Genomic DNA, 65119 nt, shown 5'->3' on the forward strand with positions numbered 1-65119 from the left:
AATACACGAGTAACATGGGGAAATGCGCCTTTCTGCTCCCAGCAGCCTTCCACGGAAGGAAATAACTTTTCAGTGGAAGGCCCTCTGCCCTCTGAGCCCTTTGATGAACTCGTGTGGGAAAATTTGACAGCAGAAGCTTGGCGAAATGCAGCTTGGGGGAGGCAGGTTGGAAGGGGCTTATTTTAAAAATTGTGCTTAAAAAGCACAAAATATTCTTAAGATTTCTTTGGGGGTGACCTTGTTTATATGGGATGGTTTGGGGGGAGTTGATGGAGATTATGGGGGCATCCAAGCCCCCACAACTGTCCCTATCGAAACTGGGAACAGATCAATTTTTCTGTATAACAGGAAGAGAAGATTTGGGGGTTCCTGCGGCAGTCCACAAGATGGGGGAGCAAAAAGAGGGGAGCAGGAGAGGGAAGGCAGCGTGATGACAGAGGGTGGAGTGTACATAACCGCCAGGGAAGTCCTCTGGGTGCATGAAGGCAGCAGGAGGCTACTCTCAGAATAGGGTGAGGCTTTGAAGGTGAGATGTGATGTAAGCCCCAGTTCCTTCCCACTCCTCAGGTTTTGAGCAAACTCCCTCTGATGACAGGAGGCTCACTCCTGCACAGCGGTCAGTCAACATGCTGCTCTGTGCTGTCCATGTCACATCAAAGCCAACCGGTGGACATGGAGGCCTGCTCTGCTTCCTGGGCAGAGGATGGTGAGAAAGCATATCAAAAACCGGATCCTGGGCTTCCCTGGTGGCGCAGTGGTTGAGAGTCCGCCTGCCAATGCAGGGGACACGGGTTCGTGCCCCGGTCCGGGAAGATCCCACATGTCGCAGAGTGGCTGGGCCCGTGAGCCATGGCCGCTAAGCCTGCGTGTCCGGAGCCTGTGCTCCGCAACGGGAGAGGCCACGACAGTGAGAGGCCCGTGTATTGCAAAAAACAAACAAACAAAAAAAACCCGGATCCTGGTCCTGCCCAGCACAGAGAGACACGCCAATAAGGCTTGTATGTTCACTTCCAGAAGCCTCAAATGGCCAGCCCCAGTGTGGTGGCGCGGCTCCTCCTCTGAGCGGAGAAATGGGGGACAGGGTGGCAGAAAGACAAGAAAGAAACTTCCCGAGATCTGGAGTTATCCCGTTCATCTAGGTGTGCAGGCCACGTGGCAGATAGGACAAACTGAGTCCTGGAGGGCTCAGCTTTCCCACAGTAACCCAGCCAGCCAGTGGTACAGCCAGGGTTCTACAGCCATTGGAGGATAGAAACTGGAGCACAGAGAGGCGAAGGTCTTGCCCAAGGTCACACAGCAATTCCATAGCAGAGCCAGGATGCAGGGACTCCAGGTCCTATCTCTTCTGGCTGTCAGCCTGGTAAAGCTGCCCAGCTCTTTCACCCACTTTTGGCCTGTGCTGGGCGAGAGGTGGAGCGGGTGGGATGAGGAGAGGCAGCGTGATCTAAGAACTCCACTCAGGCCCAGACACTAGGACTGAACCGGTCCCCCTTGCGCCCTGGCGAGCCCACCCCAGAGAGACAGCACCTGCGAGTACAGCCGTGCCCAGGGTGGGAAGCCAGGCGTGGGGCTCGGCCTTCTGCACATGTGATCTCATTGAACCCTCAGGCAACCCTGTGAGTTGAGCACCTCCGCTGTTTTCGATTTTTCCAGAGAGGAAACTGGGGTGAGTAGGACCAAGGCCTCGGGACTCGCAGTCCAGTGCTCCAACCCACGGCGCTCAAGGCGGGAGGGGCCTGGCGGAGCGCCACACGGGGCGGGGCGCGGGGGCGGGCCCCTCATCCCGGATGCGCCCCCAGCCGGCTGGAGCTGCCCCGCGGGGTTCCCAGAGCAGGGCTGAGCAGGAAGACGGAACAATGGGCAGCGGCTGCAGCGGGGCTGCTGGTTTCCGGAGCAGGGGTGGGGCGGGCTGGGGCCTGGCGGCCACAAAGACTGTGGGAACGAGGTGCCTGCGCAGGAGACTAATGAGATTAACGACTAACATCTTTTGAGCACTCACTGTATGCCAGGACCTGCTTTCAACGCTTTAGAGGAATCCGCACCTTATCCCTATTTAGCCCCATTTCACAGATGAAGAAATTGAGGCACAGAGAGTTTAAATAAAATGTCCAAGGTAAGTAAGAGGTGAAAGCGAGATTTGAACCTAGTCAGTGTGGCTCTAGATCCTATGCCCTTAACCACCATAAACTCTATACACCCTACCCCACCCCCACATTTTCTCGTAAATTTCCTTTTTTCACTTAAAGCATTAACAGCTTTCTATGTCATAAATATAGTCCTCAGCCTTGTTTAAAGTCCTAACATCCTGGGGAGATGTCCATGCACCCAGCCCCCACCCCCTACGTCCCTCCCACCATTTGAGGCGCCTGCGTTTCCACCACTGGTGCCCTATCATTGAGTTAGGTTTGCTTCCTCTAACTTAAATTGGTGGCAGCCAGGGGTGGGCTCGTGGGTGCTTAAGAACCTCCTAATCTCCATCAGAAGCACCTCCACCACCTAAAAAGACGCACCGTCTAGATAAAATGACGTGTTTATTATGCAAATGAAACTTTAAGACCGGCCTCTTTCCCACCCCAATTAGACTGCTGCACCCAAGCTCCTCCCACAGAGAGTTTCCCGAGACAGCAGGCTGGTGGGTTCGTGCTTGCCCGGTTCCCAGCGTTGAACACAAGGTGAGGAAACACTGCAGGTTTCGTAGGATCCGGTTGGGTGAAGACTGGCCCTTCCCAGCGCCGCGGGAGACACGGGAAGACCCAGCCTGGCCAGCGGTGGTGGCTCCAGAATCTGCAGAAGGCCTGGGTAGCTGGAGCAGGTGGAGGCGCCGGGCTGGGACTTGCATTTTATACGAGATTAAGGCGTCAAAGTGGCACCGCCGACTGGGAAGGCACGTGAGAATCTAGGGCACCTCTTACTCCCAACTGAGACAGACTGGGATCCCCAGGTGCAGCAGGGATGAGGCGGGGGACTGTTAAAGCCACTCCACTACATCTGCTGGGAGAAAGCCCTTTTCCCAAAGAGGCTGATGGGGCTTCTCCTCCAAACATGATGGACCAGCTGGAGACCCCCCTCCCGAAGCCTTCTTGCCCTCACAAGGTCAGCTGGGAGCACTGGATGGGGAACCAGGATACCTGAGATCTGTGCTCTGGTTTTATCCCCGTCGGGGGCTGCTGTATGGCTTTGGACCAATCATTCTCCCTCTCTGGGCCTCTAGCTTCCCATCCCTACCACACCAGGGACCTCCAAGGACTCTTCCCACTCTGACAGGTGGTCTGACAACAGCACTTTCCCTTTCTGGGGCCACCTGAGCTGCCCAGGTGTATGATCTGGTACAAGTCACCTCTCTGAACCTTCCTTTCATCACCAATTATTATCTTCCAAAGGCTGTAATTTGGGGGTCACCCAGCATCCACTATCCCTTCTTATGGTATCAACCCCCAATTTTCTTCAGGGGAAGCCTTCCTCCTCCCACCTCAGCCTCGTGCAGTGGGTGGAGTTGAGTCTACCCCTGACTACAAGGGGATGAGAGTGACCAGGCCAGGCCGACACCCGAGTTCCATTCCCCGAGGCTCCGGTGAACTGTCCAGGGGGTAGTCATGCAGCCCTGTTCCCGTCACCAGCAGTCGGGCTTAGGACTTGTCCCAAATGTTGAGAAGAATGGAAGCATCAAACCTGGGAGGGCTGGCGGCTGGAGTTGCCTCTGCTGGGAATGGAGCCTTTGCAGAGCAGACAGAGCTGGGGACTGGGGCGTCAGGGCTTGGCGCCGTAGCCTGAGCCCTCCAGTCCAGCTGTGCCTGAAGCCTACTGCCTACCCTTAGGTTTTCCTTGTCCAAGAGCCAATAAAATACCTTTTTCACTTAAACCAGTTTGAAGTGGATCTTCTGGTGCTCACAACCTAAAGAATCATGACCATTTTGGGGTTTACTTGATTCTATGACACCATCAATTGTAAGATTTTTTTTAAGAAAAATATATCTACAGTATTTAATAACTTCTCGGTGAAAAAAAGCATATTAGGTGTGCCCTTTAAAAATGGAGAGTAGTATGTTTTTAGTTCTAAAATTGCACATCACAGTCACTTTGGTGACTTGATCAAAGTGCTTCACATTCTTTGGATGAATCCGCAATCTTTATTTTGCCTGCCTGATGATAGCCTTTTGAACACTCAGTAACCTTTTATTTCCATGTGGCATCACTTTAGAAGTCACTTTAAGTGATAATTAAGGATCCAATCTGGTAAAATTCCATCAGGTTGGATCTCAGCCACCCGAGCAACTGGAAGCAGACAGTGAGGACACCAAACTCCCCCTCTGCCTGCTGGCTGGCATGTTCCTTGGACATCAGTTGTGGGACACATCCTCATTCCAGAACCAGTGAAATGTGTGTGTGGGACCCATGTGTCAGAACTACTGTAGTTACTATCATAACTATGAGACGTTTGCTGTGGGACAGGCACTGAGCTAAGCAGAACGAGGTGGGACCTTGGACAAGTGACATCACCCTCTTCCACAACTGCCACATCTGTAAATGAGAATAATAGTTTCACAGGGTCATTGGGAAGGTTTAATGATAAAAATCAATGTAAAACTCTTAGAGAAGTTTTGGCATATCAGAATTGCCCAATAAATATCAGGTATTATTATTTTGTTTCATTCTCACAACTGCTCTTTGAGATCAATATGATCTACTTTAAGGTTTAGGACACTAAGAACAGGGACAAGAAGTGTCAAGTCCAAGGTCACTCATCTGAGAAGGAGGTGGTGGATCTGGGACTCAAAGCCAGGCCTGTCCAGTACCCAGCCTTATGTCTGTAACTAATGCCATCTGGACTTCCAGCCAGTAGCGGGGCTCCTAACCCCAGAGGTTTGGGGTGGGGTGGGCCAGGGAGGGCTTGCGGGTCCAGTTCTTAGCCGGGGCAGGGAAAGATCATACTCGCTCACCAGCCAAGCTCACTGTCCAGACCACTGTCTCAGCCTGATTCGTGAATCCTGGGCCTTTGTAAACTCCAGAGAGGAAACACCAAGGCCCAGGGACTTGTCCAAGGCCATATGGCCAGGGAGTGACCTAGGTTCAGGCTGGAACCCCTGTTCTCTGACTCCTCACATGGTCCTCATGCTTCACTGCTCCCCATAGACCCTCCTGGCACCACATCCTCCAAGAAGCCCTGCCTGACCACCCCAGTCCACGTCCCTGTTCATTTCTCTGGCAGGGTCTCAATACTTGCTGGCATTTCAGACATGGCCTCTGGAGTCAGGCCAAGCTTGGATTTGAATCCTCTTCCTGCCACTTATTACCTGTGTAATCCTGGGTTCTTTCCCCCTCTCTCTGAACCTCAGTTTCCTCACCTGTAAAATGGGCTACAAAAGCCCATCTCATGGGGTTGATGGGAAATTTCAGGTGAGGTCAGGGCTGAGCACAGCCTGACTAGGAATTAGCCTTCATGATCAGCTGTTTTCTCACTACCCCCTCCTGTATGCAACATAGTTATTGTCATTAATAATCACAAAATAAAATAAATAATAAGAACAATGTACAGAAAAGAAATTCAGTGTGAAAATGTTTTTATTAGACTTCACATTTATATAATTGTGGCAGTGAAAAATAATGAACTAAATCAACAAATACAGTATTATAGTACAAAAAAAAGGAAAACAGTAATGAATTAATACTTTTAAGTCATATTAATGTTTTATTGTTTTGTTTTTTTTTTTTTTACAAAAAACAACACATTAAGAAATGCTTCCAAAAAAAGTGAATCCGAGAAGTTTGGAGTGTGATCTGTACATGGAGCGATGGCGTGAGGTCATTCGGGCTCCGTTTCTGCTCCTCACGGTCACAGCGCTGTCAACTGCTTATTCACTTGCTGTTCAGGTGCGGGGGTGTGCAGAACACCGGAGGGAGCACCAGCTGTGTCTGGAGTTGAGTTTAACCGTTACAAAATGTTACCAAACTTGAAACAGATGCCTGTAGTTGAATCTGGGTGTGTTGGGAGCCAAGTGTATGATGAAGTTCTCTGCATTAGCTTCCATGCAGAACACAATGTTTATTACAGGAAAAGTAGTTTTAAAATGTATTAATAGCCTATTATTAAAACTTAACAGTAACTACAGTGACTATTTAGAACCTAGACTAACAAAAAATTTTTACCAGGAGGAGAAATTTAAGCACTGACTTCGGTTAGAATTGCCAGTGCAGGGTGATAATAAAAAGCAGGCGACTTTCAGTGGTTTCATTATTGCTTCTAAACTCCACAGATAACACCCCGCTCATTGCCTGCACTGCACAGCCTCCCCTTGCCCACCCTTGGCCCTCCACTGTGCTCATTCCCTAGTAAGTGTCATTTTGATGATCAACACAAGCTTTAACCATTGGGCACCCCCAGAGAGGGGTGAATGAGGGAAGGAGGGAGGGAGACCAGAACAGGGAGCCATCGCCTCTTGAGTCCCAGGCCTAACTCCTTATAACAAGCTGTGTGTCTTTAAGAAGTCACACCCTCTCTGTGCTTCCAACGGGATGGGTTATCCCTCCCCTGCTTTACTCAGCCTGGGTGATGGAGAGGTCGGGCCTAGGGGCAGAAGCAAGTGACAAATGCACGCCTGCTCCAGCCCTGGACACCCCTCTAGGAGTCGAACCCACGCTGGCGCAGGCTCGCTCGCTGTTACCCGTCCTGCCTCAGCTGCCTAGCTATCCGTAGGCCTTCAATGCGCTGTAATGCCCCCCTCACGTGAAGCTGCTGATCTCCAGTGCCCTGGATGCCCCCAACTGCCAGTGACCCCTGCTACTGGAGTTGCCTCATGGTTGCCACTGTGGCCACCTCTTTCCCAGCCTGTACAGAAATGTCCTCCCAGTGTCCAGCTGTTGCAGAGGCCCTACAGCCCCGGACTGGGGCCCCAAATGACCTCCTCTTTCAATCCTGTCACTCGGCCATCTCCTTTCTTGTAGGCTGTGCTGCAGGGGAAGTTGGTTAAGAGGCAGCCTCATTCCCTGCTCCGAACCTCTGCTCCCTTTCCACTTTTAATCTGATGGCCGTGGGGATACCAGGCTGCCTGGAAGAGAATACACACTCAAATGCACACCCTAATATCAAAAGGATTTAGCCAAGGGTACAGATCTCATGGAAGCAAGGTGGCCACAGGGGCAAGAGCAGATGCAGCAGGTGGTGGCTGGGCTTCTCCCTTTCCCTGCAGGACCTGGCAGTTGTTGCTACTTTCTCTGAGTGGTTACGATCCTTCCAGAGCAGAGAACAAGGCTGAGTGCTTGCTATGCCACAAGGTCTTTCACATTCACATTCCCTCGAATTCCAGGAGAACCAATATAGTAATATAGGTAGTTCCTCAAAAGGAATGGATACCAAGGTTTGTTACTAAAGTTTGTTTATCCTTTCACCAACGGAAGGACATTTTGGTTGCTTCCAGTTTTAGGAGATTATGAATAAAGCTGCTATAAACATGCATGTGCAGTTTTTTGTGTAGACATGTTTTCAATTCAGTTGGGTAACACCTAGGAGCACAATTGCTGGATCGTATGGTAAGAATATGTTAGTTTTGTAAGAAACTGCTAATCGTCTTCCAAAGTGGCTGTACTGTTTTGCATTTGCATCAGCAATGAATAAGCGTTCTTTTTGGTCTGTATCCTTGTCAGCATTTAGTATTGTCAGTTTTGTGGATTTTAGCCATTCCAAAAGGTATGGAGTGATATCTCATTTTAATTTGCAATCCCCTAATGACATATGATGTTGAGCAATTTTTCACATGCTTATTCTGCACCTGTACATTTTCTTTGGTGAGGTGTCTGTTCAGAAGTTCTGCCCATTTTTGAATTGGGTTGTTTGTTTCCTTACTGTTGAGTTTAAAATGTTCTTTGTATATTTTGGATACCAGTCCTTTATCAGATATGTGTTTTGCAAATAACTTCTCCCAATCTGTGACGTACCTCTTCAATCTCTTAACATTCTAACACAGAGCAGAAGTTTTTACTTTTAATAAAGTCCAGTGTAATCAATTTTTCTTCTATGGATTGTGCTTTTGGTACTGAATTTAAAATTCATCATCAAACCCAAGTTCACTTGGATTTGCTCTAATTTATCTTCTATAAGTTTTATAGTGTTGCATTTTACATTTAGGTCTAAGATCCATTTTGAATTTACTTCTGTAGTAAATTTAAAGGCTATGTCTAGCTTCACTTTTTTTGCCTATGGATGTCAAATTATTCTAGCACCATTTGTTAAAAAGACTTCTAGCACCATTTGTTAAAAAGACTATCCTTTCCCTTATTGAATTGCCTTTGCTCCTTTGTCAACGATCAGTTGCCTGTATTTGCGTGGGTCTATCTCTGGGCTATTTATTCTGTTCCATTGATCAGTCTGTCTATTCCTTCAGCAATCCACACTGTCTTGATTACTGTGGCTTTATAATAAGGCTTCAGAGTCAGGTGGTGTCAATCCTGTGACTTTTCTTTAGTATTGTGCTGCCCGTTCTGGATCTTCTGCCTTTTCATATATACTTAGAATCAGTTTGTCAATGTCAACAAAAAAATTTACTAGGGTTTTTATTCAGATTGTGTTGAATCTATAGATTGAACTGGGGAGAACTTACACCTTAAAAATATTGAATCTTTTTATCCGTGTACAGGGAATATCTCTCCATTTATTTCTTTCTTTCATCAGAGTTTTATAACTTTCCTCATGTAGACCCTGTACATATTTTGTTAGATTTATGCCTAAGTATTTAATCACTTTTGGTGCTAATGTAAATGGTATTGTGTTTCTAATTTCAAATTCCAACTGTTCATTGCTGGCATATAGGAAAGCAATCCATTTTTACATATTAATTTTATATCCTGTGACCTTGCTATAATCATTTATTATTTCTAGTTTTTTTGGTCAAGTCTTTATGATTTTATAAATAGATAATCATGTCATCTGTGCACAGTTTTATTTCTTTCTTGCCAATCTGTATACCTTTCTTTTACTTATTGCATTAGCTAGGATGTCCAGTATGATGCTGAATAGGAGTGGTGAGAGAGGACATCTTTGCTTCCTAATCTTAGGAGGAAAGCATCCAGTTTCTCACCACTAAGTATGATGCTAACTGTAGGATTATTGTAAATACCCTTTATCAGTGTTTGAGAACGTTCCCTATGATTCCTAGGTCGCTGAGTTTTTATCATTAATGGGTGTTAAATTTTGTCAAGTGCTTTTTCTGCATCTATTGATATGATCATATGATTTTTCTCCTTCAGCCTATCGATGTGAGGGATTATAATAACTGATTTTTGAATGGTGAACCAGATTTCCATACCTAGAATAAATCTCACTTGGTCATGCTGTATAATTTCCCATACATTGTTGGATTCAATTTGATGATTTTTTTGAGGATCTTTGCATCTGTGTTTATGAGAGATATAGGTCTGTAATATTCCTTTCTTATAAATGTCTTAATCTGCTTTTAGTATTGGGGTAACACTGGCCTCACAGAGTGAGTTAGGAAGTATTCCCTCTGCTTCTATAAGTATTTTCTGGAAGAGATTATAGAGAACTGATATCATTTATTCCTTAAATGTCTGGTAGAATTAGCCAGTGAAACCATCTGTGCCTTGTGCTTTTTGTTTTGTGAGGTTATTAATTATTGATTCAATTTCTTTAATAGATATAGGTCTATTCAGATTATCTATTTCTCTTTTTATAAGTTTTGGTAGTTTTTGTTTTTTAAGGAATTGGTCCATTTCACCTGTTATCAAATTTGTAGGCATAAAGCTATTCATAATATTCCTCTCCTATCCTTTCAATGTCCACATGATCAATAAACGTGACCCCTCCTTCATTTCTGATATTTGTAATTTGTGTTTTCTTTCCTTTTTCTTGATTTTTTTTTTCAAAGAACCAGTTTTGGTTTCATTGATCTCTGTTGATTTCCTGTTTTCAATTTCATTGATTTCTAGTCTAATTTTGTATTATCTCTTTTCTTCTGCCTATATTACTCTTCTTTCATTTACTGAGGTGGAAGCTCAGATAATTGCTTAATCAATAATTAAGCAAAAAGATTAATCAATAGTCTTTTCTAAAGTATGTATTTAATGTTATAAATTTCCCCCTAAGCACTGCTTTTACTGCATCCCCCAAATTTGATAATTGTATTTGCACTTTCGTTTAGCTCAAAATATTTTAAAATTTCTCAAGACTTCTTTGAGCCATGTGCGATTTAGAAGTATATTGTTTAATCTCTAAATAGTTTGAGATTTTCTAGTTGTCTTTCTGTTATTGATTTCTAACTAATTCCATTGTGGTCTATAAGCAAACTTTGTATGATTTCTATTCTTTCAAAATTTTAAGGTGTGTTTATGGCCCAGAATGTAGTCTGTCTTGGTGAATGTTCCATGTGAACTTCACAAGGATGTGAATTCCGCTGCTGTTAAGTATTTTGTAAACATCAGTAAGATCTAGTCGATCATTGGTGCTATTCAGTTCAACTATATCCTTACTGATTTTCTGCCTGCTGGATCTGTCAATTACTGATTGAGAGGTGTTGATATCTCCAACTCTAACAGTGGACTCATCTGTTTCTCTTTACAGTCCTATCAGTTTTTGCCTTGCATATTCTTTCTTGCTCTGTTGTTAAGTGCATACAAATTAAGGATTTTTATTGCTTCTTATAGAATGACTCCATCATTATGTAATGCCCCTCTCTATCCCTGATAATTTTCCTTGCTCTGGTCTGCTTTGTCTGAAATTAATATAGCTACTCCAGATTTCCTTTGATTGATGTTGGCATGGTATATCCTTCTCCATCCCTTTACTTTTTAATCCATGTGTGTCTTTATAAAGTGGGTTTCCTGTAGAAAACATAGTTGGGTCTTGTTTTTTTCATACACGCTGACAATGGATTTGAATTGATCTTTTAGTTAGTGTATTTAAACCATTCACATTTAAAGTAATTATTGCTATTACTGTTTTGTAACTGTTTTCTATTCATTCGGCTTTTCTTTGTTTTCTTTTTTCTTTTAAAAATGTCCCCTCGGGCTTCCCTGGTGGCGCAGTGGTTGAGAGTCCGCCTGCCGATGCAGGGGACACGGGTTCGTGCCCCGGTCCGGGAGGATCCCACATGCCGCGGAGCGGCTGTGCCCGTGAGCCGTGGCCGCTGAGCCTGTGCGTCCGGAGCTTGTGCTCCACAACGGGAGAGGCCACAGCAGTGAGAGGCCCGCGTACCGTAAAAAAAAAAAAAAAAAAAAAAAAGTCCCCTCTTTTCCTGACTTTCTCTGGGTTTTAATTTTATGATTCCATTTTCTCCTCTCAATTACGTCTTTAAAAAAGTTGTTAACGGTTTCCGTAGAGTGTGCAATATATGTTTGCAACTAATCTAAGTCCACTTTCTTTTATGTTTTTAATTAGTGAGGTACAACTGACATATAACATTGTATTACCTGAAAGGTGTATAACATAATGATTTGATATTTTTTTATAAGTCCACTTTCAAATAACACTATACCACTTCATGGGTATACAGTACAGGTGCCTTATAACAGTGTATTCCCAATTCCTCCCTCTCATCCCTTGTAACATTGCTGCCATTCATTTCACTTTCCATATGCTATAATCACCCAGTTCATTCTTGCTATTATTACTTTGGACAAATGATTATCTCTAAGATTAGGTAGGTATACAAGCAACAGAGATTTTATTTTACCTTCATTTCTTCCTTCTCTGATACTCTTCCTTCCTTAGGTAGATCTGAGTTTCCAACCTGTATCATTTTCCTTCTCTCTGAAGAACTTCTTTTAACATTTCTTGCAAGGCAGGTCTACTTAGCACAAATTCCTTCACTTTTTTGTTTGAGAAAGAATTTGTTTTTCCATTTTTGAATAATTTTGCTGGATACAACATTCTAGGTTGGTGGTTATTTTCTTTCAGCACTTGGATATCTCACTCCACTCTATTCTTGTTTGCATGGTTTCTGATGAGAAAGTCCAGTGTAATTTTCATCCTTGTTCCTCTGCAAGTAAGATGTCCCCCCGACCCTATGGCTTCTTTCAAGGTTTTCTCTTGTCTTTGGTTTCCTGTAGTTTGAATATGACATGCTTAGTTGTAGATTTTTTGGTATTTATCCTGCTTGGTATTTTTTGAGCTTCCTGGCTTTGTAGACTGGTGTCTATCATTAATTTTGGAAAATGGTAAGTCATTACTACTTCAGATATGTCTTCTGCTTCTTTCTCTCTTCTTCTCGTTTTCTCATTATGTGTATGTTATACCTTTTGTAAATGTCCCACAATTCATAGATATTCTGTTCTAGATTTTTTCCACTTTGCATTTTTTCCAGCTTTATTGAGATATAGTTGATGTATAACATTGTGTAAGTTTAAGGTATACAATGTGATGATTTGATACACTTATGTATTGCAAAATGATTACCACAGTAGCATTAGTTAATACCTCCATCACTTCACAGAACTACCATTTCTTTTTTTGTGGTGAAAACATTCTTAGTAACTTTCAAGTACATAATACAGTATTGTTAACTATAGTCACCATGCAGTACTTTAGATCTCAAAATTTATTCATCTTACAACTGGAAGTTCGTACCCTTTGACCAGTATCTCCCAGTTTCCTCCATCTCCAGCCCCTGGAATCCACCATTCTACTGTCTGTCTCTATGAATTTGGCTTTTAGTGCATACTATTTTTGGACTGTTATGTCTTCTCAGTTTGGGGTTCACTCAGCTTCTTAAATCTGAAGGTTATTATGTTCTTTTGCCAAATTTGGGGATTTTCCAGTTATTATTTGTTTGTATGTTTTCTGCACTGCACTCTTTCTCTTCTCCTCTGGGACTCCAATGACGTAAGTATTGGCGGATTGGGTATTGTTCCACAGGCTCCTAAAGTTCTGTTTGTTTTTCTTATCTATTATTTCTTTGTTCAGGTTATATAATTTGTATTGGTACATCTTCAGGTTCACTGCTTCTTTCCTCTGTCATCTCCATTCTGCCACTGTGTCCATCCAACGAGTTTTTTATTTTTGTATTTTTTAGTTCTAAAATTTCCATTTGGTTTTCCTTTATATCTTGTATTTCTGTTTCAAGGGTGTTAATAGTTGCTTGTTGATCCTTATCCTTTTCCTTTTCCTTTCTCCCCCTCCCCTCTTCCTTTTTTCTTATGATGGCTGCTTTAAAATCCTTGTCAGATGACCCCAACATCTGTGTCATCTTGATATTGGCATCTGTTAATTGCCTTTTCTCATTCCAGTTCAGACTGGTAATATTTGATTTTATCCTGGACTTTTTGGGTATTATGTTACAAGACTCTGTTCCCTTTTAAAACCTTCCATTTTAGCATGCATTCAACCTGTTTCAGTTCAGAATGCATATCACGGCTCACTTTTGTGGTCTGTGTGTTTGAAGGTCAATTTAGTTACAAATTCAGGGCTATTTTGGTCTGCCTCGCTTGTGTGCTACCCAGAGGCCAATCTGAAACCACGCAGTATTCCACTTCACAGTTCAGTTCTCAACGATTTCAGTATGTTAATTCTGGTGGGTTTCACGCATAAGACACTTTAGTGTGTGCCCAGGACTTCATACACCAACTGAAAGAATCTCTTTCTGCAGCTCCCCCTTCTCTGTAACCCTCCCCACACACTCTGGCTGTGAGGGGGTGGGTGCTGCCCCTTTGTCACCTTTGCTTAGTGAAGAGCATGGAGAATGACAGGGCTCCACCCTGCACTGTCCATAGCACAATGTGGAGTGTGTGTGGGGGGGAGGGGTGTCCCCCTGCCCCCCCCCCATCACATTAGTGCAGGGTGGAGCTGAGACCACCATGCCGTGAAGAGGCCTGGGCATGTCTACTGGAGGACAAGAGGCCACATGAGAAGATATCTAAAAGTGATAGGTCGAGACACAGCAATGTAATGTAAAATTCTTAGAGTAGCTTAATGTTATTTTCTACTAAATTGCCTTTTTCTTTAGAATTATTTATATATTTAGGGTATGAGGTTTTTGTTATATTTTGCAAAAATTTTCTCTCCATTATGGCTCTCTTGCTTATGGTATTCTTTATGATGCAGAAGTTTTGTTCTTTATTTCATTTTTAGGTGGTCACATCTGTCAATAATTTCCCTTGTGTCTCTGAGATTCTGTTTCTTGATTAAGCAGGCTCTTTCCAAAGATTTACTTTAATCTTATATTCTTCAACAACAACAACAGTATAAGCAATTGGTGCAACATGGTGGTAACTGTAGAAGAGAGAGTGAGGAGTTTGAACTAGTTGTCTCTATGGACTGGCTGGGGTAAGGGCCAGGCAGGAAAGGAGGACTCCTTCCCTCACGGTCCAGCCTGAAAATCACACTGATAAAGTGTGTCCTGAACCTGACCGCTTCCTTACTACCCTCGCTCCTACCAGTCGGGTCAAGGCCTCCTTCATCTCTGGCTGAAGCAACCCCAACAGCCAGCTCCTTGGTGTGTGCTTCCCTCCTTACCCCCGTTTCAATTATCCATGGCTGTGAAATAAACCACTTTAAAACCCGGGTCTTAAGTCTCACAGTTCTGTGGTTTCCCTGAGCTGAGGTGGTTGTTCGTTTATGTGCTGTTCCATTATCCTAGAACAGTTTTCCTCCCAGCCTTCAGCTGGCTACTTCGCCACTCTCCTCACTGCCATCACACTCTGGATACCTGACATTATTTATTTGTGCATGTTTTGGAACTCCACTAGAACGGAAGGTCCTTGCGGGTGGCACCTTTCTCTTTCCTATCCTGTACTCACTTCTAACACCTAGAACAGCACTGATCACAGGGATGGCATACCATAATATATATACTCTGTGGTTAACTGAATTTATTTCCCTAAATCTTGGGAATCTATTGCTTTGAGAAATATACAAATTAATTCTAAACTAGGAAAAACTACAGTGGCATTTGGCAGACAGATCCAACAATATATCAGACCTACACACTCACTAGCAAATATTTCCACCTTCCTAATAAAAGCTGACAGCTGTTTTCCCGTGTACTCTAAAGGGCAGCTGCTGCAAAGCCTGGCTTCTGATGGTTTGTAATCAATCTGCCCGATGCATGTAGGGAACTCGGGGAACTCAGAAGACCCACTCTGGGCAGAAGCCAGGGGAGTGCTGCCCTTGGCATTTTAATTTTAATGCATTTTTGCTGTCAGCTGTCTCTTATTAATTCACTGAATTTAATTAGAGAGCTGAACAAGAATCCCTCAACTCTGCTTTCTCGGTGGTTCCTAAGAACACGGTTCAGTCCAAGGCTGTCAACCAAAGTGAACCCACATTTATCCAGGAAGCAGGTGCATGCTGAGGGCAGAATTCTTACAGACACACATCCCACATGTGTCAAAGACAAATCTAAGTTCAAGATAAAGTTAATAAAGCCTGTTTATTCAGAAACTTGCAGCATGGGAACTCTTTTGCTGTCACCTTTGCTTCAGCAGCAGTTCAAAGGTGTCAGGGAGTATATTTTATTGAATAAAAAGGAAATACCGACGCGGTATCTCATTGGAAAACGTTCCCGTAAGGCAGGATTTGTGGAACGAGGGACAGACTAACCGGTCAAGTACATTTGGCCATCCTCGGTTAGCTGCAAGGGGCCAGGCAGTTTCGGGACATTTCAAAAGAGGAAGGGGCAGAGGGTGTGTGGCCATCCCTTTCCTGGAACAAACAGGGGTCAGTAGAACGCTTTTTTGTAGTCAAAACTGTCATCCTGGTTATTGGGGGGCAGGGGAGGTGTGTGGCCACATGATAATTACAGTTTTAGAGCTGGAAGTTATCTTAAAGTTCACCTGGTCACTCTGACCTACCATGCATGCCCCAGCCCCCACCCCGAATCCATTCAACAAATGGAAACACTCAGAAACAGGGTAGTTCAGTGCCTAAGCTGTAGCAAAGGTCAGAAGCAGAATTAGAGTTCTCCTGAATCTTAGGACTGTGAATATAACTGTCATGCTTCTCAAAAATAAAACAAAAACGAAGAAAAGGAAAATAAAGTCAGTAGATCCTGGATACCGTTCTGGGGCTCAGAGGCGCTGGGCTTCAGGGGAGCCAGCACTGGGGAAGGGGTGATGTATCTCTGGTCCAGATCAGTCAATTCTCCACAGATTTAATTCTGAGCAAGGACCATGAGGGAAAAGTGGGTGGGTGGATGGGTGGGTGGGTGTCTCGAAAAAGAAAGTGCTTGTTTTTTAAGGAGACCATGGAAGAGACAACCCATTTTCTGCCATGCGACGTAGGTGGGGTTTGTTTTCGGTGTGTGGGAAGAGGCTTATACAACTTGGCAACACGAACTGAAAGTCATAAAAATCTTTTGACCCTACAGCCCTCCTTCTAGTGTTTTATCCTATAGAATCAAGATATTTAGGAAAGAAAAAAACTACATGTTTAAAGATGTATACTGACTTTTTAATAAAAGCAAAAGATTGGAAATAACCTAAGTAACCAACAATAGGGTGTCAGGAAACGTGAAAGACTTTGAAAGAGCTTCCCTCCCTCCCCAGTTACTGGGTGTTCCATTTACCCATCCACCCTCCACCCTTCTGGGTTGTCTCCACCTTTCACTCTCTTTAAGCTACCTTACAATGACGTACATTGAGGGAAACTGATAATGCAGACGATTCTTGTGCAGAGAAATGCAGATTTCATCCAGTGGAATTTAACTGATTGTCTGTGGATACTGGCCAATTTTGCCAGTTTTGTATATATTAAGCAAATTCATTTCAGCATTCCTACTGGACTTATTATTAAAACGTCTTACTGGTTCTCTCATTAATTAATGAGTTAACTAAAGTCTTTAACATGTTCATTTTGTATTTGAGTCATGATTTTACTTCCTAAAAACATTTGTCCTTTAACAAGGTGGTTAAGGGAAATTCCCTGGCGGTCCAGTGGTTAGGACTTGGCGCTTTCACTGCCGGGGCCCAGGTTCAAACCCTGGTCGGGGAACTAAGATCCTGCAAGCCATGGACAAAAAAAAAAGGCAGTTAAATTTAGTGTATTCATTTGATTTTATTTACAGCCCTCTTAAGATAGTTATAAAGACCTTACAGCAACAAGAACAAATATTCTTAATCAAAAACATTCAGCGGAGAAAAAACCAGAATGCAAAATTTATACTAGGCTGTGTGACTAAAACTAAAAATGGCAGGTGCCTAGGGCAAGAACTAGAGGGGAAGAAGCAGAAAAAAACTGAAGTCTGATTTGTTAGAGCTGTAGAATCCTGGAGATTTTAAAAAAATCCTGATTTGTTATTTTTCTGTTCTGTTATACATTAAAAGAAACAAAGACTCTGTACCAGTTTCCTCTTGCTCAAATTGCCACTGTAACAAATCGCCACAAACTTAGTGGCTTAAAATAACACAGATTTATCATCTTACAGTTCTGGAGGTCAGAAGTCCAAAATGGCTCTCACAGGGCTAAAATCCAAGTGTTGGCAGGGTTGGTTCTTTCAGGCCCTAGGGGAGGATTCTTCTCCTTACCTTGTCCAGCTCCTAGAGACTGCCAGCATTCCTTGGCTTGTGGCCCCTTCCTCCATCGTCAAAGGCAGCAGCATGGCACCTTCAGATGTCTTTCCGTCCTCACATCTCTGACTCATTTAAGGACCCTTGTGATTACACTAGACCCACCAATGTAATCCATGACAGTCTCCCCACATCAAGGTCCTTAATGTAATGACATCTGCAAAATCTCTTTTGCCATGTAAGGTACTCACAGGCTCTGGGAATCAGGATGTGTGCATCTTTGGGGCCCATGGTTCTGCCTGTCAGATACCTGACCCTGATCCAGACGATTTCTTTGAACTTTTAAGTTCAGTGAGAACTAAAAGCTTCCCTATGTGTCTGAGTGAAGGAAGACATAGCATTTAAGATTATACTGAAATTAAATTCTGTAACAGGCAACATTATGGTAGAAAAAGCAAAACAACTGTTGCCTCTGGGGGTGGGCTGGGGACTGACTGGGAAAGGGCATAAGGGAACTTTCTGAGATGATTTTCTTTATTTTGATAGGGTTTTAGGGTACGAAAGTGTAAACAAATATTAAATTCTAATGGTATCTATTTAGGGGAAATTGTAGCGATGTCTGCTGTTTATTCTGAAATGTAACATAAAGGGACAGAGGGATGAATAAATATGTGATAAACAGGTGTACAGTAACATGTTTATGGCAGAATCTAGGTGGTGGGTATATGGATATTCATGAGAAAAATCTTTTATTTGTTGCTTGGCAATTTTTATAAAAGAATTTTGGGGAAAATAAGACATAACCCTGAAATGATACTCTGGTGACTTAAATTAATAAAAGGATGGATTTGGAAAATCATTAAGCAAGTCTTTAAACCATCTCTCTATTTAAAATCAAAGGCTCTCAACCAGGGAAATTGTGGAAGGTGTCTAGAAAGGTGTGGGACACCACAATTTTTGGTGTCCGTGACCAGAGGAGGGGAATATGAGTAGCATATACAGGGTAGGGCCAGGGAAGCTACTGCAACCAAACCGTCCACGTGACAAAAAGCCTCCACACCAAGTGTCACCAAGGAACACGTATTTAAAACCCAAATCTTCCCCTTCATAACGTTTCATCAATTTGCTGGTAACACATCCCCAAATGGGTGGTGGCTCGGTTCTGCTGCTGGTTGCATCCCCGACTTCTTGGCAACCACAGAGAACCCAGCATAGAACTCTACCCAGACCACACATTTAATGAACATCTGATGATGGGCAAGGGGGTGGGGCTCCCTGACGACCCCAGCCTGAACTCCACAAAGTTCCCTCCATGGGTGAAGATGCAGATCTACTGCCCCCCATCCCATCTCCCAAGAGGGCAATGGGGAAGGACGTTCCTGCTGCAGTTCTTCTGCTAAGACACAGCCTCCAGCACTGCACCCCCACTGCCACGCCCCAACCCCATCCCCTTGCACCAAAGGGCAGGGGGAGGCACCTGAAAGTAACCACCATCACACAGAGCTGAGAAAAGCCAGCATAAAGCACTTTTATTGCAATAATAAAACTTGAAACTCATATGTAGTGCAGGGGGTGGGGTGGGGGTGGGCGAGAAGGCAGCAATTTCTCTCACCAAATCACTACACAGGACAGCAGAGGGTGAGAGGGAGGAAGGAGAAGCCAGGAAACTCTGAGATCAGCAGGGGGAGCTGAGCATCAAAAAACAGGAGATGCTGAAGCTGTGATGACCAGCATCATTTTCTTAAGACAACACTCAGGGATTTGTCATGATGGCTGGGCTTTCATGGGTGTTAAGTGTCTACAAACAGCACCTTCAATTTAACTTTCGATTAAAGTTCTTAAAATTTAGGAAGTGGGGCCTGGATAGCTATGAGATTACAAAAGTCCTAAATATCCATTAGAAAAACCACAGGATGGAAAAAAAAAAAAAAAAAAAAAAGCCAGGCCATGAAGAAGGCTTCAGAGGTCCCTGCTGGCCCGGTGACACACACCTGTAGTGTCCAACATCTCAGTGAAAATGATCTGCTTTCAAAAGGCAGAGGGTTAAGGGGAGGGTGGGGGTGGGGCAGTGGAGGCAAAGGCTCTCCCCTTCCCACTTTAGTTTTGGGTAGGGCTTTTAATTCAACCCGAGGACATCTCTCAACTTGGAGAATAATTCGGCCCTCAAAAGCGCCTCAAATCTGCTATGGCTTTGCAGCGCAGCAGCAAGAATGTTTAATATATAATAGATAAAACTTTCATCCAAAAAAAAATAAAATAAAATAAAGATTCTTGCACTCCCCCCAACACCAATTCCTATTCTAAAGTTAACCCATTATTTGTGCTGTTAATACTTGACTAGTACTTAACTGGAAACCTAGATCCAAAGGACTGAAACTCAATCTTCACCCCAAAACGAAAACAAACTAAAATGGGTAACTTGAGGTTTATGGCATATAGTTCAGGTCAACACACATACGAGGAGAAAGGGGAAGAGCAAAGCCGGTGACAGAACACATTCAGTCAGGGAAGATGTTTATACAAAGAGTGTAGTGGAACATCAGGAAAAGCTCCGTACGGACTCGCTGTGCGCATCTGGAGGCGCCAGATCCTTCCATGGCACATCTGTTGGGGACAGAAAGTTGGTGAGTTCCAGCAACTCAGTGCTTTTTGGGTGCAGTAGGGACAGCCACAGGCTGCTGCCACACCAAGTCCCTTCCCTAACAGCTGTGAGGTCTGACTTGGCCCTCGCCCCTTCTGCTCCAGCTGGGGAGGGCCCACTGGGCTCGGGCTGGATTCCCAGGTGAGCAGCCTCTTTCTGCTCACCTTGCTTGTGTTTTTTTAAACCTAAGGTCACATTTCTGTTGCTGAGGATAGCAGGAGAGGCAAAGTCCACCAATGCAGCTGACAATACAGTTTCCCATTATCAATGAGTCTCCAACCTGGCTGCATATAGGAATCACCTGGGGGCTTTAAAAAACCTGAACACTTGGACCCCACTCCCAGTGGTGGCGGTTAACTGGTCTGGGGGGTAGCCTGAGCATCAAGAGAGTCTTTAAAGCTTCCCAGGGGCTTTAATGTGCACAGCCCGAAGCTCGTTTTCCTCATGTTGAACAGACCGAGAAAATGTCTGCAGTCTTCATTCACTCACTCGAACCTGTAACTTTCTGGGTTTGCCCTTGGGCTTTCCCTCAAGACCCTTTCGAGAAGCTCTGAGCTGTGCTTTGGCAGTGTGTGGGGAGGCTTAGGCCAGGGTGACTCATAGCCATTCAGCCCTCTCTCCCCTTTTTCTCCCCTTCCTCTGTCCTTCCAGATTTCCAGAAAGCCTGTTCCCAAATCAGGGTAACTCCAAGGCTTCCTCAAGTACATTATGTTCAAAGGACTCAGCTTTCCAGGGTGAGGACTAGGTGTAGACCTCTGGGCAGACAGAGGCTCTATAAAGTGTCAGAATTCCCTCCCGGCAGGAATGACAAGTGGAGCAGCCAGCGTCCTCAAACCTGACCAGGCCTGGATGACCCAGGTGTTTAGGGATCAAACCACTGGGAGGAAATAGCTAATAATAAAAAAGGCTCCTCTATTTTAAAAAGTCCATAGTAGGACAAAGGTACTCCATAACAGGCTGGCTGCCACTTGCTACCATTTTCAAACAAAAGCATTCTCACCCAGCCCCTGGCTGTGACCCTCTGGTTCCAGGGGCGGGAGGGGAGCAAATGCAGAGGTCTGGGGCCATGTGGAAAGAAGATGACAGACATTCATGTGTTTTATGATTCTAATACCCACATGAAAAGTTAGACGCCATTAGGATATTGAGTTTGGTTGCCTAGAAATGAGGGTAGAGGAAGGAAAAAAAGGTCCAGGAAGGAGATGCAGAAAAGGGTTCTGTCCTAATTTGCCACTGTCTGGATGTGACCTTGAGTAAGACCTCTCTCTCTCTGGGCCTCAGTCTCCTCACCTGTTGCATAGAAAGGCTTAGGTCCCTAAGAGCCTCTCCTAGACTGAGAGCATCCTTTACACTTCATAAGCATCCTTAGGCCTCACCTTTCAACCACTGATAACAAGCTGGCCTGCTGTCTGTCCTCGTGTGTCCTGGGCTTGCTCCCCGAGGCAGGTGGCCCAGGTGGTAATGCCTCTCTCATATCCTCTAACAGGCAGTAACCACAGACTGTATGGATGAGGGAGCTGCAGAAACTAGGCAGGGCAAACCAAGTCAGTCATCCCAATCTTACCTCTAAAGAACTAAAATGCTGGCACTAAAAATTTGGCCTATATTTCCCAACTCAGTTTTAGTTTATAGGCTACATATAAAAATACTTAATTTAAACAGCTACCATCAGCTCCCCATCCCCACGAGTTCTTTCAAGAGCACATGCCATTCCTTTCCAAGGTGTACACTTAAAACTGAAAGGATAGCCAATAGAGGAAGAATGTAAAGGGAAAAAAACCCATGGCATTTTTGGTTCTCTCCGATGCTCATCAAACACTGTGCCTGACTTGGGAGGAGCAAAGGGAGTTAAAGGAAGGTCCTTCAGCACTAAGATCCTTACCCAAGAATGGGGAGATCAGGGAGGAGGCCATTCCTGTCATTCCAGTTTTAGAAGCTCCACATCAAAGACGAGAGTGGCATTTGGTGGGATGATGCCTGGGTGCCCAGTGGCGCCATAGGCATAGTCTGGGGAGATAGTCAGCTTGGCTCTCTGACCCACACTCATCTGTGAAAAGAGCAAGGAAGAATGAATGAGCTAAGGCACCCCCCAAATATCTCCTTAAGAAGCAGAGCTGTGGTTACCTGCCAGGACGGTGTGACTAGGACATTCCAGTGACTGCACGGCTGCCTGGGCAGCGGGCACACCCTCTATGGGATGTGGAGGTAGGCGATCAGGCTGGATGAGCCCTATATCTGGCTCCAAGGTAGCCGACAGCAGATAAAATTCCCTCTCGCCTCCCAGAACCATCAGGCTCTCAAGCTTTCTGTCCAGGTCCTACCGATCTGACTCTGGGCAGCCATCACTCTAGAAGTGTCACCACCTAATCCTTCAGTGGCCTGTCACTAGAGGCATCTATACTCTTCAAAAAGGAGTGCTTTGATCAAAACTTTGCTTTAAAAGAAAACACACAGAAAGTAATATTTGAGGCAGTATACTTTTCTATACTTTCTAGATTTATACTTGTATTCAGAAATACAGAAAAACTAAAAAGGAACAGTATGATTTTCTGGGGTACAAACTACACTGTACAAAGCAGCATGCTACCAACTGTGTGGAAAAGAGGAAAGTATATATTTATACCTGCCTGCATAAACAGAAAACATCTTTGGAAGGACACAAATAATACCATCATTTCTCTATGGGGAGAACAGAGGGTGGAGGGAAATTTTTCACTTATTAAAATGTATTTGTAGTTTTTCATTTTCTAATCAAATACACAAGCTTAAGTACTTATTTTCTGAACAGTGAACAGGTTCTCTGCTCTATTCCCACCCTTTACCTATCTTTTTTAAGTCTCCATGTGTGCGTTCCTGGCTCTCTGACCCAGAACAAGAGATGGTGACTGAAGAGAAAGCTTCAGGCTTACTTCCTACAGCTCCCTTCAGAAACTGGGACATGTTGGACCAAGGTAGTAAGGATAGTTGAAAGCATATGGCTTAATCTAATAAAATTCAAAACAATCATATCCTTTTACCCAGCAATTCCACTTCCAGAATCTGCTAGCAACCCAAATGCCCACTGCAAGGGGAGTGGTTTCACAGCACATGTGCACCACGGGTTAGCCAACAGAAAGAATACAGTGGCCTTAATTATACTAACATGGAAAGACGTCCAAGACACATCGTTAGATGAAAAAAGCAAGCTGCCAAAATAGTACATGTGGCAGGATTGCAGACCTGTAAACACAGAAAACCAGAACACAACATCAAGAGAATAGGAAAAGGGGCACAAGACAACCTCCCTTCTTCCTGTGCTTTTAACTTAGTTGCTAAATAAATATTCTACAGAGGCATTTAAAAGAAGATGCTCTACGTAGGTCTCAGACCACCCAGACTTCTCACAAGTAACAGAGCTGTGACTGACCCAAAGAACCCTGGGTGCAGGGGGAGACTGGGCATCTCCCCAACACCCCACCATGCCTCGCCAAGCCTGGGATGTGAAATAGACTGGTAACACTATCTTGGTGGCAGCTATGGCTCCTGGAACACACAACACAATGATTGTTCCAGTGCTGGAACAGCCACAGAAGATGAGTTGTGGGGTGGACAATGGTTGGCATGGGAGATGGGGGATGGGCTACAGACGCAAGAGCCTGCCAGACTTCTGGGGTGGGAACAGGACGGGACAGAAAGGTATAGTTGAAGAGGTTTCCAAAGGGAAGTAAGCCACAAAGATCCTCTCCTTTTTGTACTGCCAACCCTCAGTCATGCTGGAACAAAAATCTAGACACCTGGGAATAGGATAGCTTAAAGTTTCTGAAAGTTAAGCAGTTTATTTGGAGATAAATCAGTGATATTTTATAGAGGAAGTAGAGCAAAGTGTATTCTGGAAAAGAGAAAGACAAATCCTTCTCTCCACACTGGTTAAATCTCCAATTCTCTTTGGTGAGAGGAAATAGACTAATTTATCCATCGTGGCAGGGCCTATTATAAAGCTCGCTGGGTCTTATGCCACCGTAAACATCCCTTTACCTGGTTAGTGCCAAGAAGAAAATTCCTGGGCTTAGTGGAAGGATAAAATCCAACTGAAATTTGGCAACCCTGGGTCCCCTACTATCTACTGGGAATTTTGAAGAGTTGGCAGAACAAAAGCTGTTTACACAAATTGGGAGGTGAGAGGTGAAGAAACACACTTAAGACAAGCAAAATGACTTTCTCCATGAGTCTGACCTCTCAGAAGTGGTCCGACACAACATGGTCAATAGTAAGACAAACACAAATTAAAATGATACCGAGATAACATTTTTCACTCATTATATTGTCCTGAAGCCAAAAGTTTTTAACAACACACTGTGCTGGAGGGCCTGGGAGGAGCAGGCACCTTCACAGCCCGCTGGTGGCAACTCAGTGTAATCCCCACAGATGGCAACCTGGCAGTAGGTCAAAATCCAGTGCGCACAGCCACTGAACCACTCACTCCACTTTTAAGAATCTGCCTATGGCAACACTTGCACAAATGTAAAATAAAGTCCATTCAAGATTAGTCACTGAAGTATTGTTTACAATATCGAAATACTGGAAATGACCCAAATGGCCATCAATAGGGTACTTGTCAAATAAATTACAGCACACCCAAGGGAATCCAGGGAATCCAGGCATACCTCATTTTACTGTGCTTCACAGATACTGTGTTTTTTACAGATTGAAGGTTTGTGGCAACCCTCTGTTGAGTAAAGCTACTGGTGCCATTTTTTCCATAGCATTTGCTCACTTCATGTCTGCCACATTTTGGTAATTCACTCAGTATTTCCAACCTTTTCATTATTATTATTTGGATGGCGATCTGTGATCTTTGATGTTACTACTGCAAAAAGATTATGACTTGTTGAAGGCTCAGATGATGGTTAGCATTTTTGTGCAATAAAGTATTTTTAAATTAAGGTATGTACAGTTGACCCTTGAACAACACGGGTTTGAACTATGTGGGTCCACTTACACGTGAATTTTTTTCAATACTAAATACTACGTGATCCGTGGTTGGCTGAGTCCCTGGATGAGGAACTGCAGACACAGAGGGCCGACTGTAAAGTTATACGTGGATTTTCAACTGTTCAGGGGGCGGGGGAGGGATGCCCCTACCCCCACATTGTTCAAAGGTAAACTGTCCATTGTTTTTTTAGACATGATGCTATTGCACACTTAACAGACTATAGTACAGTGTAAACATAACTTTAATATGCCCTCGGAAACCAAAAACTTCACGTGACTTGTTTTATTGCAAGATTTGCTTTATTGTGGTGGTCTGGAACTGAACCTGCAATATCTCTGAGGTCTGCCTACACTGTGTAGCTCTATGAGGAGGAGAGCTTCCTCCTCTTTTATATCCTGGTATATAAAGTATCAGATATGGATTAAGTGAAAAAGCAAAGCACAGAACAATGTGTGTGTGTGTCTAAGAGAAAAAAGGGGGGGCACTTAAAGAAATTCTACAAGAAACATTAATAAAAGGAGTTATTTGGGTGACAGAGCTAGGAGTGAAATTTTTCCCACCTATAAACGTAATTTAAGAAATAGACACTAGGAAACACAAAGAAACAACGGAGAGCATACCTGGGCAACCCCTTCTTCCCAGCCTCGGATCACCTCCTGCTTACCCAGCACAAACTTAAACGGCTTGTTTCTGTCCCGGGAGGAATCGAATTTCTTTCCATCTTCAAGCATCCCTGTGGAAAAGGGCAGTTGTAACATGAGCAACGAGGAGTAACGACATGAGGCAAGTCAGAGTCAGCATCAGAGTGCCAGTCCCACGGGCCAGCACTGGAGGGCCTGGCAGGGTGTCCTAGGAGGATTTCCTGTGTCCTCAGTGGGCCTCTGAGGAGCTGGGGTAGTCCTTCTACTCCAGGCTTGTGAACGCTCTTCCCCAGCTCCAAGCAGTAAGTTGATACAGAGGCAGGCAGTAGTCTACCTTGTTCTGGAGAATGGGGAAGTGGACACACTCCTAGCAGGAATTCCCAGCACCCTGTGGGTTTCCTCCCAGACAGAGTAACTGTGGGCCCTTTAGGCACACAGAACAGCTCAAAGTCACTCCATGTGCAAGAAGCCATATTCCTTCCTCAATTCATTCGTCACCTTTTACAGAGATGTGGGTAGTGTCAGAACTTAACTGAACTGGAGGATACCAGTTGGTGTCGGAGAATCAGAGAAGTGGCATTGGAAGACACCAAAAACCTTTCACCAGTGAACTGCTAACGACTCTGAACTGTGGGCAGTGTTTCTACTACGAGTCAGAGACTGGGCTAGGCACTCTCCACATATGAACTTATTCAATCCTTCCCACAGCACTGTCCCCATTTCACAGAACGGAGGCAGAGAGAAGTGAACTTGTAAAGCTAGGCTATAAATCCAAAAACCATGTTCATTCTACTATTCCAGCTTCCCAGAAGCGAGACAACCCATAATGGCAACCTCAACTAAATGGGGGCATTCCAGAGATGGAGATGCCAGAGGGTGAGTGCCACGACAAAAGACGAATAGACACCTGCAACTCCTTGCTCCAAAAAGACCATCACATTGGTTTCTCCGGAAGCCAGTATCAGCCAATTGTGATAGCTGTCACTGAGGTCCTGAAAACTCACACCAGGATCCTAGACTGGAAGGGGCCAGCCAGTTGCTGACATGTAACTAACACAAAGCTGATTTCATTGGAGGCGGAGACTGGGCAGCCACCATGGTTCTAAATTAAGCAACACTCAGAAGACCCAGCAAAACACAGAAGTCTGTTGTGTTTGTATGTTTTCAGAGGTGGAGGGAAATCCCAGCCTAAAAAACAATGTCAACACTGGTAGGTGGAATGGGGAAGCAGAGACCAATTGACAGCTTTACCACAGCCACCAGACTTTCTGTATTTTGACAAAATAGGAAACGGGGTGGGGGAGGCGGGAAGGAACTGCTGTCCTAACAGAATAGGAGGGAGAGACAGATGTCCTGGGCGCAGAGTGGGTGCTGACACTGCCTGAAGCCTGGAGCTGAGGGCTGAGAGGGAGACGGGAGGATGGAGATCTACCCATGCCAAGTCAGTGCAGAGCCAGGAACTGGCACCCCAGAACTAACAAGCTGGGGTGTGCATGTAGCTCCTCCTTTACCAGAACACAATCACTACCTGATAAAAGGAATGATAAACGGCAGGACTTGAATAGTTTTTTATAAATGAGAAACTGGGAGAAGACTAGGTCTCCACTTTCCATAATACTACGGACGTTCCCTTTAACCCATTTCAGGTTCTTCATACACTGAACCCACCCCAACTGAACTCAGCCATTAAGGGTGAGAGGAGACTGAAGACCAGAACTAGTCTCTTCCTGCTCTATGCTCTTTAGAGCAGACCCTGAGTAGAGCCCCAGGGCTTCCTGAGCAACCACGGTAGACAGGTAACTACTAGGTGAGGAAGCCACGTGGGAAAGAGCCGAGGATGGGAGGGTGGTCCCTGGCCTCTAAGTCCTGACTATCTGCAAAGGCTGGCTGGACAAAACTCAAAGAGAAAACCTGCCCAGAGGGGCACCTGAAACACAGGCTGTAGCACATTCCAGACCTTTGGAAAACCCAGACGCAGCACCCCCACCCCCCATTCTAACAACATCAAATTTCCAGGAGCAGCAACAGCCTGGCCCAGGAGACGAACTGGAATCAATCCAAGCCTTCCTCCTATGCCAGAGTTGGTGTGAGGTGGCTGTATGGGCCAGTATGGGCACTTGGACCAACTGTGAAATCTACTAGAATCTTGCAGGAAAGACCTGCCTCATTGGTTAAAAAAAGAAACACATCCAGGAGGAAAGCTCCTGCCCTCCCTTCCTGTTGCATGCTGTCATGTAAGGATGTGATGTCTGGAGCCATGGCAGCCACCTTGTAACCACAAAGTCAGCCAGGAACCCCAGAATGGTAGTCCCATTGCTCTGAACCAGCCCCAAACCACCTCCTTTAAGACCTGCATTCTGAGGTGATTAAAAATCTGCTTTGCCTTAAGTCAGATTTCTAGTTACTTGCAACTGAAAGTAACCTAATTGGAATGAGGTAAATATTTTATTTGACATTTACTTAGTACACCCCACTGCAGCGCTGCCATGAGAGAAGTAACAAAGAAATGGAACTCAACAACCCACATCAGTAAGAGCTATCACTGTGACGACAGACCAGTGTGTTATTGCAGGAACCAGTACACACATAAATGTGTATAAATGAAGCAAAATTTACATGTAAGTTACTATGTGGCATGCACTTCTCATTTTTAAAAAGACTGCTGATTTTGACTGCCTAGATTTATTTCATGATACATTAATGGGTTGCAACTCACAGTTTAAAAAAATACAGTATACCTACAAAAGAATTATACTATTTCCTACCAAATTTGAACATGCACCCAATCAGAGCAAGATCGTATTTTAACTGCAATAAAAACCACTGGGTACTGAGACAGACTCCCTACACTTTCCTTTTATTCCTGATCAAACGTATTGCCAAGCAACTTCTAGATGTTACATGCATCCATCCTGCTTTGCCTGAAGGTGAGATGTTTCAACTGTCTGACTGGTACCAGGCTGGAGGCACAGGTGAGACTCAGCCTCTACCTGCTGCTGAGCCAAACTGGAGAAGTGGATGCTCTTCAGTGCAGAGACTGTGGGTCTGGGAAAATGTCCCCCTTAAGCTTTTCTGGGACACTGAGGGGCAAAAAGAAAACATTAAAGCCAAGATACAGGATTTCTAAGTAAAGGGGCTTTAAGCAGGAGCTTTGCCAAGGATCCTTATTCTCCTACCCTATTTCAGATGAGCTGTTGTCCCTGGGAAGAGGACATGAGCCTCTCTCCAGAACTTGAGAGCATGGTCATCCTCTGTCAATCTCACCTACTTCCTCGGAGAAGAAATCTTCACAGTGACGGTTAGGTGGTGGTGTTGGTAATGGGTTCCTTATATGTGAAGAGGGAATTTCCTATAATCTAAGTCCAAAGGGTAAACGATATCCAAAGATCTGAGCAGGATGTCACACAACTGGCAAAGGCTAAAGGGGCCAGGAGGTGCTAGAAAAAAGGCTTCTCCAACGCGGAGGAAGAGACCACCTTCTATGTGGCTATAATTTGCAGGGTGAGGAAGGAGGTGATGCAAGAGAGGAAGCAATGTCCATTAAGAAGCAGGAATGAATGTGCATACAATGCTTTCTGGAGTGGGAATTAGGTTTGTCGGTACTGAATGCAGAACATAAGAGAAGCTGTAACATCGAAACCAGCAGTTTTGGCCAAGATGGAGGAAAAGGGATCAGATTTACCCTCCTAACTAAACAACCAAAAATTAAAACAAAAACAAAAAGACAACAAACTAACAAAAGAAAATAAGCGAAATGAAATGAAGAGAGAGAAACAACCCTGACAATAGTTAAAACACTTAAGACACTGGACACTGCAATGAAAAACTGTGATCCCTGAGAGATGGGAAACTAACAAGGCGATCCCTATGACTGCCCCAGCTTATATCCTTGGGAGTTTCCAGGGAGAAGAAAGTGGGACGGAGCTCAAGTCCACAGGACAAGTACCAGGGAGGAGAGAGCTGTAGAGGAAGACCCCCAGAGGTATACAGAGGGTCCCCCTTGGGTATTCGGTATAGTAAGTACTAATCAATGCATGTGTTTGAGGAAGCTTCTCAAGGCCTGGAAGAGCATCCAAAGGTTTAGAAGAAACAGTGCTCAGAGCTTACACAGGGCTGGGATCAGTGTCTGTTCCCATCAGCCAGACTGAAGAAAGTAATGGTTCATGAGGCACTGGGTAGGAAACCCAGGAAGATATTGCCTCATCAGTGAGGAATAATCAGCCCCAAACTGAGCACTGCTCGGGAGCCCCCTAACAAATCGTAAAAGCAAGACCCCAGGGACTTCCCTGATAGGCCAGTGATTAAGACTCCGTGCTTCCACTGAAGGGGGCATGAGTTTGATCCCTGATGGGGAACTAAGATCCCGCATGCCGCGTGGTGCGGCCAAAAAATGAAGGAAGAAAGGAAGAATTAAAAAAAAAAAAAAAAAAAAAAAAAGCAAGACCCCAAAGGATCAAACTATTTCCAAGTAACTTAAGTGTTTCCCAGTACAAAGCTCAAGAATATTTTTAGGAATAAAAATATGCAGCACCCCAAAACATAAAATTCACAACGTCTAGCATCCAAAGATTACCAAGCATGCAAAGAGGCAGGAAAACACAACCCACAATGCAACTAATCAATCAATTGAAAACAACTCAGAACTGATACAGAGGTTAGAATTAGCAGAGAAGGACAATAAGATTTAAGTCAAACTTCCAGGGATGAAAACTACAATGCCTGAGATGAAAACTACAGTGGGCTTTTAGAACAACTGGATATCCGTAGGCAAAAAGTAAAAACCTGGATCAACTTCACATCATAATCAAATATCAACTAAAAATCAACTCTAAATGAACACTATAAAACTTCTAGATGAAAACATAGGGAAATAATCTTTGTGACTGTGGGTTAGGCAAAGATTTCTTAGATATGAGGTTAAAAAGCACAATCCATAAAGGATAAAATGAACTTCATCAAAAATGAAAACTTCTTCACTTTAAAAAATACTTTTAAGAGAATGAAAAGTCAAGCCACAGACTGGGAGAAAATCTTTATGAAGCATGTATCTCATAAAGGACTTGTTTCCAGAATATATAAAGAGCCCTCAAAACTCAACAAGAAAACAACTTAATTAAAAAAGGGCAAAAGATTTGAATAGATTTCACTGAAAAAGATAAAGAAATGGCAAGTAAGCACATGAAGATGTTCAACCTTATCATCATTACAAAAACGCAAGTTAAAACCACTAGGAGGTATGACTACTACCGATTAGAATGAGTACAACTAAGAAGACTCATCATATCATGTATGTACTGGTGAGGATGTGGAGGAACTGGAATTCTCACACATGGCTGGTGGCAACTTAAAACAGAACAACCACTTTGTAAAACAGTTTGGCCATTTAAGTTAAACATACACCTCCCATCTGACCCAGCCATTCTACTCCTGGATATTTAGAGAAATGACACTTATGGCTATACAAAAAGACTTATATACACAAACATTCACAGCAGACTTACCTGTAACAGCCAATAATTGGAACAACCCAAACATCTGCCAGCTGATGAACAGATAACCAAATATATCCATACAACAGAAAATTATTTGGCATTAAAAACGAATGAATTATTGAGTGCAAGAAGCCAGACAAAACAGTACAGACTATATAATTCCACTTATATAAAACTTCAGAAAAATGCAAACTGACCTATGCTGACAGAAAAGCATATCAGGGGTTGTTGGCGATGGGAAGAAGGGGGAGGTTTCAAAGAGGAACAAAGAAACATACCAAAACTTATGAAGCTGTACACGCTAAGTAGCAGCAGTTTACTGCATGTCAATTATGCCTCTGTAAAACTGTTATTTTAAAAAAACAGGGAGAAAGGGAAAAAAGTGAGATTTACTAAAATCCTACATATGTTTACCTCCTACACCCAACCTGGCAGTGGATGGCAGGTGCTTCCTCTGTCTGGGAAGGAGCAGGTAAAGCAGGCAGCAAGTCAAGCCTCAGCAGTTGTTCCCATTTTAACTCTGGACATCTCCGTGCCAGGACCTGGAGCCCTTGAACAGTGAAACCACCTGCCAAGTTAGCACTGTAATTTCCTAGAGAAAGCACGCTCTGCTGAGAGAAGGCAACTGAGGTTACAGTTCAGACGTGACAGCCACTCTTAGCAAAAACCTGGATCACCAGCATGACCTTCTATCTGCAGAACTGACTGATTCCACTTCTGATTCCACACAAATCTATACCTCATGACCCAGAAATTGCCTAGGATAGCCAAGTATTCTGGATTTCAAGAATTCTTGTCTCTCCTGACTGAACGCAGCTCAAGGTCACAGACCGGGACTCAGAGTTCTATGTCCCTGTGGCACTCAGCTCAACCCCTGGCACTCACAACACTGGCACTCATGAGCACTTTTCAATTTGCTTCATTTGCATGATTTTTAAGAACTAGCAGGACAAGCGTGAGGCTTCCATTTCTGGACCTCTTCCCTATATGGTGAGAAGAATCTGAGCGGTAGTCCCAGAATGGCAGTTTGCACTTTTAATTTACTAGTCAGTAAGAAAAATGTGAAAACCTGGGGGGTCTCCAGTTAAATGCACAAGGCCATGAAAGGAGTGAAAGCTATGGCTGCCTGCGGGACTGTTAACGCAGCCTCTGGCCGCAAGGCAGCTGACATCACCTTCGCCTGGGTCTCCTCCCAAACGGTTTTAGCTGTTCTTTGGGGGAAGAACTAGACTCAAATCCCTGGAGAGGGAGCAGGAGGGCTTTAAAAAAACAGAGGGCGTGTGCGCATGAGCGTGGGGAAGTCTCCAGGTCCTCTCCCCCCAGCACTCCTCCCACGGCTTGGCTCTTTCTGCTGCTCATCTGTTAGGGAGGGTTCTTTCTTGCTCCAAGTGAACCAGCAGAGGCAGACTTGGCCAGCAGCTCCTGTGCAAAGGTCCCTCGGACTGTGTCTCTGATGCTCAGCCCATGTCATAGAAGCAGTGGTTAAGACCCAAGGCCAGGGAATTCCCTGCCTGTCCAGTGGTTAGGACTCCAGGCTCTCATTGCTCTCTTATTCATGTCCAATGTTTGCTTATTAATCCTATTTTTTCTGTTTTCCAGAAAACACAGAGGCAGGAGCTGTCAGGTACAATGGTTCAAGGCATGAATCCTGGAGGCTGGCTCCAGATTACTACAGTAAGTCCCTGCTGGTCTCCCTGTTTCTGCCCTTGCTCTCCTACAGTTTAAATTTGACATGGCAGCCAGAGTGACATTCTTTTAAAATACAGGTCAGACCCTATTACCCTTGTGTTCAAAACCCTCCCCTAGTTCATTTCACTCAGAATAGAAGCTGAAGTCCTTATGTCTCTCATTGCCAAGGGCCCAGGTTGGATCCCTGGTCAGGGAACGAATATCCCACATGCTGCGCAGCCAAAAAGTAGAAAAAAATTTAAAAATAAAAAATAAATAATAAAATAAACAAAAAATGTTAAAAAAAAAAAAAAAGACAAGACCCAAGGAGCACCCCTAGCTTATCATTTCACTTACAATCCAACAGAAAAGGAGCCACCTCTAGGGCACCCTGCTTTGTGGAAGGAACAGTCCGCAAACACCCTCTACCGGGTAAAGGAAGATGACTTAAGAAGGCACTGAAGCTATGGCCTCACCACTTGTTGTAGTTAAAGCTCATGACTCACAATGTGGTTTTCAGTAGCTGATGAATTTCTGCAGGTGGTTTTCACAGGCAGCATTCTACAGGGCCCCAAATATGGCAAGTTTTAAAACTAAAAAACAAAAAACCCAAACCTAAACCAAACAATGACAACAACAACAAAACAGAATATCCCAAACCCCAAACTTCCCAAACTATATTAAAATTCTTGCCACTTTACAGTTGGGAGACAGAGAAAGGACTTCTACTTTTAACTCAATACCAGGTAGTTTCTTGAGTACAAAAAAGTGCAATGGTTGAATGGTGGTGGGGGAACCAAACTGAAAATCACCAATTTTTCTGAAGATTTGCCTTTGAAGCTACTTGGAACATCCCCAAATGGATGTACTGACCTAGGCACAGATGGGCACACTGACCTAGGCTGAGCTGCCTCCCTTCCTCCTTACTATATACAGAAGCTCTCTCAACTACCGTTTACTGAGCTGCCTGGCCAGAGACTCTTATAGAAACCACAGCCTGCACAGCCTCGGGCTGTGAAAGCTCCTTCATGCCCCAGTCTCTAGCTCATCCTCACTCCATCTTTCCCATGTGAGTTTTATGCTTTCCAAGGGTCAATCAGCTATGTTTATTCCCAAATCCATTTATGTCAGTTATACTTACTGAAGATAGATAATATAACTAAATAGTGTGTAAATAAATGAAATATGAGTGTGAACAGAAAAAGTACAGTCCTAGCTGATATTTTGGAAATACTCAATAAGGCAATTCACTAAAAAATATTGCTAGTGAATAACTGTGTGTGGATGAGACTAAATGTATGTTCAGAGAAAGAAGTCTTAAAAACCTGGAAAGGTTTGGCACTTAGATGACCTCACAACAGTCCTTGCTCTACTTTAAAGAAGCCAAAATTAGTTTTTGCAAGAACCTTGATAGGAAACTCCACCAGAAGACCCACCCTAAAAGAAAGACACGGCCCTTTAGTAAATGATTTATGTTTGGATTTAAATAAAATGTTTAGAGGAACCAAGTCACTTTTATGATTAAAATATCAACTATCCCCTTGTCCCAATCATGATGGGTGAGATTCTACACAATGAGGCATTAATTCAAAGCTATGTCTTTGTTCCACTTCCAGGCCTCTGCAGTTGAACTCAGGATAGCCTTCCTGAACTGGAATTCTGAGAACCCCATGCACGTGCTATGATCACAAGTCAAATTCCGACCCAAAGAGAGAACCAGCTTCTGCTTCCCCATCACACAAAGTGCAAGAACATTTCTTATCTGTTTTCTGAAAATGCTTCTAACCTTTGGTTAAATTCCTTTAGGTTCTATGACCAAAAGTGTATTTTCAAAGGAGGGCCCATGCACAGAATTGCAGGATGCAAACCAGAATGCAAGCTCTGGTGGGCATGCCTTTCCATTTTCTATTTCATCACAATATAAGAAGACTGCCACATTATGTCTCATACGGGTAGGGAAGAGATGCACAAAAGGAAACACTACTTAACAGTGGCTATCTGGAAATGGTAGAAATATGCATGATCTTGAATTTTTTCTTTTTTCTGTTTTCTAGAAAACACAGAGGCAGGAGCTGTCAGGTACAATGGTTCAAGGCATGAATCCTGGAGGCTGGCTCCAGATTACTACAGTAAGTCCCTGCTGGTCTCCCTGTTTCTGCCCTTGCTCTCCTACAGTTTAAATTTGACATGGCAGCCAGAGTGACATTCTTTTAAAATACAGGTCAGACCCTATTACCCTTGTGTTCAAAACCCTCCCCTAGTTCTTCGTTTCACTCAGAATAGAAGCTGAAGTCCTTAAAATGGCCTACAAGGCCCTGTAGGAGCTGCCACCCCACAGCACCACCTCTCTGACTTCATCTCTGATTCCTCTCACACTTCTCCACTCGAGAACACTGTTTTCTTATGTTCTGTATACACACACCAGGAATACTCCCACCATAGGGCCTCTGAGCTTGCTGTTTCCTCTGCCTAAAATGCTCTTACCCAGTCACACGGATTACTCCCTTACCTCCTTCAGGTCTTTGTTCAAATGTCACCTTCATTGTTCTATCTAAAGTTTCAACCTTCTCCTGTTCCCTCAGCACTACTGGCTAATGTCCAATGTTTGCTTATTAATCCTATTTATCATCTGTCTTTCCCATTACAGTTTAAGATCTATGAAGGCAGGGACTCTGTCTTCTTCACGCCTATATTCCTGGTTCCCAGAACAGTGCCTTGCATATAACAGATGGTCAACAACACTTGTAGAAAAATCAAAGGCACCTTTGCCCCTACCAGGCCTTGCACACACTTGGCAAGCCCCTGAGCCACACACATCCAAGACCATGTCGCACTTCTGGCCCCAAGTGTGGGCTGCTCAAGGCACTTCCCTTATAATGTTAAGCACAAGGGAAGGCACTCCCTACAATGTAGGCACCTCCAGGGCAAGGTTGAGGCTTCCCCCCCTGCCCAGCTCCTAATACATTTGTTGAATGACTGAGGGAAAGGTTTGGTGTGCTGACCTGTGTGTGTGGGTGAGAGAGGAAGGAGTGGTTACAACTGTATCAATCCACAGGGATTGGGCAAAGTCCAAAATGTTGTAAATATTCTCTTTCTTATTCTAACCCAAAGGCAACAGAAGTATGATACCAATCATAACAGGAATGTGGGCTTTCCACACTCCAGCTGGAGTCTAATGCCAGGTCCTAACTGACCACTCAAAATGGTCACTGAGTACCTACTCCACGCCAGGCACCAACGGGGAGAGAACCTGGAGAACACCACTTGTGTGGGTCTGGCCTCCTGCAGCCTGCCGTCTCCTGAGGAAAGGGCAGATATAACTACACACAGCCTGACTGTGGGGAAAGCAAAGGACGGGAGCCTTGCTGGAGACAGAGGCGTGAGTGTGTGTGCATGTGTGAAGACACACATTAGTCAAGGGTCAGGGGAGACCCACTGAGGGGGTGTCACTTAAGCTGCAAGAAGAGCCTGCCACGTGGTGGGAAGTGGGGGCAGTGTGGCTGCACCTAAGCACAGGGGCAGAGACCTTCCTGGGGGGAAAGCTTGGTGTGTTTGGGGAACTGAATGCAGGCCAGGATGGCCTGAGCTCCTGGGAAGGGAAAAGTAAAGGCAATGAGAGCAGAGACAGCAGCATCCAGGAGCTGATTATTCCCCCTTTTCTCTCCCTTTCCTCCTCCTGCTCTTTATACTGCTAGAATTTATCAGGCCAAAGTTAAAGGGGCCTGAGAGAAGAAATGCAAGGACTCAGTTGAGTTCCTCAGTAGGTAAAAAAAAAATAGGAAAAACAGAAATATGAATCAACAAGTACTGCCATGAGCACCAAAGGGAGAACTGGATAATACATGCCTAAGTTATCCAAAACACCCCTGGCCTTTTCCATGGGAAATAGCAGGTGACAGTACTATTTTTAAAGAAAACTCCAAGGCAGACAAATGAGTTTATAGATACAATGAACTCAATCAGTACTTTATAAAAATCAGTTTTTAACCACCAAACATGTTCAAGTTAAAATTTTTATGGTATAAATTATACCCAATAAAGTTGTTAATGAAAAAAAAAAAAAGTCTATGAGACCCACTGAAAGGAACCAGAGCTCTTTGCAGAGGTGACTGATGCCAGTATCAGAGAAGTAAAACAAGGAAATGATTAAAAATAGTGGGAGCATGTCAAAAAGGTACTGGAGCCTGCCTGAAGGGGCTCCTACTGGCCAATTTTGGGGCAATGTGAGCACCAAAAAGAATAATGAATATCTATGATTTTAAGGCTCCAAGTAAAATATGAGCTCCTAGTATACTAAAAACAAACAAACAGAGGGGGGAAGTCCCTTGTCACCATGGGGGATGACTATAAAGCCAACTCCTGACCTTGGTGATTGGTGATTAAAGAATTAAGTTTTACCCTGTGTAATAGTAGAATGGTAGTTAATAAATGTAGAAGATATGAAGAAAAAATTTTAAATTACCACTTTGTAAATGCCAATGAAATAGTTTCTTCTGGTAAGAATCATCAATTGATGTAAAACCCAGTAGGTGAAAGGTTGATGAGGAGCAGAGCACATGGAGGATGTCCAAGCACTTCACAGACGGCCCACTAATTGCAAAGGGTAAAATGCACCTTCATAAAAAAGATCAAATTTAGCATTACAAATAGTGATGTTCCCCACGGTGTGCTGAGTACAAAGTGCACAACATTCTGTAAGAAGTCTTCACGTTAAAATGTTTTAACCAGAAACTATTTAGACATTTCAACCCCTAGTTTACTGGAAATCAAGGCAGTGGAAGGAGTTAGACAACAGCCAAGAGAAAACAATGAGACGGACATGGGGTATTCTATAAGATAATAAGCCTTCTCTCTTTGGAAAAGGAGTGTGAGGTATAAAGACTCTTCTAGATTGTTACTATAGACATAATACCCAACTGAACCTCAAGTGAATTCTGGTTTTCACTTTGAAGACAACTGGGGTAGATTCAATATGAATTTGGCTTTAGATACTACTGAATCATTTAAAATTTTCTCAGATGTGACCAGTAGCAGGATAGGGAGAATACTCTCATTCTTACAGCACGCTCAAGAACTTAGAGGAGAAGTATCATGATGTCTCCAACTTACATGGCTCAGCAAAAAACCCGACATAGATATCTACCTACATATACCTATAAGTAGACAGAAATGGCAAATATGACAAAATGTCAACCATCGTGGAATCTAGGTAGTGAGCACATGGTATTTAATATTCTTTTTTTTTTTTTTTTTTTTTTTGTGGTACGCGGGCCTCTCACTGCTGTGGCCTCTCCCGTTGCGGAGCACAGGCTCCAGACGCGCAGGCCCAGCGGCCACGGCTCACGGGCCCAGCCGCTCCGCGGCACGTGGGATCCTCCCGCACCGGAGCACGAACCCGTGTCCCCTGCATCGGCAGGCGGACTCCCAACCACTGCGCCACTAGCGAAGCCCTATTATTCTTTTTTGATTTTTCTCTATGTCTGACAACTTCACAAATAAGAGTTGCACGTAGATGCAACAATACTATGAGGTCTTTGGTTCACTTAAAGTGAGCCTTCTTCTGCTCTCACCTGTGGAAGAAGAGAGCTCGGCATCCGTGTGATTCTGTTTTTTGGTAATCACAGTCCCAGAGGAAAGAAAATAATGCTTCCATAGCAAGGTCTATTTTCAAAATGTTAAAATCCAGTTATGTTAAGGAAACTTGAGGAGAAAAAGGACTGACACCTTAACTTGCTCACACAGCCAAGCTGATGTAGCCCAACCCTGCCCCTCTCATACCCACCAAGAAACAACAACAAACACTAAAAACCTCCCTTGGTCCCCAAATTGAAGAGAACAACTGCAGCTTTCTTAGCCAATATATTCTGTAGGCAATGTGTAGGCCTGTTTTGAGGTGAATCCTCACTCAGATTCATCTCTTTTTTATAATTACCTATTTCCCCATCTGTGAAATGGAAGGGTGATAAGGTCTCAGCCTATCCAACTCTGCCAATGCTAAACTGCAGGGACAATACACCACTTAGTGCCTAAGACGCAGGGACCTTTAATGAGATTATGTGCAATAACAGCGTCACTGTTGCTGCTGCCCATCCCAGAATGCACCTGCCCCCAGCAACTCCTCATAGCAGGCACTGTTACTCCCATTTTACAGATGGCACATGGAAGCTGAGAAAAGCAGATCAATTCACCCAAGCTAAGATCTGAACCCAGCAAAGGACTCACATCTTCTTTGGGGATCACTGTCCACCTGGTACAACCTCTGCACACTCTATACACCCAGGACACAACCGGGGCCCTGTTTCTGCACTTGCCACCAAGAGCCCACATAGTAGCCAGAATGCAGTGTGTCCTGTTAAAGCCCAAATCAGCTCACAACCCTCTAATGGTTCATCTCAGAGAGAAAGCCAGTGTTTTGATAATAACCTACAAGGCCCCACCATCACCTCATCTCCTGCCACTTTCTCCCTCACACAATCCACTCCAGCCATGCTGGCCTCCTCACTGTCCCTCTCATACACCAAGCATGCTCCAGCCTCAGGGCCTCTGCAGTAGCTCCTCCCTCTGCCTGGAACACTCTTCCCTAGACAGCCACACTGCTCACTCCCCAGCTTCCTTCGGGCAAATATTAACATGTCATTTTGTCAGAGGCCTCTTCCAACCACCCTCACTAAAAGCAGCAAATCCCCTTCCCAGGTCCTCTGCTTTAATCTCTCTCCACAGAGCTTCTCACCACCTGATGTGTCACACCTTCGTGCTATTACTCTCATCCCCACCAGATCAGGTCTTTGTTTAGTTCACTGGCTGTGTCCCTGTGCCTGGCTGGTTTCTGTTGCTCAATCTGCTATAGGAAGGAAAAGGGTCCTGTTGTGGCCCCGCCCAAACAGTTACAGCCTGTCTGCCTGAAGCCGCCACACATCGCAGAATCCATCTGAGCAGTCTCTGCTGGGGGCGAGCCTTCCTCCAGACATCAGATCATCAGCCAAGAAACACCCAGCAGGGGAGTAGGTGGAGTAAAGCAGAGGAGAGGGGAGACAGAGGCTAAAGAAAAGAAAGGGGCTGGGCTGGGGAGGGGGCTGCAGGAAAGGGACCACACCTGCCCTGGGAGCTGCATCGTCCCTCCAAGTGGACCTCCTGAGGAGATGAAGCCAAGAGACCCTTGGTTTTCCTCAGTCAGAAGCCAGGCTATAGACACCTTAAACCCGATCCCAAGGACAAGATGTCAACTATAAAAACAGAATTCTTCAATCTGCTTGAGGCTGCTCTGACAATGGCAGGCATGTGGCCTGCTGATGTGAGTAAAAGGGACGTAAGCCTTGCTGTGTGTCAGGACAAGCTCAACTATAAAGATGACGAAGCTACCGGAGGCAAGGAGAGAGCCATGAGGATCCACTTGATCCTCAAGGCACATATCTGGCAGATCACCATTCCACCTCCTTCCTCCCACCTCAATGCCTGCCTGTCATGCTACTAGGAGGTGCTTGGCTGGTGACAGTACAGTTTGCATTTTCCCTTCTGGCACTACGATGAGGCGGCACAGGCCTTTTTTGGGGCGGTGCCCATGCTGTGCTCTGCTAGAGGCCACAGAAGGTATCAGAGGGAGCCCAGAGAGTAGCATCCAGGATACAACTGGCAGCCACCAGTAGCATTTAAAACATCCATGTGGTCAAAGTCAGTCTGTGATGATCACATCTCTGGTGATTGAGAGAAGATTTTGGCTTCCTTACTTCCAATGCTGATTCTTAGAAGCTGCCCCCAAATCAGCTGTAGCAGACACCTGACCAGAGCGGACTGGATCTAGAGTATTCACCCGACCTGAACCTGGGTCAATGAGATTCTCCCTCCTAGGAACTGTAACCACTGGAGCCACACAGCCAAGCAATCTGAGCTAGATCTGCAAAAGAAGACAGAAACGGGGCACGGGGGTGGGAGGAGGCTGGGTGGGCAGGCAGGAACGTCCACCATCTACAACTTGGGAGAAGCAGGAAAACAGAGAGCTGTAACAGGAGACTACTGAGGCAGGCAGGTAGAGAAAAACACAGATGAAAAGTAGGAGCATCATGAGAATTTCTCCGTTCTCGAGGTCCAGTGGGCCTCTTGCCTTTGAGGACCCCCAGATTTTTATGATACTCCCCACCATGTTCCCTCGAGATGGATTCTGTTCCCAGTGCCTTAAAAGCCATAACTGCTCTAGATGAAATCTCAAAGCGCCTACCCATTCCTCTCATGCCCCCACAGGTCTCAAATGGGTTCTTTCTGGGAGGCTGGTGGCAAAGACCCACAGCAACAAAGCCGCCTGCCCAAGAACAGCCTATTCTGTGAGTGTGAGAGGCAGAGCTGGCTTCTCACCAGGGCGTCTCTGTAGGGCTTATCAAAAATGAAATAAAAAAGAAAGCTTTTGTCCTAATGCATGCCAGGGTCCTGCTGCTGTTCTGGGAGCGTGTGGGTGGGTGCCGCCCTCGAGGAAAACACAGACTTGGAGAAGAGGCAATGGGAGCCCTGATGGTGCTCTGGGTCCCACGACCATCTGTTCTCTTAGGAAAAGGCTCCAGACATGCTGTGCGGGGACACTTCACCAAGAGGCACAGTGAAATGTTGTTCTGCCTACATGTGGGTGTCCAGTCCTACCATCAGCACCAGAAGATGGGTGATTCAAGGACAAGAGGCACAGACTTGGGAGTGGGACAGGTGTAGACAATTATCCTAATGTGTCTACCTACAAACTGGGGGAAGGGGTCAGAAGTCACCTCATCATCTCTCTGAGTCCCAGTCTCTGCCCCAGTTGTCTGTGGGAACTGAATGAACTGCCCACTCACCCAGCACTGTAAAAGGCAACTGTTACCCTTCTCATCCTGCAGATCAAAAACAACCAAACTGGCAGGTTCTCCTCCAGCGGACCTCCTAGGTGCTGACTGTGGTCCACAAAGACAGCCATTTAAAACATCAAAACCACTTTCCAGCTTCGTTTGCAGGCACGAGATCTTCCCGTGAAGACAGGTTTCAGTACCTCCTCCTTTGGTAGCCTTTTTAAAAGTTCAAGTCCCTAACTCCCTCCACCCCCGGCCCCCTTTTCTACACATGGAGAAGGGCCAGAGAAATAAAAAAGCCAGAGAAATAAAAGAGCACGGGAGGAGGGAATGTTAGTTGCTTTTTTTTCCTTCCCAAAGAAAGTCATTTCCCTCAACAGGGGGCTCCCCCCATGATCTGGAAGAGAAGGGTAGAGCTAATCCCTGAGCAGCGGGGTCAGAACTGCCTACAGAAGACTACCCAGGAGGAGGAGGAAAAGGGAGGGAAGGAGAAGAAACAGAGGAAGGAGGAGGAGGAACAGAGGAAAGGGTGGGAAAGCGGAGAAAGGGGAAGGAGGAAAGGGAGGGAAGGTTGTTCATATGAACAGCTGGGGCTACACCAATCACCAGCACACCCCTACAGCTAAGAAGTCTCCGCCTGTTCAGCCTCCTCCCTCCCTTCCCCCACCAAGTACAACCCAGGAGGACCTTGTAAGGGCATGGAGTAAAAGATGGTCTCAAGGCATATGACTGTCATGTTAGAATTGTGGCTGAGAGTCTAATATTTCCTTTGGCTTACAGTACTGTCTGTTTCCCTAACTGGGCCTCAGTTTCCTTATTTTTAGAATGGGGATAGGTCTCTACTCTTAGAAGGGTTGGGGGGGCTAAATTACATGTTCTGTCAGCCTGGGCCATCACTGCCACTGAGGCATGGATTTGTGAAGTGGCTCAAAAGTAAGAAGAGGAAAAAGACCGTTCAGATCTGGTTCTTCCAAGGCCGGGCTGGGCCAGAGCAATGACTTAGAAAGTGGGACGTCTCCCCACCCGCAGCGCAGGGTCGAGATCCTCGGGAAGAGGCTGAATTCCCACGGACTGAGAATTACTTCGCCCTTCTTATCTCCATCGAAGGGCGGGGAGGAAGCGGGGATACGGTGTCAACCGGGACACAGAAATGATATAAATCCTCTCTGATGGTCCTTGGCCAGTGCTCTGCCCATTCCTGAGCGTGTGACTTGGAAAAGTGACTTCGCCTCCCCAAGCCTCTGTTTCCCCATCCGCGCTGTGGGCAAAACGGCAGCATTTGAGGCACAGAACCGCTTTCGAAGTGCAGGATAACGTCGGGCGCGCGGTCAGCGCTCGCACACGCCGGCTCAGACCGTCCGGGGTTCCGCAGGCCCGACGCTGTCCCCTCGGGGGCGCTGCCACCGCCCAGGCCTCGGCCTCGGGCCACGCGGGCCCGCCGCCGCCACGCCCCGGGCCTTTGCCCCCAGGCCGCGCTGGCCGCCCCCCAACCCCATCCCGCGGGCCCGCCGACTCACCCGTGTAGTGCACCACGCAGGTCTGGCCGCGCTTCGGGAAGGTGCGCCCTGAGGAGACAGACGGGCGCGGTGAGCGGATGCGCGCGGCAGCCGGGGCACTCCGAGGCCGCTGGGCGCACCTACTCACCGTCTCCGGGGGAGATGGTCTCCACCTGCACTCCCATGGCGGCGGCGGCGGCGGCGGACGCGGGGCGGGCGGGCGGCGCGACGGCCGGCGCGACAGGCGGCGTGGACAGAGAGCGAATCTGGCGGCGGTTCCGCGGCTGTGCCTCGTCCCTCCGCGGAACGGCTGCGCACGCGCGCGCCCCCGCAGCCCCGCCCTGCGTGCGCGCCCCACACGGCGCGCACGTCCCCGGAGTCCGGGCCGCGGGGCCGGGGGGCCGGAAGCCCGGAAGCCCCGAGGCCTCCGGATGCAGTCGTTCCGGGGGGCCGGGCTTCTTCCCTCACCTTTCCTTTCTCCGTTTTTCCAGCCGGGCAGGCATCTCTAGCCCAGTTTCCGCATCCGAGAAATGGAAATCAGAATTGGGGGTTGGCCAGTTACCAGTTACTGACCGGGGGACTGATAAGTCCACACCTACCCTGTGAAAAGGATGGTTGTGAGAGGTCCGAGCAAATGTGCGTTCGCGATAGCATTCAATCAGTGGGTCACGATTCTGAGTTCTGTTTTTCTGATTTGGAGGAGGCGTCAGCATTTACACTGCCCTGCATGAAGCCTGTCCTCTCTTGTCCGAATTCATTCATTCATTCATTCATTCATCCATTCACAGCTTGCATACATATATTCTTATTGAGCACCTACTCTGTGCCATGCACTGTGTTAGGTGCTGGGGAAACGTGGGTAAAGGAAACTCCGTACTTGACCTTACAGAACTTAACAGACTCGCGAGGAAGAGACAATCAACCACGCAGGTAAATGTAAAGTTTCAAATCTGTAAGTACTGTGAGAGCGCTTCATGGCATTGTGCTCTGAGGGACATATAATAGAGATGCCTGACTTAACGTGGACTGTGGTGACATGCTTCCCTGGGGTAGCCAGGTTTAGTCTAGGTCGGAACGTGTTGACCAGCTGTGTGTGTGTTGGGGCAGGTGAGGCAGAAGGAACAGGTAGAGGCATTGCAGCCAGAAGGAGCATTGTGACACAGTCTAGGACCTGAGGGAGACAGATGTGGACCAGTCCACATCCCTGCATGTGCTCCTGAGGTGTTTTAAACATGGCCCCAAAGTTCTTTAACACTCTTCTCAGCATCTGTGTCCCCTCTTTCCCTAGAATCTCAGGGAGCCTTGTGACTGCTTTGGCAATTTTCGCATTATTTAGGATATGGGCTGTAACGGAAACCAAATTAACTGGCTGAAATGAGGCAGAAGTTGGTGTCTCTCTCTTATAACAGTCTAGAGGCAGGTAGGACAGCTTGGCTTCACAGGCTGTCCAGGAACCCGTGCTCTTTCTACTTGTGCTTCTCCATTCTTAAGATCCTGCTGTCATACGCATAGTCCAAGACGGCTCTCCAACATATTTGCATTCCAACCAGTGGAAAGGGGGAAAGGTGGAATATGACGGCATATCCCCTTCTCTTTAAGTGCATGACCTAGAAGTTACATACATCTCTTCCTCTTACACCTCATTAGCAACAACCTATTGTATGGCCAAATGTAGCTGCATGGAAGGCTGAGGAATATAATCTTCATTTTGGGTGGCCATTTGCCCAACGGAAAATCAGGCATTCTGTGCCTACTGAAGAAGAGAAAAATGAATATTAAGAGACAAAGTTTAAAAGGGAGATCCCAGCAGTTGCCAGGACACTATGCCACGCATACCCTCTTCACTGTACCACTACCTAGAGAAAGTCAGACTGCAGAGTTCTTGGGTCCAATATAAGACTTTGTTTACCTTTTCCTGTGGGGATTCACCAAGGACCTCATGTTTGTACCACCTCTTCTTCACTGCTTTGAGGAAAGGAAAGAAAACATGTGGTGCCCATTTGAGCCACCAGTGTTGATGTACTGGGTAGGCCTGAGGTGAATTGAACCCCAGAACTGATACATGCTGTGCAACACAAGGGACACTTATTAAACATTTGTAAGATTTTTATAATAACTGGAAGAGTTCGTTTCCAAATTGGTTTTGACTCTATGTTCATAATCTATAGCCTTAGTTATTAATTTTTCCACAAAAATGTGGTTTATTTTCTTACGTGACTTAATATGTTATTGTCGATTAACAACAAAATTGTTAATTTGTTAGTTGTTATTTTAAGCCTGGTTATTAGTTAATAAAAATGTTAAGTGTTCAAATCTTTTAAAATCACCTATTTAGCAACCAGAAGAACTTAGAAATAGTGAGTGACCCTAAGAGGTGGGACTGGGAGAAAGAACAGGAGATTTCACTTTTCCTTTAATATCATTCATAACTGATTGACTTTATTTTTACTCTGTGTGTGTATTATTTTTATGGTTTATAAAGGAGACAGGGAGTAATTTGAATCTCAAAGTGTAAGCATCCCTGATGACAGGGTAAGTGATTCCTTCCTTGCAGCTCCAAAATCTGAAAAACGGGGCTTAGATTTCTTTGGGTTTATCTTGTTTGTGTTTCATTCGGCTCCTTGACCGTGTGTTTATATCTTTCAACAAATATGAAAAGTTTTCAGCCATTATTTCTTTAAAAATTTTTTTCTGTACCACTCTATTTCTCCTGTTCTTCTCAGATTCTGATGACAACAATCATCAGCTCTTCTGGAATTGTCCTACAGGTCCCTGAAATTCTGTTCATTTTTCCAATCTTTTTTCTCTTTGATGTTCAGATTGGATAATTTTTATTTTTCTGTCTTCACTGACTTGTTTCTCTGCCATCTCTATTCTGCTACACACCCATCCAAGGAGTTTTAAAATCTTTGGTTATTTTTATTTTTCAGTTCTAAGATTTCCATTTTGTTCTTTATATGTTCTATTTATTTGTTTAAACTTTCTATCTTTCTATTTGTTTCTAGATGGTTTGCTGTACTTGCTGAAGCATTTTTATAGTAGCTGCTTTAAAGACTTTGTCAGATAATTCCAACAGCTGTGTTGTCTCAGCATTGGCATCTGTTGATTGTCTTCCCATAAAATTTGAGATTTCCGTGTTTCTTCATATGTGAAGTGATTTGGAATATACCCTGGACATTTTGAATATCATATTATAATACTTGAGTCTTTTAAAAATCCTATAAAGAATGTTGATATTTCTGTTTTAGCAGGAAATTGACCAGATTGGGCTTAGGCTGTGAATTTCAACCAGCCTTCTGTGGCTTTAATGTTATTTTTATTTCCAGAGCCTTTCCAATGTCATTTGGATCTTTCCCGGGTATGCACCACTCAGTGGTCTATCTGGGACTTGGGCAGTAGTTTATCCTGTAATAAATTCTCAAAGTCCGTGTGAGCTGTTTAGTACTTAACTCACACATGCAAAACAGGGGGAGGAGCCCAGAAGTTCATAAACAATGCTATTGGGTAGCTTTCCTGAACTCTTCCCTGTGATCGCCTCAATAATGTTTGGTTCACTGGGGCTTCCCTTTTTGGTCCTCTAACCAGAAGTCTGGGATGTTATTTACCCTGTTATGTCAGTCAATTCCCATGACTGCACCTGTATTCAGGACCAAGCAGTGAGTGAAGAGAGAGAAAGAAAAAGCAGCAGGAGTTTGCCCTGTGCTCTTGGGGCCATCGCTCCTCTGACTGGAGAGGAAGGTTCCCATCTTTCAGAGTTTTAGCCTCCTACAGGTACAGGCCATCGTTGCTGTTGCTTTAGCTGCCACCCTCATCATAGGATTTCCTGGGGGCTGCAGTGAACGTGAACAGAAAAAAGAAAGAAAAAGCTGGGAGATTGCCCTTATGCTGAGAATTAGGAGACTTTTTCTTGCTCCTCAAATCAGAATTAGAGGGCTTCTCCTAGAGCTTCTCTATCTGCCCTGGTGTATACTTCCAGTCTTCTGTTTGTTTGTTTGTTTTTGGTTGTGCAGCGAGGCTTGTGGGATCTTAGTTCTCTGACCAGGGATCAAACCTGGGCCCTTGGCAGTGAAAGTGTAGAGTCCTAACCACTGGACCTTCAGGGAATTCCTATACTTCTAGTTTTCAAGCTGCACTGAGCCCAGGCTGGGAAGTACTGGAAGAAAAAAATGGTTAACTCACGGCTGGATTGGTAGTACCTCAAATTCTGGTCTGGTTCCTCAATCTACCTGCTACTACTTATTCTTCAGAGTTCTTAAATAGCTACTCTCTGCATTTTGTATGGGTTTTATAGTTGCATTCATTGGAATAAATAAAGTGCAGCGTGCTTACTCTGTCCTACCTGAGCCAGACCCAGTCCTGTTTGATTCTAGAAAGAGCTTTTTCCAGAGACAGAGAGGGAGAGTGATAAAGCAAGTGTAAAATGTTAACAGTTGGGGAATCTGAATGACTATAATGTGAAGTCTTCATACCAATTTTGCAACTTTTTTGTAAGTTTGAAATTATTTTCAAAAAAAATGTTAAACTGGATAAATGTGGCTGGTATGGAAAGTCCTCATTAAAAATGGTAATAAAAAATAACAACAACAACAGAACCATTTCTTTTTATTTAAAACAATCAGCCTGGGGGTAAATATTGAGACAACTCCTCAAAGCTATTTCTTGCCTCCCTATCCCCCTTCCCAAGATGGTGTCTGGGAAGGTAAAGGCTTAAGATCCTCTTGGAACTAGAGGCAGGGGGTGCTGCCTTGGGTGTTCATGTGTAGTACCCATGGAGAGGTGGCCAGTCTGATGTTCCTCTGGGCATCTATGGCTAAAGATGTTTCTGGTTGTCTCTTGACCCCGAATGCAGTCCAATTTGAGCAGGGCTTGATGGGGAAAGCTAGTCTGTGTTCCATGCATTGTCATCTGGGGCAGCTTGAAGGCTGAGGCTGAAATCATCAAAAGGTTCACTCACTCATATGTCTGGTAGTTGATGTAGACTGTTGCTGGGATCTCAGCTTGGTCTCTTGGCCAGGGTCTTAGTCAGCCTGAGCTACCGTAACAAAATACCATAGACCGGGTGGCTTAAAAGACATTTATTTCTCATAGTTCTGGAGGCTGGGAGATCTAAGATCAAGGTGCTAGCCAATTCTGTTCTTGGTGAGGGCCCTCTTCCTGGCTTGCAGACAGCTGCCTTTCTGCTGTATCCTCACATGGTGGAGAGAGGAAGCTCTGGTGTCTCCTCCTTTTTTAATAAGGCATTAATCCTTTCGTGGGGGCTCCACCCTCATAACCTCATCTAAACCTAATTACCTCCCGGGGGCCCCCTCCAAACACCATCACATCAGGGGTTAGGGCTTCAACATATGAATTTCAGAGAGGACACGGATACTCAATCCATGACAGCCAGAATACCTATGTGTGGACTTTCTATATGGTTGTTTGGCTTCCTCACAGCATGGTGGCTGGGTTCCTATAGGGAGTGTCCCAAGAGAACCAGGTGGAAGCTATATCACATTTTATGACCTAATCTTGGAACTCACATCACATTACTTACTCCATAGTTAACCCCCTTCCTCAGATTAAAGGAAAGGGAAATTAGACCCCACTTCTCAATGGGAGGAGTGTCAAAGTCACATCATTAAGAAGAATGGATGTGGATGGTGGATGTCAGATGGGGGATCTTGTTCTGGACCTTTTGGGATGTACAATCTGCCACAAAGATCTCAATGATTATTCAAATACTGAAATACCTCCAAAACAGTTACTACATAGCAGCAGGGCCCCAGCCCGACCAGATGTGTGGGAAACTTCAGGAAACATTGTATGCCTCACCTAAGATGTAGGGCTTTACTTCCTGGTGTGACTTTTCTCCGGTGCTTTTGATTTCCCCCTTATCCTAACTAACACTGCCCTCCCCAAGATTTGTGAGTAAGCCAGGACGCATAGATGTCTACCCACCTGCCTCCCACCCTTAGGGACCCCCACGCTTCTCCCATAGTGGAATCTTTCTTCCCCTCTAGCAAGGCAACAGGTAGCTGACCTGATTGCAAGAAATGCATTGATAGGTGCTTTGCATATAGTGGTTTATACAATCCCCATCCCAATATCACTTTTACCAAAAGGAAAGCTGAGGCTTAGTGACATTGGGTAAGTTGCCTATAGGTAGCCTGAAAAGTGGCCTCCCAAAGAAATCAGGTCGTAATGCCTGGAAACTGTAAATGTTACCTTACATGAAAACAGAACGTTTGCAGGTTAGGCTAATGTTCTTGAGATGGGGAGATTATCCTGGATTATCAGGGTGGGCCCTAAATGTAATCACACATATGTGAGAGGCAAGCAGAGGGAGACTTCACACACACACACACACACACACACACACACACACACACACACACACGAAGGGGATGGGATCATGGAGCTGAGAGATTTGAAGATGCTGGCTTTGAAAACTGGAGTGATGCCATCACAAGCCAAGGATTAACAGCCACCAGAAGCTGGAAGAGCCAAAGAACAGTTTCTCCCCTAGAGCCTCCAGAAGAAGCATGGCCCTGTCGACACCTTGGTTTTACCCCAGTGATACTGATTTTGGACTTCTGGCCTCCAGAACTGAGAGAATAAATTCCTGTTGTTTCAAGCCACCAAGTCTGTGGCCATTTGCTACCACAGCCTCAGGAAACTAATACATCACATAAGGCCAGAAACGTGCCCAGGTCTGTCTGGCCCCAACAGCTCCGCTGCTTCCCGTGCACCGTGGAGCCACAGTGGAGAAAACAAATGCTCCCCTCCGCCATGGTGGCACTAATGGAGGTGGAGTGGGTGTGGAGAACCCACTTGGGACCATTATTTGGCTTGGGGAGCATGGTGTGCTTCTAGAAAATTATTGTTAAGTAGATCGACTTTGCTACATGTGGTAGTCTGAAAAATGCTCAGGCTTCTGAATCACGGGATCCTAATGTGGGTCCCCAGGCTGGTGGGCAGGGACAACCCAGGATGAGGGATGTGCCACAGATGCTCCTCAGAGGGGACAGCCATGCTGACCTGAAAGTAATATGGTCAGACAGGCTAATAGATTCCAAGTGTTAGGTTAGCGTGGATGTAGCAGATGGGAGCACATCAAGCCCTGATGGATGGCAGTTGTTTATCATTTACATAAGCAGCAGAAGCAAGATCAGCCGTGCTGTCAGCTCCCTGCCTCCCTTGTCCACAGGATGACTTTGAAATGAAAGGGGCCAGACGACGTGCACCAGGACCGATGGGGTTTTACAGCCTGAGCTGTACCCTGCGGGGAGGAGGGCGCGCGGAAGCCCCACCTCATCAGAACCAGGGTAGCCAAGACAGCAGAACGGGCCTCGTGGCAGCTCCTCACAAGACTGCCTGACTTCCCACGTTCCGGCAGATCTCGCGGGTTCCACCAAGGCTTAGGTCAGCTGTGGTTAAGCCTTTCCTCTGTGGTCTAGGTGGATGCGTGCAATGCTGTCGGGGCACCAGCACAGAGCATTTCCCTACAAATACGAGCCCTTCACAGGGAACAAGGATCCCTGTGAAAGTTTTCAGCGTGAAGTGGGAAGAGCTGTGGGCAGGCGGGGGGGAGTGCTGGGTTCTAGATCCAGCACTGCCAGTGACTTGACGTGTGACTTGGGTAAGTCCATCCCCCTCTGTGGGCTTCTGTAAAGAGAAGGGGTTTGTCTAGATGACCGCCAAGGCCCAGGAAGGCTGTAACGATCTGTGACTCTAGAACAGTTCCTGGCACATAGTAGAGGCTCAAATGTGAGTTGCTGAATGAAGTATAAGTGATCGGTGAGGGGGTGGGGGAAATGGTATGCATTGAGGCCTCCCCTCTGTTGGTGGTGAGATGGGGGCAACAGAGGAAGAGGCAGAACGTGTTCACCCCTCTAAAAAGCCCAGTGGTGCCCGAACACTCTTGGGAAGGGCTTAGGGACATTCCTCAGCCAGTGTGGGCTGCTGTCGATGACAGGAGAGCCGAAGTTTGGTCCACAGTTAATTTCCAAACTCTCTGTGAAAGACACAAGTTGCAGAAAGTGGACATCACTCTTGACAGTTCCTCGGAGACTGCCCTGTTGGAGGTGTCTGGCTCTCACTGAGTCCTCCAGGACCGCTTTATCCTTCAGCCGCCTTTTCCTTGGATGAGCTCCAGACAAGTCTACTGTGTTTGTGTGAAAGGCAGACCCGGTCACCCCCAGTGCATAAATTCCCTCCCTCTAAGAGGTGAGGGACGGAACCTGCCTCTCTCCTGATGCCCATTTGGGGAATTCTCCACTGTCTTTATGAATTAGTATAGTAAAATGCACTGATCTTAAGTGTACAGATAGAGTTTTGAAAAATGTATACACAGTTGTAGCCAACACCCCAAACAAGATATGGACCATTGCCATCTCCTTCGAAAGTTCCCTTATGGCCACTTTCCTGTCAACCACCCCACAAGAGGCAATCACTGCTCTGATTTTTATGCCTGCAGATTAGTTCTAGAACAGCACTATTCCATAGAGCTTTCTGCAATGATGGAAATGTTCTATAACTGATACACACACACACATACACACACACATTTACAGTATACACTGGCCACATATGGTTATTAGGCACTTAAAATGTGGCAAGTGTAACTGAAGACTGAATCTTTTATTCTATTTAATTTTAATTAGTTTAAATGTATAGTGGATAACACTGTATTCTTTGTTTCAACATAACATCTTTGAGATTTGTTCATGTTGTCATGTGCCTCAGGAGTAAGTTTAAAAATTTTTTTGAAATTTATTTATTTATTTGCGGTATGCGGGCCTCTCACTGTTGTGGCCTCTCCCGTTGCGGAGCACAGGCTCCGGACGCGCAGGCTCAGCGGCCATGGCTTACGGGCCCAGCTGCTCCGTGGCATGTGGGATCTGCCCGGACCAGGGCACGAACCCGTGTCCCCTGCATCGGCAGGCGGACTCTCAACCACTGTGCCACCAGGGAAGCCCTGAAATTTATTTTTAGTTGTGGTAAAATATACATAACATAAAATTTACCATTTTAACCAGTTTTAAGTGTACACTTCAGTGGCATTACTTACGTTCACATTGTTGTGCAACCATTATCCACATCCACCTCCAGAACTTTTTTGTAAAACTGAAACTCTGCACCCATTAAACAAAACTCCCTGTTCTCCCCTCTCCCCAGTCCCTGGCAACCACCATTCTATTTTCTGTTGTTCAGCAAGTTTTTTTTCCTGCTGAGTTAGCCTTTTACTGCTGAGTAGTATCTCTCCCTCCCTCTCCTTCTCCCTCTTCCTCTCTCTCTCTCTCTGCTTTGTGTATGAGTTCAATCCCTGACAGTTAAACGTGCGCGTGATACAATTCAACCACAGCCCTTGGGTTTTGCACGTTCTCTGTGATTAGAGGAGGCTTGTGGTGGCAGAGCCATGGCTCCTAGTCCTCTGACTCCCACACTCTGGGTGCCCTGCTGGGTAGCTGGTAGTGATACGATGTCTGCTCTTTGTGAGCTCCTGATGGGGAACTTGGGTAAGGGCACCCACACTGGCTGAATTCCCATGGGGTGTCCAAATCGCACGCATGTCCTCTCCATCATGTCAGCAAGTTCTCCGATAGCCCAGGGTCTTCTTAACCCAGCTCGTCAGTAAAGAACCGGGCCTAGAACTTAGACTGGGGTGTGCTCTCCTGGCCGGCTGTGAGCTTCCCGGAGCACTGGGGAGGGTGCTGAGCATGTTGGGGTGTCAGGGGAAGAACGCAGGGTTTGGGCAGGACTCCGCATTGCTTCTGTGCTCCTGTGTGACACTGGGCAGGTGACCTTACTCTGAGTGCCAGTTTCCTTCTCTGTGACAGGAGAACAGTAGGCACTCTCATGCATCGTTTGTGGGGACATATATATTAGAATGGCCTTGCAAGAAAGCAGTTCGGCCACACAAATCAATAGCCTTAAATATGTGCTTACCAGACTTGTGGTCGGACAAGTTGACATTGACCCATTTCTCCCTGCTCCTGCCTGTTGAGGAAGACCATAAAGCAAGGGGCAACCAGAGGAGCAACTCTGACAGGTAGTAGAGGAAGGTGAACCGGTTTGGAACCCCAGCACTGGAGGAACAACACAGAGGCAGGGCACCTTATGTCCCCCTACCCAACAGAGGAAGGCGACCTGGACCTATCATTTCCCGACCCCCAACCTAGCAACAGAAGGCAGCCCAACAGAAGGCAGCCCAGGTAGGCAGCCCTGGATGAAAGGGGAGCCCCTCTGCCAACATCAGGTGATCCCAACACCACTGGCAAGGGGGGTTGATGGGGAGTCCCACTAACAATAATCACGCAGGGGAAGCACCCCGCTTCCCCACAGGGAGACATGGGGTGAGCAGGTGGAGCAGGCAGGAGGGATCCTGCCACAGCAAGCAACCACAGCAGGTCTGACACTTCCCTCCCCAGCAAGAGACACACAGCGGCCAGGCCCAAGGAAACCCCTTCCACCCTCTTGGCAGCATAAGCTGAGGCCACTGGGAAACCCGGGAGCACCAGATAAACCAAGCAGAATAAAATAATACCACCAGAGGCTCTGAAAATGAAACTGAACCACAGCCTGCAAAAGTAGTCCAGGACCTGCACGTTCAGCCTAAACAGGGTGATTGGCTGCTAAAATAAAGACTATAACTAGGACCCAGAGTTTCCGAACATACTAGACAAGCAACTGACTCCAACACTGAGTTGAATCCGATGTTAGAATTATCTGACAAGGACTTTAAAGCAGCCATCATAAAAATGTTTCAGTAATCAATGACAGAAACAAGGCGGGGAGAATAGAAAAAATCTCAGCAAGGTAATAGACCTTATAAAAAAGAGGCTTCAGTAGAAACTCATGTTTAATTTAATATAGATACAGATGGTTACCGATAGAAACATTCATAGGTATGTGTATATTATGGGTTAGTATGCATGCATGTATTTCTTTGCTCTGTTAGCTGAGATGGCCTAAAAGAAGGACACCCAAAGAGCAAAGAGCATACCTAACACCCGGATCTTGGTTTCTAATACCATTCTCCAATAAAAGAAATTGGGGCTCCTTGGATAAATAGTTGATTCTCAAATGAGGGTAGAAATATACAGGATGAGGCTGGAGCATCTTGTAGTGATAGAAAGTTGAAAAGTGCTCAGGCACCCCCCACCCCCCGGAGAATCTAGCAAAGGAGGCTGGGAGGGGCCAGGTGCGTGAGAGTGGGGTAGCCTAGAAGCCCCAAGGGGCCAGTGGGCCCTATGTGGAGGCTCCCAGGAGGACAAAGGCTCAGAGCAGTGGCCACTGGACTTGGCAGTAGAGGTGTTGATGAATGTGACAGAGCAGAAAGGTGGCGCAAAATGACCATCACACCTGGGCTGCACCGTCTTCACCAGGGCCAAGTGGCTCTGGCCAGGCTGGGCTCCACTCTGCCACCCTACTGGGGCTCAACCAGGTTCAGGGGTGGATGAAGCCTCATTTAATACTTTGGTGACAAGTCTCCTCTGTCTGGATGTCACCACAGCCTCATGCTCACAGTCCCCAGGGCAGGAGAGGCATCTGGGGGCGCCATCAGGAACGCATGGCCTCCTCTAAGCAACAAGAGGAAGGAGCGAGAGGCACACTTGGGCCTGGGTGCTCAGTCCCACCTCCGCACCTCTGTTTGTACATGACTCTCGCCTGGGGGGTCTTTTCTCCCCATCTCCCGCCTCTTCAAATCCCACCGCCTCTTTGAGTCCTGGCTCAAGGCCTGCTTTCTCTCGAATGCCTTCTCTGCCCCCACTGATCTCTCCGTCTGCCCTGAAAGACTTCTGTGACACAGGGTCATCTCCTAGGTGTCCTTCCCGACTTCCTAACTCAGCTGCCACCTCGTTGACGGAGGAAATAGTGACTACTTCTTCTGCCTCCCTACAGAGCCTAGTGATGCTAACAAAAACCACAATAATAATTGCTAACAATTATTGAACAGTTCCTATTATATTAACTCATTTCATCCCAGCAACATCTCTCAAAGGCGGGCTCTATGATTCGTCCCACTTTACAGGCGAGAGGACTGAGGCTCAGAAAAGTTAAGAAGCTGCCCAAGCCACACAGCTCATACATGGAGCCAAGAAATAGGCCAGCTGTTAGGAACCAATGGGAAAAGGTGTACGGTGCACTTAGAACTGTGCCTGGGGTATAGAAAGTGCTCAGCCATCCAGAGAGCATTTACTGAGCGCCTACCATGTGCCAGGCGCTGTGCTGGGTGCTGTGGATTCAGCTGTGAGCAGAGCAAAGTCCCTGCTCTCCTGGTGCTCATAAGCTGTTCCTGCCTAAGCCCTCCCACTGCTGTTCCCTGGACCTGGAACATTCTTCCTCCAGGTACCTGCATGACTCGCCCCCTTGCCTCCTTCAGCCCTCTGCTCAAATGTCACCTTATCAGTGAGGCTTCCCCCTGAGCTCACCACTTAAAAGTGCAACTTGATCTCCCCTTCCCTGCTTCCCCACAGCACACACTTCGGGTCCCTCCTGTGCTCTGCTTACCACTCACCTATGTGTAATGTCTGTTTCCCCCACAGACATCAGTTCTGCGCGGGTGGAGCTTGTGTCTGTCTTTTCCCTGCTGCAGCCCCAGTGCACAGAACTGTGCCCGGCACACAGTAGGGCCTCAATAAATATACGCTGAATGGATGATTAATGTGGCAGGTGGAGGAAATTGTTATGAAGCAAAACGAAGCTGGTTGAAGTTGGGGGTCGAGGAGGCCACTTCCAGGAGGTGACGTTTGAAGAGACCTGAATACAGTGTGTGTGTGTGTGTGTGTGTGTGTGTGTGTGTGTGTGTGTATGTGTCTATGTGGAGAACAGGCCATGTAAAGATCTGGGCGGAGTGTGTTCCAGGCAGAGAGAAAAGCATGTGCAAAGGTGGGAGGGTGCTGGGTGCATCTGAGGAACAGCAGGGAGGCCCAGCGTGGGGGGCAGGGCTGGGGGGGCCCTCAGTCCCCCTCGCTGTGCCCCAGTTTCATCATCGGCAAAACTGAGGAGACAATGGTACACCCTTCATAATGTTGTTGTCAGGATTTAATTTCTCATTCTGCTGTGGAAAATTTTCATTTAAGCACTCAGAAGAGTGTTTGGCAGGAAGTAAGCACTCAGTGAATATTAGCTGTCATTATAGAAAAATGTCGGGGAGTATCTACATTAAATGACACATTGCCCCTATCTTGGATGGTGATAGTGGATTATGGAGGCCAGTAACTTTATCTGTGTTTTTTTTTTATGTTTCAAATGATTAGGTATACCCAGAAAAAATAGCTATTAATATATTTCCTTAAAAAAAGCGTCCTTGTGCAGTGGGGGCATTCTCAGATAGCTTAGGTTTGGAAGAAATAGGGATGATGGTTGTGGAAATGGAGGGTGGAGGAGGGGGAGATGGAGGAAGGAGGGGGAGGGGGAGATGGTGGAGGAGGGGGAGGTACAGATAATTGTGGGGATGGTGGTAAAGGTGATGGCTGCCGGGGGAGGAGTGGTGGAAGACGGTGGTGCAGGCAGTGGTGCATGTGGCTTGGAGCGCTTCGTCTTGTGACCACTTGGAAATAGATACCTTGTAGTGGGATCCTCCGACCTCTCTAAGGAGGGAGCATATTTCACTTTCCATCGAGAGACTACATTGAGTTTCTTTGTGAAACATCAGTTTCCTGTGTCCACCCCCTTGATTGTGGTACAGATGGGCCCCGGTGGCCCACACCAGAACCACCTGGCAATGGCCCGCTGTTACTATAACTCAGCCCGCCCTTGACCTAACTTCTCCTAAAGCAAAGGGCTGTGGCCCCGGAGGACATCTATTCCACCCCTTCTCATTCACTGACCTTCCTGAGGCCCAGCTCCAGAGCCCTGACCACTGAGAAAGGCAGGATCTGTCCCCACTCTGCCCCCAACCAGCTAGACCTGCCAGGTTCCATAAAGCCACCAGGGCTCCAGTGACAAATCTCAGAGGCACAAGGCTGTGTTTCTCTCGACCAGATAGGCTCCCAGTGAGTAGAATTCCTCCTGGATTGAGCTCCAGGTTGGGCTTTGTGAAATGAAAGATTCCAGATCTTTCTTGTGAATCCAGACCCCTCCAGCCACTTCTCTGCATGACGTTTTTCCTGCACATCTCGCAGGCAAGGCCTGTGTCTCCCACCAGCTTCTCCATGTCTCTGGTGGCACCACCACAAGCAGCGGCCAGAAGCGGGGCGCCCTCCTGGCTTCTCATGCCCCCTTCACCAACTGAGAAAATCCTACTCCCTCCCCACCCCTCAAATCACCCACTTCTCCCTACCCCACTGCCAGCTCCGCAGGCCTGGTTCCATCACTCTCTCATCTCCCACCCTGCCGATTGCAAACTCCTCCATGCTTTTCTCTTTTTCATTTTAAAGTCGTTTACTCATGTGTAACATACATATAGACAATTTCAAAATGAAAAGTGTGCATCTTGATGAATTTTCACAAACTGAATACACTTGAGAAACCATCACCCAAACAAGAAATAGCATATGACGAGCCTCTAAGTAAGAAGTCCCCTTGGGCCCTTTCCTTGGCTCCTTTTCTTTTCCCAAGGGTACCCTCTATCCTGACTTCCAACACCACAGATTAGTTTTATATAAATGCAATCATGGGGTATTTGCTCTTTTGTGTCTGGATTATTTTGATTAACTTTATGTTTGTGAAATTCATCAGTTATTTGCAGGTAGCAGTCATCGGTTCCCTTGCACTGTTCAGAATATTCCACTGTGTAAACATACCACGTTTATTTATATATTCTACCGTTAATGGAAACGTTGGCTGTTTCTGTAAAAAAATTAATAAACAGAAACCGCAATTAAACAGAGTGGGGAGACCAGTAGGGGGAGCTCTCACACCCTGCAATGACAGCAGAGCCCAACAGGAAGAAGAAGTACTCCTCTTCTCTCCTGGCAAGGACTCAGCCAATGAAAAGCCATTGACTCTTTGTTTACTACAGCCCTCCAACTTCCTTTTCCCCTCTATAAAAGCGATCTCCTTTCCTTGCAGTGCAGGGACTTGCACGTGGCTCACCATGGTTGCAGACCCTGAGTTGCAATTCTCTGCTGATCCTGAATAAATCTATCTTTGCTGGAGAAATATCTGGCAGTCTATTTGTTTCATGTCAACATTTCCAGTTTGGGGCTATTGAAATGCCTTTTTTAGACAAATGTGCTCATTTCTCTTGGGTACACACCTAGGAGAATTTGTTTTCCAAGGTGATCCTAACAATTTACACTCTCATCCACAGTGTATGTGTTACCAATCCATTCCCTTCCCCCAGCCAGCATGACCTTTAATAGACAATAAAAGTGCACAGTTCAAAATTCTAAAGTTTAAAAAAAACAAAAACAAAAACAGTGTAACATAAGTCCTCCTACTCTGTCCCTGAGCCACACAGGTGCCTCCTCTCCCCACAATCACCATTTGGTGTGTCTTTCCAGCGTGTGTGTGGTGTCTATACAGATACAAGCAAATACATATTTGTATCAATTTTATTTTATATGGATGGAAATGAAGGAAAGCAGAATATGTCATCCCAAAATGTGCCTCTTTGACATAAAAATTATTTTAAACTGAAGACAATCAAGGAGCAGCAAACCCAGAAGCAGCTTCCCCCATTTTCCCCCCTAAAGGCAGGATATTCTCCTTTTATTAGAGACAGACTTTTCAGCCCAGAGATGACACCAGAGGAATCTGCGAACAAACCTTCTTCCATTTGTTCCCTCCCATTTATTTACTTTCCCACAATCTGCCATCTTTGGAAGACTAAAACTGCTTTCCTCTGTCCTGTCATTTCTCTACAAACTTACTGTTCTTTGTTGAAGATCCTGGAATTCTAAGCTGCCATTTTGAATTATAGTAAGTTCCCTACATACGAACCTTCAAGTTTTGAACTTTCAAAGATGCAAATGTGCGTTCACATGTCTGGCATACATTGTCATGTGTGTGCATCCTCTACAAGTGGTTGTACTTTTGTGTACTTTACTGTACAGTACTGTATAGAGTATAGTAGTACAGTATCTTTTTTCTTTTTTTGGCTGTGCTGGGTCTTCGTTTCGGTACACAGGTTCTTCATTGCAGTGTGCGGGCTTCTCTAATTGTGGTGCGCAGGCTCCAGAGTGCGCAGGCTCGGTAGTTGCGGCGCGCAGGCTTAGTTGCCCCGTGGCTTGTGGGATCTTAGTTCCCCTACCAGGGCTCGAACCTGTGTCCCCTGCATTGGAAGGTGGATTCTTAACCACTGGACCACCAGGGAAGTCCCTGTACAGTATCTTTATTTCAAGTCCAAGATGTCTGGAAGCAAGCATAAAACCAGCAGTGATGTAGCTGGTACTAATAAGAAGAACCAAGCTATAACGATGGAAACAAAAGTGAAAATAATTGAGAGAATGGAGCGAGGCGAAAAGATGGTAGTCGTTGCTTGTTCTTGTAACATGAATCGTTCAACCATTGCCAGGATTCTAAAGAACAAGGACAAGATCATGGAACATGTGAAGTCTGCTGTGCCAATGATGTCAACAAAAATATTGAAGAAGCGTAGAAAAGTGATGGAGAAGGTGGAGAAACTTCTCAGTCTGTGGATGCAGGATCAGCACCAGTGTCAAGTCCCATGCAGCTTAATGCTGATTCAAGAGAAAGCTAAAAGCCCTTATGAAGACTTGAAGAAGAAACACAGTGAAGAAATCAGAGGGTGCATCTTTTACTGTCAGCCATGGCTGGGTTCATCAGTTCAAGCCTAGAGCCAACCTTCAAAACATAAAACTAAGTGGCGAGGCAGAGAGCGCAGATACGGTAGCTGCCAGGGAATTTCCTGAAATGCTTTGAGAAATTATTGATGGAGGCGTGGTTTTACCTGAGTAGGTTTTTAATGTGCATGAGACAGGACTGTACGGGAAGAGGATGTCAGACTGAAGTTACATCAGTAAGGAGGAAAAGTTGATGCCAGGTTATAAAGCAGCAAAGGATAGGCTAACTCTGTTGTTTGGTGGCAATGCTTCTGGTGATATGAAGCTGAAGTCTCTCTTAGTTTATCATTCAGAGAACCCAAGAGCCCTTAAAGACATACCCAAGGGCTCTCTTCCTGTTGGGTGGAAGAGTAACTTCAATGCATGGGTTACAGAGGCCATTTTCCAGGACTGGTTTTTCCACCACTTTATCCCAGAGGTAGAGAAATATTGCTTGGAGAAGGACGTCCCATTCAACATTCTTTTGCTGCTCGACAGTGCTCCAGGCCACCCCCCATTCATGGACGACTTTCATCCCAATGTCAAAGTCAAATACTATGTCGCTTATCCAACCTACGGACAAGGGAGTTATAGCGACTTTCAAGACATTATTTACATCACACTTTTCGTCAGGCTGTAAAGGCGAGTGACAATTCAGGAACAACATTTTGACAATTTTGGAAAGACTATAACATCTACAAGGCCATAAAAACATTGACTTTGCTTGGCATGTGTTTATGGCCATCACCATGAATGGGGTTTGGAAGAACCTTTGCCCACAGTTTGTTCATGATTTTTGTGGATTTGAGAAGGTGGATGAGGAGTCCAAAGAGGTCTTCATCCACTTAGTGACCCTCAGCGAGAAGCTGGAGCTAGATCTGCAGGAGGACGACTTCACTGAACTCCTTGCTGTGCAACACGAGGGGCTTACTAATGAAGACTTGATGGAATTGGAGGCCCAGAGAAAGGACCAAGAGAGACAAGAGGGAGAAGAAGTAACTGAAGAACCGAAGAGATTCATGAGGTGGGAAATGGCAAGGGGATTTTCTTTATCTGAGGAGACACTGTTAGTTTTTGAGGCACAGGACCCGAATGTAGAACGGTACACGAAGCGGTTCAGAATGCAATCCAGTGCTACCATGTCATCTATGATGAGAAAAAAAGAGCTAGTACCCAGACATCACTGGATCGTTTTTTTCAAGAGGTTAGATAGAATTGAATACAGCAAGGAACCAGAACCTGTGCCATCAGCGTCACGTGTGAGTGAAATTGCAGCTTGCCCTCCGTCTCTTATTGCTGACGATCCTTCAGCTCTACCATCTCCCACCTCCTCTCCCTCCTCCAGTCAGTGACTCTTCTTGCCTGTTCACTAGATGCCAGCCCCTGTATGTATGCCAGCTGTTGTACTGTACTACTGTACTTTTAAGGTACTGTACTGTAAGATTAAAAATGTTCTCTTTATTTTTTGTGTTTGTTTTTATGTATTATTTGTGTGACAAGTATAAACCTATTAAAGTACTATACAGGCAATTGTGTTAGTTGGGTAACTAAGCTAACCTGTTGGACTTAACGAACAAAGTGGACTTACAAATGTGCTCTCGGAACAGAACTCGTTCATATGTAGGATGAGCTACTGTACTATTTGTTAGGTTTCTTCTGTGTGATGTGCACTGCACGCATTAATAAACTGTTTTTCTCTTGTTAATCTATTTGTTAGAGTCCTAGCTAAAAACCTAAGACGGGTAGAGGTAAAGTTTTGCCTCCCCTACAGAAGCAAACTACACGTTCCAAGGGAGGGTGGGAAATGGTCCAGCAGACATTCTGGAATCAGGTCCTCATGTTCACATCCTGCCTCCTCCACCTACTGGCTGCATGACCTTGGGCAAGTAATCTACACTCCATGTTTCTCTTTCTTCTCTCCCTAATGGGGTTGGTGTGAAGATCATGGGTTAAAACTTGTGAAGTGCTGAGAACAGTGTCTGGAACACGGTAAGCCCTATTCTTGGAAATGACTTATAAGGTGTCTTGGAGAACATTCCTTTTCATGCACGAGCACTCTTGCTTTATAAATGGCTGCATTGTATTCACTGTGTGAATGCGCCATAATTTACTTAACCATCTGGTTAAATCCATTTAGAATCTTATATTACAAAGACTGATTCAAAGCTATTCATTCATTCATGTGTGCGTACCTCACTTGGCTCCCAGAATGCACTACACACTCTGGGGCTTCCTGGCCTTTGCACCTTCTGCTCCCTCCTCCTGAAACATTCTTCACCAGCTCTCTGATCACTTGGCTGAATCCTGCACCACGTCCAGCTGTCAGCACCAAAGTCCTCTCCTTGGAGAAGGCTCTCTGGCTCCCTGACAGGCCATGTCTACCTGTGACAAGCTCCCGGGGTCTGTCTTGCTCCTCACCTTCCTCAGTGTCCTTTAATGACTATCCCTCTCCCCTGTAGACTGTACATGGGGTGAAACCTTCAAGGAACCCCGGCGGTGCTTACCAACCCTTGTTGACTGATGGCTACTGTGGGCTATATTTCTCACTTGTTTTAATCTCCTAAATCTGCAAGAAACCTAGATTTCAGAAAATGTGTTTCCTTGGGCTCAAGATCTCAGCTGCGCTTAGCAAGCTGAGGTCTGAGGTCACGGCTTATCTGCTTTCTGCCCTGATGCAGGTAACAACTAACACTTAACGAGTGTGTGCCTATACACGTTATTGGATTTAATTCTCACAGTAACCCTCTGAGGCAGATATAATCATTATCTTCCTTTAGAAATGAGGACATTAAAGCTCTGATAGAGGATACGGCCAGTAAGGGGTGTGGCAAGATTCAGATCCAAGTCCAGCTCAGGGCACTGGGCACTTTATCTCTTGATCACTTCTACCTGTGCCCTTGGGGCTTCAGGAATTTGGTTTAGATAATTGTCTGGCCTTTGCAATAACTCTCACCCCCCAACATTCCCCCCTGCCCCTGCCAACTTTAGATCTCTGTCATCTGGCTGGTGAGCTGAGAGTGTTCAGATGACCAAAGTCTCTCTTGAATTCTGGCCACAACTGGGGATTTGGGGACCTGTCTGGTCTGCCTGGAAGGAAAGCCATCCCATTTCCATGGGGTCACGTGGTCCCACCCGCTAAGAGCCTTTGGTGTCTCTGCTGATTGGGGCCTTGCCCTCCAAGTTCCTGTTTGAAAATCATCCAGAAAAGGACAAACCCCTGGGCCGGGGAGAGAGGTTGCAAGCTGAACTGCCATCTTATCAGTCTGAAATCTTTGGATACACCCCATCGCTTTCAGGGAGTTGAGGTGTCCCAAATCTGCCCTGGAGGCTGAGTGGTGTTGTCAAAACTAACAGTACTGGCTGATCCGGGGACACAGGCGCTCACAGGTTTGGGAAACAGTGTTACTAGCATACAGTAATTGTTACTAACAATACAATAATTCTGCTGAGAGCCCATTTTACAGATGGGAAAACTGCAGAGCAGAGAGAAGGAGTTGAGTTGAGGAGGAAGGGCTTGACCCCAGGGTTCTGGAGTCCATTCTTGGTTTCCTTAGTCTTCTCTCATCCCGCAAGTCCAGAGGGGAACTTAGTGTTGTCCCTCAGTAGGGACAAGATGCGGCCCCTGGCACTGGCTCCAGGGACTTGTCCAACGTCATACCTGGTAAAAGATGGAACCTAAGTTCAGAGCCAGATCTGCCTGCCCCACGCCTTCACAAATCCTTTGGGTTTGTCTCTTGAGGAAGGAAAACTCTTTTCCTCCTTGTTAATGAACATCCTTCACAGCCCAGCTCAAGGGTGCCCTCCTCCCAGAAGTCCTCCTTGATTTCCTGCTGTCCTTCTCCCCACGTGTCCCAGTCATTCCTCCTACCGCTGTCCTTGGGACTGTCTTTTTCACAGCCGTAGAGCTTGGTGGTCAAGGGCTGTGGCTTTGGAGTCAGGCAGCTGGGGATTCAAAGTCTTGGTTCTGACTTTTACTTGGTATGTGACTTCAGGTAAATCCCTTCACTGCACTAGGCCTCAATATTTTCCTCCACAAAATGGGCTACCACGGTACCTTTGGGTGTTGTCAAACTACATGAAGTAAGGTATATACAAGGTCCGGCACAAAGTTAGTGCTCAAATTATGGTGGCTGCTATTATCATCAGTAGAAGCTAAAGAACTGGTCCCGGCATTGAGGATCTCAGGTGCTCACTGTGGAGGTAATTGGCCCTTAATAACCTTCCTAGTCCAGCCCAGGCAGGGTGGGGAAAGTGCTAGGGGGCATTCCCTTACACCCTGGGCCCCCTCCCCACACACACACCTGTTTTTTGTTCTGCCTAAGTGTCTTTTCTGGAAGAACCTGAAGCTATAGCACCCTTTAGAATGATGCCCCCCTGTGGCTGAATGGGAACCTGCTTTGGGAGGAAGGGAGTAGATGGCGAGGTCTTATCTCCGTTTCACAGGTTCATCCAACAAGTTATTTGTTGAGGACCTACTATGTGTCAGGCACTGTGCCAGGTACTCAGGGTACATGGGTGAAGCATAAAAAAAACCCTGCTTGGGTTTCCCTGGTGGCGCAGTGGTTGAGAGTCCACCTGCCGATGCAGAGGACATGGGTTCGTGCCCCGGTCCGGGAAGATCCCACATGCCGCGGAGCAGCTGGGCCCGTGAGCCATGGCCGCTGAGCCTGTGTGTCCGGAGCCTGTGCTCCCCAACGGGAGAGGCCACAACAGTGAGAGGCCCACGTAACGCAAAAAAACAAAAACAAAAACAAAAACAAAAACAAAAAAAAACCCCTGCTTCATGGAGCTTATAATCTAGTGGAGGGACAAAGGAATCAGAGTGTATAATGCATCAGCTGGAGATTAAGATAAGACAGAGAATAAAACAGGACAGAGGGATTAAGTGATGGGCAAGGGACAGGTCCTGCAGGGCTCTTCAGGCTTTAGAAGAAGTTTCTAGGGCTACTGAGGAGCTCCTGAGGGCTTTAAAAGGAAGAGAGTAATGATGTGGTGACTGTGTGTGAAAAGACTGTCAGGGGCAAGGGCAAGAGCAGGGGGACCAACAAGGAAGTCACTGCAGTTGTTGACGTGAGAGATGGACGATGGGCCAGGGAGATAGTAGGGAGGGATGATAAGTGTCTGGGTTTGGGATGCATTTGCAGCAGAACCTGGAGGACTTACTGAGGGACTGGACATGGGGTGAGGCATGAGACTACTGAGAGAGAGAGAGAGAGAGAGAGAGAGAGAGAGAGAGAGAGAGAGA

The 65119-nt window shown here is 45.8% G+C and overlaps 1 protein-coding gene and 1 long non-coding RNA gene across 9 annotated transcripts; one reads left to right on the top strand and one right to left on the bottom strand.

Annotated features, from left to right (window-relative positions):
- The first annotated feature begins 877 nt into the window (after window positions 1–877).
- Window positions 878–17106, top strand: LOC113605389 (uncharacterized). 7 transcript variants are annotated; one of them, XR_003427192.1, is made up of 5 exons: window positions 878–2113; window positions 2582–4471; window positions 5732–5915; window positions 6252–6327; window positions 14072–17106. It is a non-coding gene; the product is annotated as an uncharacterized LOC113605389 (long non-coding RNA). The 7 variants fall into 7 exon arrangements; XR_003427194.1 differs by lacking the exon at window positions 14072–17106 and adding an exon at window positions 6940–7748; XR_003427196.1 differs by lacking the exons at window positions 6252–6327; window positions 14072–17106 and having other exon boundaries at window positions 878–1533; window positions 1609–1666; window positions 2010–2113; window positions 5732–6220.
- A 1843-nt stretch (window positions 17107–18949) lies between these two features.
- On the bottom strand, window positions 18950–43528 carry FKBP1A (FKBP prolyl isomerase 1A). 2 transcript variants are annotated; one of them, XM_027078711.1, is made up of 5 exons: window positions 43308–43528; window positions 43181–43228; window positions 25679–25791; window positions 21969–22133; window positions 18950–20049 (listed from the first exon to the last, which is right to left on the bottom strand). In XM_027078711.1, exons 1-4 carry the CDS (start codon window positions 43342–43344, stop codon window positions 22005–22007), a joined length of 327 nt encoding a protein of 108 aa, XP_026934512.1. In that variant the 5' UTR covers window positions 43345–43528; the 3' UTR covers window positions 18950–20049; window positions 21969–22004. The 2 variants fall into 2 exon arrangements, with proteins under 2 accessions (XP_026934512.1, XP_026934510.1); XM_027078709.1 differs by lacking the exons at window positions 43181–43228; window positions 43308–43528 and adding an exon at window positions 31606–31958.
- Between the last annotated feature and the right edge of the window lie 21591 nt (window positions 43529–65119).

The sequence above is a fragment of the Aethalodelphis obliquidens genome, unplaced genomic scaffold (assembly GCF_003676395.1).
Source record: "Aethalodelphis obliquidens isolate GAN/ISIS:26980383/991018 unplaced genomic scaffold, ASM367639v1 scaffold42, whole genome shotgun sequence".
Taxonomy (NCBI): Eukaryota; Metazoa; Chordata; class Mammalia; order Artiodactyla; family Delphinidae; genus Aethalodelphis; species Aethalodelphis obliquidens.

What these genes read in the sequence shown, in the direction of transcription:
- FKBP1A (XM_027078711.1), bottom strand. Translation starts at nt 43,344, where the DNA reads ATGGGAGTGCAGGTGGAGACCATCTCCCCCGGAGACG. An exon ending in GACCATCTCCCCCGGAGACG is followed by an intron (nt 43,229 to 43,307) that starts GTGAGTAGGTGC and finishes CTGTCTCCTCAG; the next exon opens with GGCGCACCTTCCCGAAGCGC. An exon ending in CTGCGTGGTGCACTACACGG is followed by an intron (nt 25,792 to 43,180) that starts GTGAGTCGGCGG and finishes CCTTTTCCACAG; the next exon opens with GGATGCTTGAAGATGGAAAG.